Source organism: Pavona decussata, unplaced genomic scaffold, assembly GCF_977016875.1.
Source record: "Pavona decussata unplaced genomic scaffold, jaPavDecu1.1 SCAFFOLD_313, whole genome shotgun sequence".
In the NCBI taxonomy this organism is placed as follows: domain Eukaryota; kingdom Metazoa; phylum Cnidaria; class Anthozoa; order Scleractinia; family Agariciidae; genus Pavona; species Pavona decussata.
This window is the reverse complement of record NW_028145705.1, coordinates 1,051,395-1,122,500: the sequence shown is the minus strand read 5'-3', so window position 1 is coordinate 1,122,500 and position 71,106 is coordinate 1,051,395. Positions and strand designations below refer to the sequence as shown.

At 37.5% G+C, this 71,106-nt stretch overlaps 3 protein-coding genes, 1 long non-coding RNA gene and 1 pseudogene across 4 annotated transcripts; all 5 read right to left on the bottom strand.

Annotated features, from left to right (window-relative positions):
- Window positions 1-3,969: 3,969 nt before the first annotated feature.
- Window positions 3,970-4,674, bottom strand: LOC146454190 (uncharacterized). Its single transcript, XM_085095802.1, has one exon. The coding sequence runs from the start codon at window positions 4,672-4,674 to the stop codon at window positions 3,970-3,972; it is 705 nt and encodes a 234-aa protein (XP_084951928.1).
- Window positions 4,675-13,708: 9,034 nt separating this feature from the next.
- On the bottom strand, window positions 13,709-15,021 carry LOC146454189 (uncharacterized). The gene is made up of 3 exons (XR_014859317.1): window positions 14,852-15,021; window positions 14,733-14,780; window positions 13,709-13,934 (listed from the first exon to the last, which is right to left on the bottom strand). It is a non-coding gene; the product is annotated as an uncharacterized LOC146454189 (long non-coding RNA).
- A 22,016-nt stretch (window positions 15,022-37,037) lies between these two features.
- Window positions 37,038-50,300, bottom strand: LOC146454186 (low affinity immunoglobulin epsilon Fc receptor-like). The gene is made up of 4 exons (XM_085095787.1): window positions 49,792-50,300; window positions 49,673-49,720; window positions 46,809-46,890; window positions 37,038-37,692 (listed from the first exon to the last, which is right to left on the bottom strand). Exons 3-4 carry the CDS (start codon window positions 46,882-46,884, stop codon window positions 37,256-37,258), a joined length of 513 nt encoding a protein of 170 aa, XP_084951913.1. The 5' UTR covers window positions 46,885-46,890; window positions 49,673-49,720; window positions 49,792-50,300; the 3' UTR covers window positions 37,038-37,255.
- Window positions 37,953-40,080, bottom strand: LOC146454188 (uncharacterized; annotated as a pseudogene).
- On the bottom strand, window positions 37,953-42,098 carry LOC146454187 (uncharacterized). The gene has a single exon (XM_085095795.1). It carries the CDS (start codon window positions 40,534-40,536, stop codon window positions 40,117-40,119), a length of 420 nt encoding a protein of 139 aa, XP_084951921.1. The 5' UTR covers window positions 40,537-42,098; the 3' UTR covers window positions 37,953-40,116.
- Window positions 50,301-71,106: the final 20,806 nt, after the last annotated feature.

Below are 71,106 nucleotides of genomic sequence, written 5' to 3'. Positions count from 1 at the left end.
ACTGAAATAGGTTTTTGGGTTCAAAAGGATACCTTACTACCTTGTATAACAGGTAGTATATTTATTCACATGAAGCTAAGTGTAATTTAAAGTTTAATTTTGAAGCGGCAGGGGTATTTTGCAGAATGCTGAATGCCGAATTAATAGAAGTCCTTTTATGGAATGGCTGCCACCCGGGGGGGAGGGGTACTCCCCAAAAAAAATGGATAGGAGTGTGCGGACCGCTTCCCAAAACCCTTACCCTGTTTATGACCAAAATCTGCGATTTTTCCTACCCTATTGATGACCTGACCAAAAATTTGATACCCTATTTATGACCTGATAGTGTCTGTTCAACTTCAGTTCAAAAACCCCTGGAGTCCAGCGCGTGACCGCAGCGCATGACAAGCCGTTGCGGCACGTACACAGTTGCTGTAAACATCATGATGAAGAAGTAGCGTCTTCAAAAAAAAAAAAAACGAATTCAAGACTAGAGTGCAAAAATTGATACCCTATTTATTACCGAAATGGCGGCAAAATGGCTAAAATCGATACCCTATTTATGACCAAAGCGGCTGAAAAACCATACCCTTTGGCGCCGCAATACCTATATAGCCCATATAAGGGAGTACCCCCCTCCTCCGGGGGCTGCCACAACAACAACGTAAAGCTGTATAACCAGTGCTTAAGTAACCCTGAACAGTAAAGAGAAGTGCTTAGACCTAAACAACTTCATTCGTTGCTTTAAGGGGAAGTATCATGGGGTTAAATTGACCTCTTTTGTTAAAAATGGTGAAATAGGACCTTCACTTTGCTACAAAATAATTCTAGAACAATGAGAGGAGAAAAATCAACTCAATTCTTGACAGGAACGACTCATGATTTGTTCTAGCACATTTTCGAAACAAAAATACGAGAACAAAAAAAACATTAGCCTAATAACTTGAAAACTTGAAAAAGTTTTTCAAGTTTTCATCCATTGCGACCTACTCTGTCCCTGGCCAGAGGCACTAATAGACAGTCTTTTTGCACTGGGGCGATAATTTATAACAAACTTAGACAACTATTTTTTTTTTGTTTCTGTTGTCAGACAAACATTTTGGGGTTTTGAAATTACATCAAATTTTCGTGATACTTCCCCTTTAATGCTAAACTGTCATAGGTAGCATAAAATGCAACATTCGGCGTTCAGCAAAATACCCCTGCCGGTTAAGCAACAAAAAATATTATTAAGGTCTTATCACTTTTCTATACTATCTAGGGTTAAGCAATTCACCAATTTAACGCAAAGCGTGTGGCACTCCGTCCACTTCTAGTGCTGCACCTTTTCTTCGCCGGCAATGGTCAAGTTCACACTCGCTATCATCACTCTTACTCTCACTAAACATCTCCTCACTTTCACTGCACCACGTTTCGCCCACAACAACAGTGTCGTCTCCATCACTTTCATGATCATCATCGTCAGATGTGTGTTCGTTATTACCGCTTGTTTTTGAGAACAAGACATTTCACCTTTTTCAAAGCTTTTGTTCACGCATTTAAGAAAAGGATCGCTTATTAAAGGCCAGAACACTTTGTAGAATTCTATAGGAATTCCGTCATTCCCGGGAGTTTTGTTGGTTTTAAAGCTTTCGAGGATATTGTAACATTCCACAGCTGAAATTTTGCGTTCGCAGGTCAACTTTTGTTCTTCAGTTAATTGAGGTATATTCAAATTCTCTAGAAACTTTACAATGTTCTGACGGTTTTCCGTATCACTATTTGAACTTTTGTATAGCTTTCGATAAAAACGTTTTAGTTCTTGAAGAATGTAATAGAGATCTGTCCTTACGACGCCACTGATTACCAGTTTCCTTATATGCTTTTTTACATGATTTCTTTTTGCTAAGTTTAGGAAATATTTGGTACTTTTCTCGCCGTGTTCATGCCAACGTGTTTGGGCACGGATTATTATTCCGTTGACTTTTTTATCATAAAATGATTCGAGCTTACCCTTAGCCGCATTTAGATTGTTGCCATTCGAATCATTGGGGTTTGCTTCGAAAACCTGTTTCGCTTCGGTATATTCTTTTTCAAGTTTTGATCCTCTATCGTTTTTCTCGTTTGCCTTCTTTTTGGAATATTTTATAGCATGAGCTCTTATGTTATATTTTATCCAGTCCCAAATGTTACGGTGGTCGGAAAGTTCTTTTCGGCCTTCCGTGATCCAAATTGGTACCATTTTTGTAAGGTCATCAATGTACTCATCATCCTCCAATATGGAGGTGTTCATCTTCCAGAACCCAGGACCTTTAGCCTCTTTGTCCACGTTCCCAAATTCTAAATAGATAGCAGAATGGTCAGTTCTGATGGCGGGGATTATATTTGTGGCTTTGACCCAGTCATGTAAATTGTTAGAACTGAATCAATCAATAATCAAGGCGAGCTGGGTTTGAATAAAACGTCGTGTTTAAATAATGTCGCGAGCTCGGTTAGATAAACAAACTTAACTGTTTTATCAAAGGAGCAAGGTAAAAAGACTCAGTTTTAGCTGTTAAAGTTTTAAAGGTGAGCTGTTAATTTGCCTTTCTTCAGCTCCGTGGTTGAACACTTTACATTTTCAAATTGTTTCATTTACGAGAAGACTTAGTCCAGCCAGCTTTAATAATGCAAAATAAGAACTCTTCTTCGGCAGACGCCGGACACTCAGGTACAAAGAAATACAAGTTTATAATTTGCTGAAACTGCATAGAATGATACATGTCAGCTCAGGCACGTAGGGCCAGCTGTGGTGCCGCAGTTTGAAACGTGTGGTAGAGAGATTCACCCTGAATTTATCCATAATTTTCTCCCTCGCTAAGATGTTTACACATTTCCTTCGTGGTTTTCGTTGTTTGGCGTTTTTTGAACTCTCTACCGGGTCTGTTCACTGTGCCCCTGACGAGATTGACAGACCTTCTGAGCAGACCGTAGCTTTATTTTGCTTTAGTCACTCTTTGCTGTTTCTTAATTATTTTTTTTTGGTGAGCTCACTGAAATACGTGCATAAGGTTTTAATAATTACTTAACATTAAGTAATAAGGACGAATGCTCGTTGCTTCTCACTCGTTCCGAAAAGATAAGCGTTTTAAGTTTGCATTAAAATATCAGAAAATCGATCCATATAAACACCTATGACTATAAACAAAAGAGCTGTCCAGTCGGTCGTTCAGCTGTTCATCTCGTTTCGCGGGTTCGTTCACTCGGTGTTTCGTTCGTTCGTTCGTTTTTACCGGAGAGCGCTCAGTGGACCGGTTGTTCGTTAACTCAATCATTCGGCCATCCGTTCGCACGTTTGGATGTTCGTTCGTTCGGGCTTCCGTTTGTTCGTTCGTTTGCGTTTCTGGTTTGCTCAGGTGTTCCTCCGCTTGCCCAGTTCTTTTTGTTATCCATGGGCATAAACACGTTATAAAGAATAAAACTAAACCATTTAAAAGCTGTATGAAAACATTACGAAGAAGCCCTCAATTCAAAAACAACCGTATAATCGGCATTTGGTGCTGTTCTTTCGGTCGTGCGGTCATATCTAATATCCATGTGGACAGAGAACTGAAAATTAAAACTCTAATAAGAGATACACACTAATAGCCCTTTTCAAACCAATTATAACCGTGCAATTGGCTTCTTATGCTGATCTTTCGGTTATGGGGCTGGGTTGACTTTCGGTCATGTGGTTTGTTCATTTCAGCTGATATACACGGGGTTTTTTGTCTGATTATTCGGTTAGTCTCTCAATGGCCCTATTGGTTTCGGCCGGCTTATGTTCACTCCTCTTTCCGTCTGTCTGTCCCTTCCCATATAAATCCGTATGGTTCAGTTATCTTTACTAGTGCTACTAGTGACACGGTTTTCTACAAACAAATTAACTTTTTATATGGGCTTAATCCTAAAAAGTTTAAAAGTTATATCAAAACATCAGAAGTTTTCCCTTCGTGTTTTAATATTAAGGCTGCAATGCAATAGAGAGAGACTTCATCTCTCTCCTCTGATCTGACACACAAAGACGGCATCTCGCCAGTTAATTGGATCAACATCATCCTGTTGGCAGTTTTTTAGCCATTTCTGTTGATTATGGGATGGGTGCGTGCATTTTGTGGAAATTAATTTAGTGTAAACCAGTCTGTTTGCACTTTGGCACTTTGTTAATTTGGCCACGAAGCTTTCATAATAACAATTGTTGATATAGTTGTTCTTATATGTATTCCGAAGAGATTTCAGAGTAGACAAAAGGCCATAATATTTTAGAAGGGAAATATTAAGGTTGTATTTGCGCTGCATTTCAGCTAATGACAAAAAATTGTTGGAGGCATCTTTCAAATGTTTCACTTTCGTGACGCCCCTGTCAAACCATTCTCGGTAGAAGACAGGGTAGTTATCGATTCTTACTTGCGAGTTGTGCCATAAAATTTGTTCAAGAAATTGTTTCTCGGACATTGTGTGTTCATCAATATTGACTTCTGCCCAAATTAGCAGAGTCTCTTTTATAAAGCCGTTTTTAATCTTGAGATTCTCTATGGTGTCTTTCTTGTTTAGGTTACTTGTGAGTACTACTGAACCTCCATGCCTCTCCAGCTCAAAATCAACAAAATATTTCCATTTCCCCTGATTTTCTTCATCTAGATATTTGTTAATCCATGTCGCTTTCAGGGACTTGCTAAAAGCCTGTATATCTATCATTTTGAGACCCCCATTTAGGTAATCATTTATAATTATATCTCGCTTAATTTTATCGCCTTTTCCATTCCAGAGGAATGAGTAGAATAGCTTATTTACTTCTTTGATAGCTTTCTTATTTGTATCTAAAGGAGAAAGCACGTATACGAGTTGAGAAGCTACTAGGCTCTTTAAGACTGTAACTTTTCCAATTAGGGTAAGTCTGCGGTATTTCCAGCAGCTTAAAACGTTTCGAACCTTATCCAGTTTTTCGTTGTAATTTAAGGTTGTTGTTGCTTCCGGGTCAATTGAAAACCAAACGCCTAAAGCCTTAACTTTGTAATTAGGCCATTTAAAATTTCTTCTAGAAATTGATATCCCATCGTTCCCGCTATTTACTCCAATCCAAAGGGCTTCTGTTTTTTTTTTATCATTAAGTTTTAAACCAGACACTTCATAAGATTATCCAGCATTTTAAGAGAGGCTCTTAAAGATTCCTTTGTACCATCAAGTATGAGTGTTGTATCGTCTGCATACTGACTTAATTTAATTTCTTTTCCGTTCACGAAGATACCTTTAATACTTTTGTTTTCCCGAATTGCCTTGGCTAGCACTTCAACTGACAAAACAAACAAGTAAGGTGAGAGAGGACAACCTTGCCTTACACCTCTTTGAATTTCAAAGAAATCACTCGCCCAACCGTTGTTCAAAACACAGCTTTCTGGGCGGCAGTAAAAAAGATTAAGCCACTTTAGGATGCTGCTGCCAAAACCAAAGTATTGAAAAGTTTTTCTTATGAAGGACCATTCTATCGTATCAAAAGCTTTTTCAAAATCCAAAAACAAGAGTAGTCCTGGAATATTTTTCTCTTTGGCATAGCAAATGACACTATCGATAAGGCGAATGTTTTCTCCAATAAATCTACCTTTTATAAAACCCATCTGGTCATAATTGATGAGATTAGGAAGCAAAGGTTTCAATCGATTAGCAATTGCCTTTGCCGCAATTTTGTAGTCGCAGTTCAGGAGGGTTAGAGACCTCTAGTTTTTGATAAAGAATGATTCTGCGTCTTTCTTAGGAATGAGTTTGATGATTCCTCTTCTCTGAGTTACTGAGAGTTGTCCAGTTTCATAAGCATAGTTCAGTGCTCTAGTAAGGATGGCAGATATATAATTCCAAAATACTTTGTAAAATTTAGCTGGCAAACCGTCAGTCCCAGGAGTCTTTTCTGTTCCCATACCTTTGAGTGCCTCTAGGCATTCTTTTTCGGTAAGCGCTCCTTCGCACATAGTTAGCTCAGCTTGTTCGTGGATAGCGCTTTCATCTTCACGCTCAGGAAAAAAGGCTGCATTGTTTTGGTCGTATGTCATGCTTTTGGTTGAATAGAGGTTTTTGTAGAATGATACGCATTCTGTTAATATATTTTTTTTTTTATCCGAGGTAATAAACTCACGGTCATTTATTTTAATTTGGCTAATTGTCCCTTGCTTAAAGTGTCGTTTTTCCAGATTTAAAAAAAATATCTGGTGTTTTTCTCACCTTCATTGTACCATCTGGTTTTAGATCTCAAAATTGCGCCTTTAATGCGAAATTCAATAATCTTCTCAAGCTCAAGTCTACTATCGTTCAATTGCTCCTCCAGGTGTGAAGAGAGCGCGCCTCCAGTAGTTCTGTTGTCGAGTTCCTCTTGTAATCTGGTAATTGTTTGTTCCACATATATTTCGCGTTGTTTAGCCTGATTCGTTTTATTCTTAGAGTAGCGGAGCGATTTTTTGCGCACTTTTTGCTTTATCATTTCCCAAAGGAGGGAGGGGTTGACTGATTCATCGTTTTTGTACTCGTTATGCGTTTCCTGAATCGTTGCTTTGATTTGGTTTACATAGTCCAATTCAGTGAAAAAAAAAAAGATGTATTTAATTTCCAAAAACCCGGTCTGCGTGGATTTGAATAAAGTGATAAGCGTAACATAATCATCGAATGGTCTGTTTTATAACCTGCGACGATATCTGTGGAACTCGTAATATTAACCGTGCTTTGACTTACTAAAAAGAAATCAAGTCTACATTGTATTCTTGGACCACCCTGTCTCCAGGTGAAACTACAAGTATCGGGATGTAAAATCCTCTAGACGTCAACCAAATCTAATTTATCAGAAAATGCGTGAAGGATTTTAACACTAGTTTGGTGAGTTTTGGCAAGGCCGCCTCTCTTGTCCTCATCCAGATCAAGGACAAGATTGTAATCTCCTCCTATGATAATGTCATCGCCTTTAAAGTCGGTAAGATGATCAAAGAAGTCAAGGAAGAAGCTGGGTTGTCTTCATTAGGAGCGTATATATTAGCCAAGGTTAAAAATTTTTCATTGGTTTTAATGTCGCAAATAATGAGGCGTCCTTGGGGATCAATGAAAACCTTTTCAATTTGAAAATCAAAGTTGTTATTGAAAAGTATGCATACCTCTGCTTTATTGCTCTTTTAGTTGCTAAAAATAGCTTGATAGCCCCATTCTGCAGACCATACGTGATTAGCGTATTCAGTGCAATGGACTTCTTGTAGCATATGCATTGAAAAATGTTTTATGCGGAGCCAGTTAAACATCTCTCTACGTTTTGTGTTGTCTCTTAATCCCCTGACATTTAGTGACGCTATGGTCAAAGCCATAGGTATTCTCCTGGGAAGCTTTGTAGACAAATACCTGTGTGACCTGGTGAAAAAGCTCCACAATCACTGGACAGCATGATAAGAATTATTATTTTTATTTGTGCTTGACGTTTTCTATTACAACAAACAATTAAGCTACAAAAACATAGAAACAAAACAAGACATTCACAAAAACAAATATACGCAAATAGATAAGAAACCTCTCCAGCAAGGGACATGTAAGGGGAGCTAGCACTTAAGCCTAGAATCGTGAAAAAGGTTAAAGGATAACTACGAGTTCCTTTTCCGATCGCCAAAAAAAATTATCTGTCATTTAAGTGGGTGGCAAAAGCGGTCTCATGAAAAAATACCACGGCCGTGGTTAATTAATGAGCAATATTATGAAGAAAAACAATCTCACCTATTTTGGTATCACGAGAGGCTTACCAACTGGCCAAAATTTACCTTTTATAAAGAGCTTATCAGGTTGTGATCTACTAAATGATGCTGGGATGTTGTTTTTTCTAGCTTCTTTAAATGTGTTCATTTGCTTTCTTCTTCTTGCAACTATTTCGTAGGGTAAATCTTGATACATCTTAAAGGTGCTTCCACGCAGACGAGAGCCCATAGATAATATTTCTTCACAATCCTTATATCGAAGGAACCTCGCAATAATTGGTCTGGGTTTCTGTTCGTCGCTCTTCTTTCCTAGGGGATGACCTCTCTGAATTTCAACGGTATTTGCATCTTTGTAGCCTAGTTCCATTTCGAGGAAGGTGCGAAGAACTGATTCAGTGTCCTCTTTGTCTGTGGCTTGTAGAACATGTTCAAATATTATGTTTTCCCGTCTCGAGTATGCTTCTAAATAGAGATTTTTGTCTTCTATCTCTTTAAGCTTGGCTTGTAGATCATCATTTGCCTCCTGCAAATCGGTTAAAGCATGGCTAGTTTGCTCCTGATGATCATTCAGGCTCGCTGCCGACTTTTGTTGTTGCTTTTCGGCCGCTTTGAATCTTTCTGTCAGGTTCTCAATGTCGCGGTTGGCTGTTGTTTGAGAGCATTCCAACTTCTGTATTCTTCCAGTTACTCTTTGCAGGGACGCTTAGACATCGTTCACTGTTATTTGGATGGCATCTAGCTTTTCCAACTTCCGATTTATCTCTTCCAGTGTTTTGTGAAGGCTTTCAGCCATATTCAAAGCTGTAAAGATTTCGTCGACGGCCTCGTGTTCTTCGACTTCTTCAGGGAAGTTAACGTCTCCGCTCTTTGCTTTTTTTTTTGCATCTGGTGAAGTGCTCGACTCACCTGAAGAGGAGCGCTTGCTTTTTTTTTTTTTTTTTTCTTGGATCTTTTTCAATAAATTTTCCATTAACCACCCACGAAAAAAAGGAAAAAAGTGGTGGACGGCTCAAGCACGCGTCTTACTCCGCCATTGCTCCCCAGTCTCCTCCCATTACATAACTTCCCATTGGAATTTATTTTTTCTGTCGTTATTATTCTTTTTCGAGGCGAACTTGTGTATATTTAACAATTAGATTATGAGCTCGAGATTTCTATCGCGTGATAGTTGATGAGGGCGAAGCCCGAATCAACTATCACGCATAGAAATCGAGAGCGAATAATCTAATTGTTTTAGTATAAATCTACTAGTCGTTCAAAACTAAACAAGTAAATTATCTATTTCCTCATCGCAGACACTTCGAAAACGCGAAGAAGCGGGCGCCATTTTGTTGAAAATCGCTACTCACCATCTATCACAGAATAGATAGCGAGTAGCGTAGCCAATCATAGAACGGCATTCGTAATAGAACACTAGTAGATTTATACTAAATAGTAATTAGTTTAGAAATAAACTAAACAACGATCAATTTTCATAAAGAAGCCAATAAATATTTTAGGTAAGCTATATAATAGGCCATTTTACAGTTATGTGTTTTGTGACCTGGCCTTGGATTGAAAGCGAGGCTGGGGGTGACCTTGTTTTGATACAAACCACACTGTTTTTCATATGTAAATGCAAACTAGTTAACATGAGAACAGCATGATCTACATATGAAAAGTAGTGAGGTTTGTATCAAAACAAGGCCACCCCCAGCCTCACTTCCAATCCAAGGCCAAGCCACTAAACACACAACTATAAAATGGCCTATTGTATTGATGAAAAGGAAATCACACTTCGTTTTTAACGTTCTTTGAAAAGACTTTTAGTCAAGAATACTCACACATCTAAATATTTGCCGTTATATCCTATTCTTTTAAGTATTTGTGTTTGTTCTCTGTAGATTAGAAGTATTTTGTCAACAGTGTAAGAAATTAATATCTTGCAAACCAGCAAAGATTTGTCAACAAAATCACATGGATAAGATATACTCGCCTCTTCTGAGAATAACCAGTCCTTTTATTCCACTGCTAATTTTTTCGTTTGTTTTACAACGTTAAGTGAGCGAAACGTTCCACTTCAAGAGGAAAAATCCAACGTTTCGTCAAGCCGGAGCGGATGAGTTCACTTCAAGATTCGGTTGCTGTTTATGCCACCTCTCCCGCCGGCCACGAGTCGTATTTATACTCTTTCTCCCGCTGTTGGAAAGCAAATTTGGAGTAGATTAGAAAATAAAACTCCAAGGGAAATAATGAACATGGACCAAAAAAGGGAGCTCAAAAGAATCCTGTGCAGTAAGCAGTATTTAGATTATAAAACGCAGTTAAACGGCCTGTCTACACAGCTGCAAAACAACAACTTCTTGCAAGACAGCAAACATTAACAAGCAAAGTTTTGTCAACAAAATCACATGAGTATACTCGCCTCTTCTGAGAATAACCAGTCCTTTTATTCCAGTTCCTGATTTTCCTTTCTCTTTACAACATCAAGTTAGCGAAACGTTTCACTTCAAGAGGAAAAATTCAACGATTCGTCGCGCGGGATCGGAGTAAGATGGTTTCACTTCAAAATTATGTGCAAGTCGATTTGTTTCTCCCGCCGCTAGTCGTCTTGCTTTTTCTCCCGCTGTCGGTTACATAAGTTGATTTTGTATTTTGCTGTGTTTGAAATGTCTTTGTGTATTTCTTAAAAGCAACTTCCCGTTATTTCCCGCTAGACAAACAAGGGTTGCAGCACGATCGCGGCGCAGCTTCACACAATCTGAGTTTTCCTGTGCTACTAATTGCGATTGTTTCGTCCGAAAGTCGACTCGCCCGAAAGCGAACTTGCGTCGATTCGCACTATTAAATACACCGTATTCACAAATTCCATATGGATTTCATAATAGAGACCTTTAGTTTTTCCAATAGACAAAGAGTGCGCGCGCGTGAACCAGCGTCATTTGGGCGGGAAAACGAGATAGCTGTCGTCATTTTACTACGAGTTTTTGTAAGAATCTCGTAGTGGCGAAAACGAGTCCTCGAAACGTAGGTGATCTCGTCTTTTTGGAAACACGAAAGGGCTTAACTATCATCATTCAAACCAACTGCGTCAAGTTCGTCGTTCGTAAACAGTGAAATGAAACTTTCTGTGATAGATCTGTTCTTAGTACTTCGCTAAAAACTCGAGGTCAAATCTCGTAGTCGTAGTCGTTCTCGTACTAGAATCTAAAGGTCTCTAATTAGTTCTAAGTTTTCACTTCGGGGTAAAATTTCCCGCAAACAAAGGTAAATCAATTAAATAATATTTGTTACAAATCGACATGCTAGCTATTTGTCTGGCAATCATAATCAATCATCTTGTAGGTAAATCCCTAACATCTCAGAGAAACTCGGCACCTCAACGTAAGGACCTATTTTAGTTTGTTTGTACAATTTTTACTGATTGTATCTCTGCTCGTTTTATCGTGTAGGTCTTATAGCTATTTTTTCTAATGTACGTTTTCCATTTTATTATTTTAAACATCGCGCTAATCGACGTGCGGTTCGGGCGATTTACCATCGGGCGAATCGACTATCGGGCGAAATAACCGCTGCGTACGTACGGGCGGTAGGGCGGTCGGTCGGACGGGAGTGACGTCATAACCAACCCAAAATTTCTCGCACTGATGGGTCTACCAAAATCTCTTAGCTATGGGGCTCCGCTAGCGCGCGGTGCGCAGTGGAGCTTCGCTATAAGTACCTTAATCGCTTGTTGCTTAAACCTTTATGTTTACCACAATCGAAAGAGATAGTGCTCAAGTCTTGTCCGAATCAAATCTCTAACTTTACGAAATTTCTGTTTCGCTTGTCGAGATGGTTTTTAGGCCACCACCTGGCCTTTATTGGACTCCGAGATAACACAGAAAGTGTTTTAGGCTTGAAGTTTCTCCGAAATTTTAGTCAAAAATTATTCAAACTGCACTGGGCAATTTTCTGTTACCTGCGCCTTTTCATGAAACTAAAGCTTTGAATCATTTTTTTATTGGAAAATGTCGTCAATCACATTGAAGTTCTAACAATATATTCAAGTAAAAAAAAAAAATGCCTTATACACACAAGGAACTACGGGGATAATTCTTAAGTAGCAAACAGAGAGCAGAGACAAGCACATCTTATGATCCTTTTGGTTGAACACTACCAAGACCGGCGTGGAGTTATCACTTGAAAAGAACATCATTTTCTAGAAACATATGTTTTTAACATCACTTTTATTTTTGACTCAGCATTCACCCTTAACTGACAATTTTTTTTTGACTGTGTATTGTGTCACTCAATGGCACGCTCTTACAATTACATGTATCTGAAATTGATCAGTTGATACATAAGAAAAAGCAGCCAGTTTACTTTAAGATAGTCAATTTTAATCTAACTTTAATTTAAAACTTATATGCGAGTCTTGCTAACGAGCGAGCTTGCCACCTCAAAGAGGCTTCTCGCAAAGAGTAAGGAGATTTTTGTCCTCCCAAAATGAATAACCATTGAGGTCGCATGGATCATCATTCCACTCTCCTCCTCTTTTCATGAAGACGCAATTCTCGTTGCCTTTGACGTTATTTGGTTCCCCGCTTTTCCAGTTGTCATATAGAAATGGAGTGCCATCAATCCATTCGAACACACCAGTGATATTGTTTCGCTGGAGTCCAATCCACGCGGCCCTCGTCGGAAGTACAAAGCTATATTCAATCAAGTGCCAAATAAAATTATTTTCCTCCTCGGTTTCGATTACAGCAAGGTCAGATTCCAATTCCTGCTGGCATCTCTCTCGAGATTCATCCCAAATCTTTGTTCTATCACCACCGATATCAATGTAATAGCAAGACCGTCCAAAGTCTTCCCAGCCATTTGGACAGAGACCTGACAAAGAACAATAAGAAATAATAGATAAGAAAATGCGATCGATAAAAACTAAATCATTTCCCTTAAGCCAAAATCGCTATTTCTTTTAGGCATTAGATAGGTCAGAAGGGGTCACTATCATAATGAAAATGTCGAAGGTTATGATGGTTATGTTGCTGATTATTATAATGGTGATGATGATGGTGATGATGATAATGATGATGATGATGATGATGATGATGATGATGATGATGATATTGATGATGATGATGATGATGATGATGATGATGACGTTGATCATGATTCATATCCTCCAACAACGCGTTAAGGAGTACAAAGCTTCTGCTACCAAGAAACAACTCAGAGGTGAGCATAATTTATTAGAACACCAAGGAAGGTATCAAAGAAACAAGGGTCTTTTTCTCTTGAGGCAAGGTAAATGTAATATTTTTCAATTATTAAGCTGAGGTTCGGACCAACTTGTAGCTCGATATTGGTAGTGAATCCATAGATAATATTTTCTTCGTTGAGCTCGATGGAATCATCATTTTTTGTATTCCTCAATTTGCAAATTCTGTCCAAACATTTCCACAAATGGACAAGATACAAATAAGTGGGCTAGTGTTTGTTTTTGTTCACAAGGATAGCATTTGTCTTTCTCTTTAATTTTATATCTAAATAAGGTTGCGTTAGTTGGCAGAATATGGTGCAAGACTTTGTATTGAAGGATGGCAAGTTTAATATCTTTAGTGACATTAAATAGAATATTGAAGCTTATTTGAATTTCTATGTCATCTAAGTTTGCTAGCCTCATTCTTCTTTCAGCAGTCGGAGGTTGAAACTTTTTGGTGATAAAACTCTGGGTCGCTATTTTGCAAGAACGTTTGTTTATTGATATCGTGTTGTCAGTGTCTGGGACCGGAGCCGGGGTTTCACGGGTGTCTTTCAACAATCGAATCTAATCTCGGGGAATCGCGGATTGCACAATGCGAGATATTTCAAAAGGTTGAAAGATTTACAAAAAAAAAAAAAACAAACTTGTTCCTAAACATGTCAGGAGCAAGGAATTTGTTTTTGTTCAAGATATCTTAAATTCTAGTAATCGCAGCGTTGTGCCATTCTCTGTAATATATAGACAGGCCTTCTATTTAAATAAACCTGTTATTCCAGATGATTTCCTCTAATATTTGTTCTTTAGTTTGAGGGGTACGTTGATTCAATGTCTGCTTGGTTAACAGTGTATCTTTATAGAAATCAATTGGTATATTTATGTTAAGATACTTAAGATCATAATTACATTTAAATGAAAAAGGGCCACCTACGTGTACTTCCTGCTGGTGTTGTTGCTGCCTCCATCACCAGTGGAAACGCCAGAAGAAATAACACCGCTTTCTGGATAGTCATGGTTTTCTAACAAAATTAAGAGAACGAGATTGGTCATTATTTTTTAATTAAATTAAGAAAATCATCACAAACTTTGTTCATACCATGTTTGTTAGAAGCGTTACTTCAGCTACTATCTTTATATATTTAATCTCTTTCAATTGCCTGGGTTAAACTAATTTAAGAAATAAAATTACTATAAAATCGCAGCAGTTATATATTGAAGCAAAAAGCAGCGTGATCTCGTTCACTCAGAGATTTGCGACTTGTTTAATTCTTCGTCCAGCGTTTTTTTGCTCAAAAGTACCCTAAACTAAATATTTAACATATGTGTGATGGTATTCACCACGCTGAAAATATTCCATCACATTTATTTCATATACCACACGTTCGACATTCAAATCCTAGCAGTATGCAGGATATTTGTCCCATGAAGATAGTTTAATGGCCTTAGCTCCCACGTGTCTCCTATAGCTCAGTGGTAGAGAATCCGAACTAGCAATCGGAAGGTCTTAGGTTCGACTCCTGATAGGAGCTCCCGGATTTCTTTTTTCCGAGTATACTTGTGTCACTTTCTAGAATAATACATCATTCTTCTATTGCTTAACATCTTCCAAAGGTGCGTTGCAGTAAGGACAAGCCGGGGAAACAACGCCATTTCTAATAAAGAAGTCGTGATTTAGCGTACTATTGTCACATCTAAAGCGAGAGTGGTTAATAGAATCAAAACGATTACCTACATAATATAGGGGATTACAAGATGAAACACCAAAATAAGCAAGAAGATTAAATAAGCAATAAGCAAGAAGATTGGTTTTTACTTACCCAACTGAAAAGTAACGATAAAGCCGTTTATCTGTAAACAGATCAAACCTGCGAAAGATAAAATACGGTCAATCGTCGTTGCCATTGCTTCAGTTCATAAGTTTGACTTCACAACCTACCTGGTACAAAGCTGATTATCCGAGCTTGTCACTGTATACTGTGTGTCTTTCTTCAGTGATGACAAAGGTATAAAGAAACAAGAGTGGAGAAATTGCCTGCATGTAACTTTTCCATTGGCTACTGATTGCCTCATACTATTTTGCAATTGCTTGAAAGGAACAAACTGACATGTAACCCTGCTATTGACATAAGTCCACGATTGGTTATCAACAGAGTAAATATAATACGGTTAGCCATTTCGAAGATTGACAAATGTCTTCAAGGTGCCGCCCAGTATGAGTTCAAGGTAACACTGACACGTAGCATTATTTTAATTATTCTGGAATTAAAAGAAAACAAAAACAAAAGTCTCTTCCATGGCAGTCACAATGATAGAAGGGAACAAGCTTTAATTAACTGGCTGGGAAAATCTGTCAAATGTATCTGCTGCCTTCTCAAATGAATGGTTAGTGATCGACGAAGCAAACATTTGCCGTTGAAAGTTTTGGTAATCAAAGTTTCCAAAGGAATCACTCCCTGCTGGCTAAGAACGTCTCGGGCCCAGTCTATTTGAGAGGCAATCCTCTTCGACGCCACTTCTTTGAATAATTAGATAACAGGTTTTATTTAATAAAATAAAATTAAAATTCATCTGTAGGTCAGCTGAAATTGCGTTTGTAGAAGGACATCAAGTTAAAACTTTACATTGATCTTCATTAAATAAATAATTCATGAAGCCACAGAACTGCTAAGGAGACATTAGAAATGTTTTTCAAATACCTTAGTAATTCATAAATGCTGTTTAAATCAACTGAACATTACTCTTCCAGAAATTTGTGGATTTTCTACAATATCTTGCCTTTGTTCACAATAGATTATAATTTTCTTTCTGGATAAAAGTGTCCATAAAATCCATCTACACCCTTTTCTTGATTTAATGATATTTATCTTGCTTTGCACAAGCAAAACAATAAATCGACGATCTTTTCCAACTCCCTTCGCTGGTACAAACATTTTCAACACAAATTGTGGCATTTTATCACTCAATGCTGTCCCATTCCTCCAAAACGTAGTTTTACTAGAGTAAACTGGCCAAATATAAAAATTGTTTTCGGCGGTACTATCAAGGCCAATATTGATGCTCTTTGTCCTTTGTAAACAAACTACAGTTCTTGTAATTGGAATTAAGACATTTAAATGTATTGTTTGTGCCAAAATAGAGGGTACGGTTGCACTCAGACCAAGAAAAACAATTATAGTACTTGTGTGGAGAGAGAATGTGGACAAGGAACATAAGTCATTCAGCAGCCAGATTCGTGTTTTAAAGAAGATGTAGCTAGTTACCTGACCGAACATTCTGGAGGAAAGTTATCATAAAATCATCATTTCTCATTGCATTGCCGTCTGGGGCAACTGTTAATTTTCCGTGTTCGCAAATATCGAGCGTTTGCATGTTGAAGCCGCTAGAATTATGCACAAAAATAAAATGTAAGTATAAAATTAAAAAGATTATTTAATATATATAATGAACGCCCCTCTTCTTCTTAGATTGTAATGTTTATCAAAGAGGATGATTATAGTAACATATGGGATTGTAAAGCTGTTGTCGGTATTGTACGTTTTTGGACTATTTTAAGTATTGTTTGTGTTTGAAATAAAAATCTATTAAAAAAGATATCTAATTCAGAATAGATACCTGGAAAAAAGAGATTGTTTTGGCTTCTCAACTTTCGTTCATGTAATCACTATATTCAATTTGTTGCTTTAATGAAAGTCATATCAGGCGAACAAAGAACTAAGTCGAACGAAACTGTAACCGGCTAAGGATTTGTTCCTTAAAGTCAACCTCTTAAAACAAAATAACTGAGAACCGATTTCTTTTCATTTAGCATGTGCAATGTTTATGCAAGCTACTTTAGGTTATATTATTCCCAGTTCAGAACTCGCTCAATATGACATTCACGAGCACTAATTATTTACTCTAATTTTCAACCTCTTTCTTGAAATGTTTGAAAAACTGAAGTTCAGGGAAATGCAAACCTCTACCAATCTGTTCATCGGAAAGTTATCAAAAGCTGAGCGTCGTTTAAGGACTTTTTTTTTTACGATCTTCTTTTACGGGATATAAAAGGCTTGATCATGAAACACCTACTAATATGTGTTATTTTAAATGTGCCTCTAAAGTTTTAGAAAATCTTTATCTTTACTCGATTTTATCCTAGCAAGTAAGAGGCCAAATAGTGCTCAGTCGCTCCACCGGACTAGCACTCAGGGTTTCAAAAAAAACGAGGAAAAGGTGCTACTTACTTAATTAAATACTTACTTGAAACATTATTTTTTACTCAAACATGCTAATTTGTGAAACATTTATCAGTCAAATTGTATTTGGCGAACAAGAAGCAAAATAAATTCCAGTCGCTTTGAAGATTTTCATCAGACCAGCGCTTTATGCCACACGCAGAATTATTTAAGAGAACAAGGGGAAAGATATCTACTGCAAAATAGCTAACTAAATAACAAAAAAAAAAAATGCTTTGGCTGCCATGAAGATATTAAACTGTATTTTCAAGAAAAGTGTTTTCTTCAAACGCATATCCTTTGTATAGAGTCCAAGCGCAATAATAAACGACTTTTTATGATCTTATATTAAACTATGCGATTAGATCTAGAATTCGCATAATTCATTTTATCAGTGTGTTTACGAACCGGTTGATTATTAGGTACAATTTGTTATAGCTTGTACTTTTATTATATAACATTTGAATTTAACTTTCAATTTCAAATTTTATCCTTGTTTATAAATTGTTTATGCATGTATAATCAGGCTGTAACATAATATATTATGTTTACCTTATGTTTAAATACAGACTTTTGTTGATTGACGGATTGATTGATTGATTGATTGATTTACTGAAACTTTTAAATATATATTTATCCTTTGTCCAAACATTATTACTTAGTGGCATTATATCTCCAAAGATACACGACTTGATTTATCAAGTTGTCGCTTTTATGTAAGTCATATCAGGCGTTAGCCATCATAAAATATAACGAAAATTCCAAATATGTATTAATTCATTATCATCAAGATCTTAAAAAAAGTAAATGCAACCTTTATGCACGCTATTTTAGGCTATATTATTGCTCCTTCAGAACTCATTCAAGGTGACATTCACGAGTTCGATATTTTTACTCTTACGTTAAAGTTCTTTTTATTAATATTGTTGAAATGTATTCATTACAACGGACATTTATGTGCTAAATACATTACATGAACTTTACCGTGAAAATGTTTTTATAGGGGACTCTATCCGCTGTTGCTATAAATCAAAATTACTAAAATACCCTGACATGCAAACACTTTTTACTCAAACACCCAGCTTTGTAAAAATTGCATTACTTGTATGTGGCGAGCAAGAAGCAAAGTAGATTCAAGTCGATTTGAAAATTTGATCAAACCGGCGCTTTAGAGCGGCTGTCCGTAAAAATGAAACATATCGCAACAAGGGTGGAAAATTCGATTTCTTTCATATATTAATGTTACGTAGGCTAGTATATAGCTAAAATCAGTGTGTAGTTTTCTCGGTAAAATATCGTTTTAATTAGAAGAAAATGCAAATCCATGAAAATTCGTTAAAATCGAAATTTGAGGCGCTAAATTATTATACGGGTTTTGAAAGCCTCTGGTGCAAAAAATGATCGTTGTACCGCCCTTAAAACACTCAAATATTTTTTTTCACAATCTCTAAATATCTGTCCAAATGATTTTGGGAAAAATTGTTTTGTTTTATGTATACCAAATAATTTAATCTCGAAAGCATACAATTCACTGCAGTTTATACTTGTCCGATTAATCTTCTGGTGGCGGAATGTTAGAAGGATGGTCTATAGATTCCTATAAAAATCTCTTTGGACAAATGATTAAAGACCGACGCGAGAGCCTTACAAAGTCCGTAAATAATCTACAAATATTTGGCCATTTGCGATAAACTTTGGAAACGTGTGTTAGATATAAATTTTAGGCTGTGCACATGTCTTTTAAAACCTATATTAGGTTAAAATAAGCACATAGAAAACATTTTGTAATGTTCTAACCTTATAAAATGCTGTAAAAGACAGGTCCAAAGGCTATTATAGCACGATTCCTCTGGTCGCTCGTCGCATACGTTGGAGATCTGTTTCTAGCGTCCGATGTAAACGGCGCAAACTCTCAACATATTCAGTAGTCAGATATTAATATTTGATCAACTTTCGGCACATTTCGTCAATACTGCATCGATCTACACTGACGGCTAAGTCATTTGTGAAGTATTGCTTGGTTTACAGTGTACGAAAATATTACATCTGATCGCTACTAGAATTATAAAAACTGTAGGCACTTACAGTCAATCTTGCATTACAGGCAGCCGCTGTTTCGCCATTCAATGCAATGTCAAAGACATTAGAGGGTTAGAATGGCGAAAAAGCTAGATTGCAGCACATGTACATACTCAACAGGCAACATTAGTTAAGTTCTTTTTCTTTTCCCAAAATCCAGATAATAATTATATTTGTTCGCAAATTCGATTGCGCGCGCGGGCTTGGTTGTTAGGAGCGTTGGCGGTAGGTGGTGGAAGGGGGGGGGGGGGGGTGGGGAGAGGACAGATTTGAAAAAAAAAGTACTGCTTACTGACGAAGATCAGTACAACCTTTAGCTAGTTCATTCCATCTTTTAAAACAATAGATTTGTATGAAACGGAAAATATATTCTATTACAGGCTTCTGCTTGTTCGTCGTACTATGTCGTGGACATTCTGCGGGACTGTGGGACTAAAATGCTTGGAGGCTGCACTCGGTATTGGTACATACTCTAGCTTTGAAAACACTTACAAAACTGAAAAAAAAAAAAAAACCCTGCTTCAACTTTGATAAAACCTAGTCTGAAATTACTACTGGTTGTATGCTAGCACTATTCTTAGATACAACAGCGTTTTGAGTTTTTATTTTTCCTTTATTTTTCATCAATTTGTGACGTCAAGTAAGGAATAGACCGATGCCCCTTAATAGCTCGGTCATAGGACAGATGATGGCTAGATTTCGTAACTTTTGCAGCCCATAAAAAGTCAAGATTTGGTTGAAAAAAGGTGCAAAAAGGCTCAAACAGGTGCAAAGTTTTATTTAAACGAAAACAAAAATGGGGCTAGGTGCACTTTAATTCAAGGGTATTTGAGGTAATTTGACAAAGTGGTCACTGAAATGCAGTTTTTGATCCTTACAGGCTGCCGCTCTTAAAAATGATGTTGTTGAATGTTCAGAACATAGGAAGCAGAACCACATTCCAGAGGCAAATTAGAGGATGAATCAGTGTAAAATTGCTCAAATGTGACAGTTTGTAAGATTACTTTTGCATCTGTAAGATTGCATTTTTTTGTAAAATTATAGGATTTACAGTGCATTCAATTGTGCCTTTTGAATGGATCCATTCCTTTGAAATTAATTTTACCCAAAAAATATTAATGTACTTAAGGACGGTGCCTACTAATACAAAAGTATTATACACGGTTTATGACTATGCAGGAAAAGCAAATTTAAGCAAGGGCTATTAGAATCCAAAAAGAAAATTAGGGGCAACCACGCATTTTCCAGAGTTGTTAATAAGCAATAATAATAATAATAATAATAATAATAATAATAATAATAATAATAATAATAATAATAATAATAATAATAATAATAATGATAATAACAAAAAGTAAAATACAAAGCAGTGTATGGCTCTTTTTTTTTTCCAAATTGAAGCTTTTTTTATCTCTTAAAAATGCATGGTTACCCAAATTTTCTTTTTTGGGTACCAAGAGCACTTGCTAAGTTCTGCCTCCTCCGCTTAGTTTTAAACTTCATAAGAATACCCACCCATACGAAACCTGAGTATCTTGAGATGCACAGAACGTATGTGCAGCGACAAAAGTAGGCACCTTCCTTAAGTTTTGACCTCGGCCATGAGCACCTTCCAGCTGAATCAGTAATGGTTCAAACGAAATAAGGAGAGACCAATATTAAACTGAAATGTAAAATTGGACAGTGATACCAGCAGTTGCAATAAATGAGGAGAGACTGATAGAGTTGAATGGTTTTTAGAAAGTCACAAATCGAAGTTGAAAGACTTGCAACATAACAGCTAGCTCGAAATGCTGTTTGGAATCAAATTATTATAAGCAGCACAAGGCATGCTTGATTGAGGATATAATTTCTTTTAGTTTAATCTTGCAATAACTATTATGTTAATTACATTATTGTGGTTTTAAAATTTCATTGTTTAAGTTTTTATTGATGTTTGTGGGGCAAATTTGGCCGCAGCCACATTGTATAGGAAACCTCCACTCTTCAAATAATTTAATTTCAAATTGTTGGTTAATTTGTTGAATAACATAGAAATAATATATCTATGCTAGACAATTTATAACCAAGTTCTGTTTTGTGACAAAACAAAATTTGATTATCGCCTTTTTCTATTTTAAATTTTCTGGGCACCGCCATATTGGATTCCATGACGTAATACGCTTGCTCAATTATTGTTTCACAAAAAAAACCTTCTGTTCACTGACAATAGTGGCAACCATATGACGTCATGAATTTCAAAATGACCGCGACCAGCCATTTTATAATAGAAAATAGGTGATAATCATATCTAATTTTTAACACACTTGAATGTCACTTCTACTCTTTAAACTAAAATTTGGAATTCAGACTCTATTTCTTACAATTAACAGTCAATTTGTTATCGGAGTGGAGATTGCCTTTAAGTTAACTGGTTTTCAACTGTACAGAGTTAATGACTATTAAGTCTTGAAAGTTATCAATGAAACAACAAATGAAACATATAATAAACTTCAATTGAAACTAAAACTTTCAAGTTAATTTTACAAGTCTTGCTATGTCAATAGGTGTTGTAAATGGTAACTTTTTCAAAGGGAAAGCAAGGAACCCCATCCCTCTAAAAATGGAAGTGGACAATCTTTGTATTCTTGAGATTAATAGTTTAATGCTGGCTCACTTGAAGGACATCTGTAACTGTCTTTGTTAAATAAATTGTAGGCCAAATGTAAGGAATAAGGACAATTCCACCACTCCCCCCGCAAATCAGACCTTAATGAATTTTTACCTTATTTCTTCAGTTGTGCCCATAAGATTCATGTTAGAAAGCTACTGAAAAAGTAATAATTGACCACAGTAGTTGAAACACCACCAAAATATGGTAAGAACAATCTACATGAGATTTCATTTTGATTTTCCATACCAACATCGCAAGGTGGGAGGGGAAGGGAAGCCCTATCTTGTGAACCATTTTCCAACATTTTGTAGAATGTAGCTCCATTTTCCCCTGGATTTTTTTTTACTGTTTGTTGAAAATCAAGGACATGATCCTAAAATGGTTGTAGGTCTGTCATAACCTAGACCCTTTAATTTTAACTCTCATAGATCCCTTTTTCATGCATTCACAAAATTAACCTTACAATATATACAGTCTTACTGTCAAATTCAGTAAACCATGAACACAGGTCATGATGCCACTAAACATTCCCAAAATATTTCAGGTGTTCACATTTCACTAAGTTTGATAGCAAATCAGTCTGTTGAAAAAAAAAAAAAAAATAGAAAAATGTATTACAAATATATTCTCTGAGAGCCTTTCTATTTTCTTGCCCATGATATGGGGCAACGTCTGGTTGGTCTTCATCCAGAAGAAGACCATTGATTGGCTCGTTTCTCAGTGCTGCAATGTTATGCAGCACTGCACATACGCCAATCAATTGGCAGGTCTTTTCGGGTTCCATTCTGACTTCAGAGTGAAGCAAATGAGAACTGCGCTTTCACAAGCCAAAGGCTTGCTCGATGGCCACTCTTGTTCCTATGTGGGCTTTGTTGTATGCTTCCTCTTTTGCAGTGGTTGGGTTGGGATAGGGGTTCATGAGATACGGTTTACATGGATACCCACTATCTCCCAGCAGCAAACCATCTTCTCCTCTATTAGGGCTGACTGCCTAATTTCTGGCCAATGTGAGAGTTACTGAAGACAAAGCTGTCGTGGGTGCTCCAAGGCCATGTTGCATTAATATTTGTAAACATGCTTAAAAAAAATACAACCGTAAGTTGTGCTGTACACGTGTTTTTCCAGGATTTCCAGGGAATTAGCAAACTACCATATGATTTTGTCATTACGCCAAGTGTTTCTAAGCCACGAATATTGGCTTCGCATGTATCGTGAAATTCCCTTAAATTTTCAATGTCACTTGATGGCGCTCGGATCTTGGATAATGATTCCATGTAAGCGTTGGTTAAATTTTGGGTTTTGCCAAAGCGCTCTTTTAATAGCTCAGTTGCTTTTCTATAATTGTCTTCAGTCAATGGAAGCCCGGAGATAGCGCGCGCTGCTTCTCCTTTAAGCATTCCATTAAGATAATTCATTTTTTCAACATCACTTAGTTCAAGGTTTTTATCGATAGCTGCACTAAAGCTATCCCAGAATGTGAGCCATTCAAGTGGATCTCCTCCAAAGGATTTGATGTTTATCTTGGGTAGATTAATGTGCATTCGAGGCGTTGGTGTTTGCTTGAAACTACTGTTATGGAACTGACTCACCGGCGTTTCTTGTTTACTCTTGAGAAATCGTTTGATTCGGAATTGCCAGTCCGATATATTGTCCTGAAACAATAGGGCTGATTCTGTGTCTTTTAGTATTTCTGGCTCTGTCTCCAAAGCCATTACAATTTTAGCATCCATGTGCGCTATTTCCCCAGCTCTTCGTGTGAGTCTGTCCACAAGTGCGTCTAATTCAGCAGGATCTGAATCCTTTGCAGCTAGGAGTTGTTCTGCTTTTTTAAAGTCTTGCGTACAGTGTCCTTTGTAGGCTCCTCGGATCGATATCATTTTGGTTATATCCTCTGTCATCCTGGTCTCGGCACCAATGTTACAACTATTGTAACTACGAAGTATCACGCGATGGTCGGACAGCTGTGTTGTTTTATTTTTATAACTTAGAAGTACATCGCAAGCATAAGTGCATGGGCGTGCTACTTTCGGCTCATTTCAAAGTACCAGGAAAACATATGATATTGTCTCATTCTCGATATCGACAGAAACAGAGAATATCACAATAAAAGCACTAGTAACTCCAATTATTTGCCCACCGCTATCAGTCATGGAAAAACTTAAGATACCTCCTGCATTGAAAGGACTCAAACTTGCAGATCGACTGCAATCACCAGAAAATCTTGACGTTGATATTATCATTGGAAACGACTATTACGGTCAGCTGATTACAGGAAAAATCATCAAAACTGAAAACGAAGCCTTGATTGCTATAGAAAGCGAATTCGGATGGCTCCTGTCCGGACCCGTTCAAAACGAGAGCAACCACGGGAACGACTTAAGAACGGTTTGCTGTAAGGACCGACTAAGCGTATACAAAATAGAAAAAACCGATTTCCCCAAACTCTGCCAGAATAAAGGGCTTAGTGAACTACTTCTAAAAATGTAAGTTTCGTTTTGTTTAGAGCTTTATTTATTTTGGGGGAATTTTTTTTTAATTTACCCATGGAGGCGGGCTAAAATCATGCCGAAGTAGGCACTTTTGTAGAAGCTCCCCTTTATACAAGGAGCCTTTTCTAGAAAAGATTAACCCAACAGAAGGAACAATTTTATTTTCTTAGATGACTGGTGGCGTTAAAGTTAAATAAAACGTAAACATGAATTTTTGACCAATTTTTTTAAGTTGCGCCTTTTTACCGGTGATCATAACAACCTAATTTTGGCTAAATTCAAGGACAAAAAAAGCATTTTGGTACATCGCTTTGCCCTACGAAACTACACTCCGGGAAAACATAATCATTTCAACTAAACATTGATCGAATAAAAAATTGGGGTAAATTAAACAGCGAGTTCTCAGAGCGTTTTCAAAACATGTCACTTCAGCAATTAAGAGCGACCTTTGACCTTTTATAGCGAGGGGAAATATAAACGAGAGCTCATAAACCTTGACTTTCCTTCGCCGAAAGACGCTTATTTTTACTCTGCTGGTACATTTTGAGTAAAGGAAAACTACACATTTGAATTTGAAGTTATGTACTAGCTATGAAAGATAATTTGAACAGCAAAATTAGCAATTCAATTCGACTTTGCGTAGGCGGTTCCGATTTATTTACCACGAAATTGCGATTTTAAAGTCTGTTTACGACACATATACGGCATCCACTACAAGGTAAACCCCATTCTACTGAATGATTAATAAATCCTTCTTACCTTAGAGATCTTTTCTTGACTAAAAAAAAGACATAGCCTGCATTCATTGCAAAACAAGTATTAAGCCGCCTGATCGCTAAACGATTAACCAAATAAAGCCACAGGAATCCCACTGTATAAAATTGTACAATACCGGGACCGCACAGCTCTTTTCATTTATTTAACAGTGATTCGTTTTGCACTGTACTGTCCATTAATAATGAACTACTTTTATATGACAAACGTTGCGACTTGTCAGATCTCCGTGACATTTAGGAAACTGCGATAAAAATGGGAATGATATAGGCTAATTCCACATTGTGGCTGTACCCATTTTTTCTTTCTTGTGATCTTACCACTTGCTGTCAATCCAATGAAGTCTTAAGTGAAAAAAGGTACAGAAATAGAAATAAATTCCTCGCATCACAAACAAGTAATAATTATAATAAAACAATAAACTTCAACCAAAACTATAGATAGGGATACGGCGACTGTCTCGGGTGAGTAGTAATATGAGGTGCTACAACCTTGGGTGGAATCTGTCTGTAGACGCCCCCAAAAAAGCCGTTAGCATGTATAGATGATATTCCCTTCTCTCCTGACACTGACGTCCCATGCCATGCCCATCCAATGGGAGCGGCACAGATCCTCTTATTTGAACGCCATCTGATACCAAATGTGTCCCGATGTCTCGGTCAAATAGTGAGCTCAAGGTGACTTTCGCTTTTCTCAAAAATGCCTTTGAAGGTAAAACAGTCAATTACTACAGGTACTTTACCTTGCTTTTTACCTTGGAAATTTTAACATATAGAAAATAGAATGCATTAATGTTTTATTCACCACCGCCCACATTTGTTCCCCCCCCCCCCCCCCCGCCTCCGCCCCCGACCTGAATGAATTAATAAATTCAATTTCTCTTGTCACATACATTCAGTTCCTTGAAGGCCCGCAAATCTAATAAGTCACGTTCTCTTCTTGTGAAACAAACAAGGCTATCATGCTCATCCGTACATCTTTTGTGGTTTTAGGCAAAAAATCCTTCTTCACGGACTTAAGTATTGATTATATGATCAGGGAAACTTTTCGCTTTGTATATTTATAAAAAAAAGCAACAAGAAAGCTTTTTGCCTTTCCGTTTCCTGTAGCTTAGTTGTTTCGTGACTTTTAAACAAGTTTAAATTAAATTTAATTATTTTAAGCGTTTCGTAAACGCATCGAAAACATCGCAATGTTTACTAACGTTTACGGCCTTTGACCTCTGTTAAGTTCGCTACAGAAGGGTTTTTGTTTAAAAATTACTCCTTAGAAGATGTTCAAGTTTTAAAGATAAACGAAAACTTACTGATCCATGACGATTCTTGATATAAAAAACGCAAATCATATACAAATTTAACGACGTTAGCTGAGTTAGAGGTTAATTGTAACTTTCAACGTTAAAAAAAGAAGGAAAAGAAAAGAAAAAAAACTCTCTTTGTTTTGAGAGTAAATATTTTTAAATTAATTTATGTTGGGCATTCATATACACAGTACACACCACTAAAACATACCTGCCCGTGCCGAAAACAACTTTGCTTCAGTCTTACATAGCGTCTCGAGTGTTGCAATAACGCAGATGCCCTTGCGTGGATTTGGTACACTTTGCAAGGATTAAGCTTTTCACATTGGCTAAATTGTTCACACTTGAACCACATGTTCCCCCTACAATCTACCCATATTCACACACAGCCATATATAAGCACCACTGACTCCGGTGGTCGTAGCCAACCACGAAAAAATCCACTGTACACTCAGCAAGTACAACGTGCAACGAACAAAAGAAGTTAGCTTTCGGGACACGGCGCTCTTATCAATTTACGTGAACTTTAAGTAATTAAGATATTACATCTTAGTGTACGAAAAGAAAAAAAGGCGTTTTGAATTGACGTGTCATAGTAATACCGAAATATGTAAGTACACATCTCAGTACGAAATGTACTCCTGGCCTTCCTGTGGTTTCGTTAACTTGTTCTTTGGCTTGAGGCGTTCCGCGATCTCGGTCAATACACTTTTGCAATGAACACGGACCGTGTTTTTTAGGCAGGAAAAGATCTCTAAGGTAAGAAGGATTTATTAATCATTCAGTAGAATGAGGTTTACCTTGTAGTTGAAGCCGTATTTTTATTGTAAACAGGCTTTAAAATCGCAATTTCGTAGTAAACAAATCAGAACCGCCTACGCAAAGTCGAATTGAATTGCTAATTTTACTTTTCAAATTATCTTTCATAGCTAGTACATAACTTCAAATTCAAATGTGTAGTTTTCTTTTACTCAAAATGTGCCAGTAGAGTAAAAATAAGCATCTTCCGGCGAAGGAAAGTCAAGGTTTATGAGCTCTCGTTTATATTTCCCCTCGATATAAAAGGTCAAAGGTCGCTCTTAATTGCTGAAGTGACATGTTTTGAAAACGCTCTGAGAACTCGCTGTTTAATTTACCCCAATTTTTTATTCGATCAATGTTTAGTTGAAATGATTATGTTTTCCCGGAGTGTAGTTTCGTAGAGCAAAGCGATGTACCAAAATGCTTTTTTTGTCCTTGAATTTAGCAAAAATTAGGTTGTTATAATCACCGGTAAAAAGGCGCAACTTAAAAAATTGGTCAAAAATTCATGTTTACGTTTTATTTAACTTTAACGCCACTAGTCATCTAAGAAAATAAAATTGTTCCTTCTGTTGGGTTAATCTTTTCTAGAAAAGGCTCCTTGTATAAAAGGGAGCTTCTACAAAAGTGCCTACTTCGGCGTGATTTTAGCCCGCCTCCATGGGTAAAATCTTAAAAAAATTCCCCCCAAATAAATAAAGCTCTAAACAAAATGGAACTGATATTCTTAGAGGTAGTTCACCAAGCCCTTTATTCTGGCAAAGTTTGGGGAAATCGGTTTTTTCTATTTTGTATACGCTTAGTCGGTCCTTACAGGAAACCGTTCTTAAACACACTGTGCCAAAGGATCGAAATAACGTCAGTACAAGAGTCAAAACTCGATAACCTATTAACCAAGTTCTGGGAAATCAGCAAGATACCAGAAGAAAGCGACAAAAACGACGATATCATAACAGACTTTCAGAAAACCATCCGATTTAACGAAGCGACCGGTAGATACAACGTAAGACTCCCATGGAAACAAAACAAACAAGATCTACCAACAAACTTCATTTTAAGCAAAAGACGGTTAAACAGTCTACTAAACAGCCTCAACAAGAAAGACCCAGGACTTATTGAGTAATACAACAAACAACTCCTTGAACAAGTCAATCTCGGTTTCATAGAGAAAGTGAGGAACCTCAATCTTCACGAAGGCATTTTACATTACATCCCGCACTTTCCTGTTTTTAAAACGGATAGCGCGACAACTAAGATGAGAATAGTCTATGACGCATCTGCCAGAGTGTCATCAGAAGCATTGAGTTTAAATGACTGTCTGCATACAGGTCCAAATCTAATGCAGGATCTAACTGGTATCCTATTAAAATTCAGGACCCACAGAGTTGCCTTTACGGCAGACATAGAAAAAGCTTTCCTTCAAATCGAACTAAACAACCAAGACAGAGACGCTACTAGATTCTTGTGGCTAAAAGACACGAACAAATCCGTTAACAGTGCGGACAATTTGGAAGCTTACAGATTTTGCCGCGTTCTATTTGGAGCAGCTCCCTCACCCTTTCTACTAAACGCGACAATACGATATCACCTTAACGAAAACGATAACTGGATAATGAAAGACTTAACAGAGAATATGTATATGGACAATGTGGTCACAGGAACTAATTGCGACGATAAAGCCTTAGAATATTATTCTTTGTCGCGAAATTATCTACAAAAAGCAGGCATAAATTTACGACAGTGGACCTCTAACTCAATCGCCTTAAATCGCAGAGCACAAGATGATAATGCACATGCAGCTCAAACAACAAAAATTCTAGGACTCACGTGGAATTCAACGAACGATACGCTATCCCTTTCACTCGAAAACATGATTAAAAAATCGGAAGCTATCACAAAACTTACTAAAAGATCCACGATCAGCTTTGCATCAAAGTTGTTTGATCCCCTGGGATATGTTGAACCCATTACAGTCAAAGCAAAGATCATGATCCAAGATCTATGGAAACAGAACTTAAGCTGGGATGAGGATGTCCCAAGCGATCATGAGAACCAATGGCTAAACTGGATCAGCGATATCAGCAATTTGACGTCGATTGAAATACCCAGACCATACTTCCTCACAGGCATTTCTACACGGCAACTTCATATATTTTGCGACAGCAGCCAACTACCTTACGGAGCAGTGGCTTACCTAAGAGGAGAATCAGGAGCTGAAGTATACACTGCGTTCGTTATGGCTAAAACCAAAGTTGCACCTATTAAAACACAGACCCTTCCACGACTGGAACTGTTAGCAGCACTCTTAGGAGCGCAGTTATCTGAATATCTGACCAAGACACTACAACTTACAAAACCCAAGTGCGAAGTCACATACTGGAGTGATTCCCAAATAGTATTATCGTGGATATCGTCTACTAAACAATTACCACAATTTGTTAGTACACGAGTCCACAAGATAAAAGAAATAACATCCTCGAATACATGGCGATTTTGCCCAACATCGATGAATCCAGCCGACTTGTTGACTCGGGGACTTGATACCAAAATGTTCAACGAGAAGAAACAGCTATGGTTTCAAGGGCATCCATGGCTGAGAAACCCAGAGGACACATGGCCTCCACAACCCGAACCATCATCAATCCACACAGAGTACGAGAACCCACAATTGGCAGTTACAATTATGGCAGATATTAAAGAAAATCCCAACATACTGAACATCATTGAGTTAACAAAATACAGCACCCTAACGCGTGTAGTCAGAATTACTGCCCTTCTTGTCCTTTTTGCAAGAAAGTAGAAAACACCTGAAGCGTATAATGATAACATTCTCACCACAAAAGAAATGCTGGAAGCCAGAAATTTGTTACTCAAAGCAACTCAACAAATAACTTATAAAAAAGAAATATCATACCTAAAGAACGGGGATAAATTCAAAGAACCTGCCATCGTGCGACAACTCAATCTTTATCTTGACGATGAGGACCTACTTCGCTGTCGTGGACGGTTACAGTACACAAATCTACCCCACGATACAAAGTTTCCCATTCTCATGCCAAAAGACAATTATTTGGCTTCACTGATAGTCCAATCTATGCACAAGACGGTTATGCATGGTGGAGTTTGTGAAACATTAACTCAGCTAAGACAAACATATTGGATTCCACAAGGTCGACAGTTGGTTAAAAGAATCATCTCCAAGTGCACAACATGCAGAAAAATCCAAGGACCACCATTTCGATCTGTACCTACACCACTTCTACCCAAACCGAGAGTTCTACAATCACAGGCCTTTCAATTTACTGGCATCGATTACGCAGGTCCTCTTTATGTTCGCGACCAAGGAAATCGAACTTCATCCAAAGTTTACGTTTGTCTGTTCACTTGTGCCGCAATACGAGCCGTACACCTCGAGTTAGTAGAAGATCAGACAACCCAAGCCTTTCTTAGGGCATTCAGAAGATTTATCAGTCGACGTGGAGTTCCCGAATGTATCATTTCTGACAACGCAAAAACCTTTAAAGCTGGAGTTCAAGAACTCCAAACGTTGAAAAATCAAGTCCTCAAGCCAGATGCATCACAACAGTTCCTCGCCAACCATAACATAACGTGGAAGTTCATAACAGAACGAGCCCCGTGGTGGGGAGGATTCTACGAAAGACTTGTTGGACTAGTAAAAAGATGTCTCAAAAAAACTATAGGCAAAGCCTGTCTAAACATTATTGAACTTAACACAATACTCATTGTGGTTGAGGCAGTGTTAAACAGCCGTCCCTTGACATACCCTTACGTGGATATTAACGATACCTCTCCTTTGACCCCATCACATTTCTTATGTGGACACCGTCTTCTGGCATTACCAGACACAAGAGTTAGCGTCCAAGAATCAGATCCAGACTATATTCTGCCTGATGTTTCTACAAAAGAGCTAACAAAGAGAGCAAAATATCATGAGAAAACGATACAGGCTTTCTGGACACGTTGGCAAAACGAGTATCTGACAAGTCTACGTGAATATAACGCTCATCAAAGGAAAGTGTCAAACAACACCACAGTTTCTATAGGAGACGTTGTTCTCATACATGATAATATGCCACGTAATCAGTGGAAAATAGGTGTCGTTACTGATTTACATAAAGGGAAAGATGGATTTGTCAGATCTGTATCTTTAAGAATAAGTTCTGGTAATACACTGTTAAGACCTATAGAGAAACTTTACCCATTGGAGGTATCCAGCGAGAACAATACACAAAGTATTGAAAAGGAAGACAAAGAAGCTATAACCGACAAACAACGCCCCCCAGTACGACTTGCCGCTCAGAAGGCAATTCACAGAATCCGGGAGCAATCAAAGAAATACTTGACCTGAAAGATATTTATTACGAAACTATTTTTAAATATTTCTATTTTGTTAATCATTCCATACTATTTCTTATCTAATCGGCCCGCGAGAGTGTCATAAATTACGTAATTATGACGTCACAATGCTTGCGATGTACTTCTAAGTTATAAAAATAAAACAACACAGCTGTCCGACCATCGCGTGATACTTCGTAGTTACAATAGTTGTAACATTATAAAGCCATGATAACACTTGGTGATAATATAGACAAGAGGTGTCTGTTGTTCATTGGGTTACCCTCTTTCAACAAAAACATTTTTTTTTCTATAAAGGACTCGTTAAATTGTTCACACAACTCTATGTGAGAAAAAAAAAATGCTTTAAGAAGAAACTATTTAACCTTATCCAACTTCTCAAAAGATTGGTTGAACCACCACCACCACCCCCCTGGTTGACAATTTTCCTACTTTGGAAATACATGCAATGTTATCATAAATGAGTCACTTATTTCGCTTTGTGTTACTTACCTTTATGGCTGCAAAATGCTTGTACATTGATTGAATGAAATCCTTTCCGATTTACGGAGTCGTTTTCGTTCGCGGTAGGTGCCTGAATCCTCACATGGATCCCGTCGACGCAACCGATTTAACCATGGAACCCTCCCTTGTCATAAAACTCTCGCTTGACTTCTCGAAGTTCGGTGGGAGACGGCCACAAAATAAACTCATTTTGCTTCTGGGCCAGCGCAAGCGAGACATCTTTTACCGCCCTTGAGACGGAGGCTTTCGGAAGGTCGACGGTGTCACCGATCAGTTGTAGAAAGCTGCCGCTCGCAAAGAAACGCAAGGCTACAGGAATTTGTTGTGTCGGCGACAGCGCATGGTTTCTCTTTGTCTGTCGCTGCAGATTGGTTTTAAGGATTTCCGTGAGAAACTCAATAGAATCTCGGCCAAATCTGTATCTGCTCCGAAGTTCGTCATCCGAAACGTCCTCAAGAAAAATTTTGTGTTGGCGAAACTTTCTTTGGCGTATTTTTGGAGGAATTACCGGGATTAGTAAGTCCGCCATTTTGTTTGCTTTGATCAACTTTATTCCCCGATTAATGAGTTAATCGACCTCGCTAAGTGTGTTAAATTTAACCTTTGTTTATCCCTTGGATAGTACTAATCGGGAGTTCAGGAACAGAAACTAATCTTGGGATAAATTTTATTCCTAGGTTAAGGCCATTTAATCCTCGATTAGCGCTAATCGGCTTTCCAGTAACCGGGGCCAGATGAGGAACTTGAAAAAAATGGCTAATTTCTCTAGTTGAAAACCAATTCAATCCTAGCCATCCGCAGACAGAAATGATTGGTAATAGTTTCTGTGCGTTAGTAGGGTTATTTTGTAACAAAATTGTACTGTTATTGTAACGTTTCCATCGAAACAGATATGTTTTTTCGCTTTTCAAAGTTATACTAAAAACAGGTGATATTGCTTCTTTAAAGCTACAAGAATTGATTTCTCACGGCCACACTGGAACGGGACTACTGAGCAGGACATGGGGTTTCTACACAGTTCTCCCATCACTGCCGGCCTGCTCATGAAATTTGAATTCAAATTCTGTTAATTACCTTTCCTCTCTGCCATATCGCCTTCTAACTGCCTCTGTACCGTGTACCTTCTGGCCTTGTCAGAGTAACCCTTTGTTATCCTGCATATGGAGAACAAGTGAGCATGGGCCAAACCGTCTAAACTTCTCTATCCCCCGAAACCCCAAACAGAAAGTTTACATCCTCCTCTGCATAACGTTGGAAGGTAACCCTGTATTTTCACCATGCCTTCTTCATTTTCTCGTAATAGGACCACAAGGAGTATCTTACTGAATTATTTTTCCAAATTTGCAAAATGATTTTGGAATTCCACTTTTATTTCTAGCTTATGAAAGATGTTGATTGGCGAGAGTTTCACCGAAATTGATCCGCCCGGACATTAATACAGTCTTTGACTGCTAACGTTAAGCTTCGAAAACTCCCAAGGCTTGCGTGGACAAAATGGTGAGTTTTTTTTTTGTCTTATCACTATGTTGTAAGCGAAAGTAAGAATTGTTGTCAAACGGTCATGGTCTTGCGACCGTGGATAGGGATCTGGGAATTGATCATTACGTAAATAGTTCTCTTGCTCTTCAAATCAGCATATTTCATGTATAACGATTCCGGCTGCCATATGTCAAAAACAGCATATCTCTGTGTTCTTCATATTTCCCTTTGAGATTATTGAAACAAACTTAACTCTCCCTAATGGTGTATTAACTTTTATTACACCAAGCTATCGAAATTCCCGTGTCATTTGCAAGGGTTACAGAGATTTCATGTTCATGAGCCGGTCAAATGGGGTATCTGTAAAAGAAGGACCGGATGCGCGCGGTTTTTTTTTTGGTCTCGCTCCTCTGTCTGCTTGCTTGGCTCGTCATACAACTCTTCGCGCGTTGCTTGACGATCCAGCTCGAGAAAGTTGCCATGACATTTAGTTTAGGGTCTATTAACAGAGCCAATTTATGTACAAAAACAAAATTACAAATTTTGGACTGTACAGAGAAGTTAAGTACTCAAACACACCACCCAAAAGTGTTTTTCTTGTCAGAAACGTAGTAGTGATAAGATGTTCCATTGGCACAAGACAAGAGTAAATCAATTGTGTCCGGTTGCGAAACCGAATTTCCGAGGTTTATTACAAATCCTGTTAAGAACATGAGCCCCTCACTAAGTCTCCCTGGTCCTTGATGAAAACAATTTTCTTCCCGCAAACGACGTACTTTAACATGACGCACCACTAAATTTAACTTACTACTCCTCTATCATATCTCCTTTCACGACTTTTTCCAATTCCTTTTTTTTACCCCTTTATTTTATTGTTTTATTATTGCTTTGTTTTGTTCCATCCCTATTTTATCACCAGCCATTCTACATCCGCATGCACCCTGTGCTCGCGGAGTTTACATGCAGATACCTGGTCGGAGATCACTGTCTAGTAGACTAAGTCTAGGAGACTAATTTGAACAACGACTAGTTTTCAACTCATTTGCTTTGTAACTTTCTTAATTTTAACTTGAGATATAGCGTATAAAATAATTGTATTAACTGTTTTTTTGTTGTTGTTGTTTTTTTTTTCTTCAGGGTTTTTTAAATCCAGACTGAAAAGGATCCATCTAAAACCACAAATTCTACTCCTTAAATGTTGTTTTAGCCAAAATCCAAAGGTTACATAACCTTATATAAAAAGTCATATCAACCTAAAAATATCGGGTAATAACAACCTATTTAAAATGGGTTAAAGGCCGGTATGACGTTTCTTTTGGATTCTAGTAGTTCTTGCTTAGATCTGCTTTAGCAGTGTAGCCATGACGCCTGCAATAAACTTCAATAAAAGGACCGAAAGCGCGCCACTTCAAGGGACTTGAATCCGCTCCAATTCAAACAAATAATCTTTTTTGCACTTACTGAAATACTTTAACCAAAATGTCTGTCCTCATTACGTTACTTCAGCTTATCTGAGATAGAAGTGAAAACAGGTTTGCTGACATGAGACGCGTACTGCAGGTGATTCCTTCGATTGACCTAATTAAAACAGAATCCAACAAAAAATGGCAGACGGTTTTCAAAAAAAGACGATCAACCTAAGTAACTAACAAAATGCTTCCAATATAAATGCGAGCCTATAATTATATTTAATAATTTACTGACCTATATCGCGCAGGTGTCAACATTGCTGTTGTCAACTGTGCATTGCAACATATCTACAAGAAAATGAAAGTAACAGTAACTCAATCAATTTTATACGAATATCAGCAAAAAATATAAAAAAAATCATATTTGACAAGGTGTTGATATCTCTAAAGAAAAGTAATAACAATGAATAAGCAAGAATGTACACAGTGTTATACATTTAATACGTCAAGCATAAGAAACGGTTAAATATGCACTAAGTGTCAGAAAACCACAGAATGAAGCAGTTTTTACACCAAATTTTTCATGCGCATGATTACGTAAGATCATGATTTCTAACCCATGATTTCGCGTATTTGGAAATATTTCCCCGTCATTCCGCGTGTGATACGTTCCTCTTAGTTCTGATCCATTTACCAAGTAGAATTCCAAATCACTCATAATTCGCTGGAGACACAGCCATGCGTAACTTGTACCCTCCTTCTCGAGCACATCAAGAATAAAGTTGTTTCTTTGGCTGAGCTGATAATGGGGACGTCTGCTCCAAGATTCTGACACTATTTTCGTGCATCAGCCATTTTTTCTAAGGTTTTTACTAATTATATAATAACATGAAAAACCAGCCTGGTGGACAACGAGAGAGAGAGAGAGAGAGAGAGAGAGAGAGAGAGAGAGAGAGAGAGAGAGAGAGAGAGAGAGAGAGAGAGAGAGAGAGAGAGAGAGAGAGAGAGAGAGAGAGAGAGAGAGAGAGAGAGAGAGAGAGAGAGAGAGAGACAACCGTCAAAGTCATGGAATTTTGTAACGTCATTTTCCAGGCACGAAAATGGGTGGAATTTAATTTCGGGTCATGGAGAGTCATGGAATGAAAGCCACTAATAAAGCATTATTTCCTGGAATAAAAAAAGCAAGAAAATGAATGAAAAACGAAAAGAAAGATACAGATTTTCACTCAGTTCAAATGAACACTGTACATTTTAATACTTTAAAATGATACCACTTTCTCATGAAAACCTTTGAAAAAGGTATGGGAAAGGTCATGGAAAGTCATGGAATTTTAAAATACTGAGAGAGTATGAACCCTATTTGAGGATAATTCTGCTTGAGAATGGTCTCCACCGGTGAAGGGTTCCGTCTTGCTTAGTACCTTTATTGCTTGTTGCTTAAAACTTAAAAATAATTCACTGACATATCATTTATGTTCACCACAATCTAATGAGATTATGCTCAATTCTTGTCCAAGCAGAATTTGAACTATACGAAATTTCTGGTTTGCTTGTCGAGCTGGGTTTTGAATTAAGGCCGCCAAATTCTCTTAATTGTACTCCGAGATATCAGAGCAAGTGTTTTAGGCTCTAAGTTTTTCGAAATTGTAGTCAAAATTACGTAAACTGAACTGACGTTTAATAGGGCAATTTCCTGTTACCACACCTTTTCTTATGGAAAAAATTTCGTCACTCACAAACATTGAAGTTCTGACAACATATTCAAGTTACAAATTGCCTTATACACACAAGGAACTAACGGGATAATTCTTAAGTTGTAAACAGAGAGCGAATACAAGCAAATCTTGTGATCCACTTCGCCAAATTTCATATTATCCGACTGATATTAATGGTGGTGGGGGACTTTAGACAAGAATAGCAGTAAGACGGTTACATATTAGAGCGATTGGAAAATCTTCCTCATCTTCCCTGTTAAACACTACCAATCCGGGGTGGAGTTATTACTTGAAAAGCAAATCATTTTCTAGAAACACATGCTTTCAACACCACTTTTATTTGCGACTCAGCATTCACCCTTAACTTACAATTTTGTTGACTGTGTATTAAATGAATGTTACCAAATGACTCGTTCTTACAATTATCTGGAACCGATCAGTTAATACATAAGACAAAGCAACCAGTTAACTTTAACATAGTCACTTTTAATGTAACTTTAATTTAAAACTAATTTGTGAGTCTTGCTAACGAGCAAGAGTGCCACCTCAGATAGTAGGCCCCTCGCAAAGAGTAAGGAGATCCCTGTTCTCCCAAAACGAATAACCTCTCAGATCGCATGGATCATCATTCCACTCTCCTCCTTTTTTCATGAAGACGCAATTCTCGTTGCCTTTGACGTTATTTGGTTCCCCGCTCGCCCAGTTCGTATAATTACCTAGTGGAGTGAGATCATCCCAATAGAACTTATTATAGGTTGGATTTCGCCAGAGCCCAATCCACGTGCGCACTGTCGAGTCTGTTAAGTGATTTTTAGTCAGGTTCACAATAAACTGATTTTCCTCTGCGGAACTTATTTTAGCAAGTGAGATGTCTGGTCCCAAGAGTTGACAATCTATCCAAGAATCTAAGAACCGCTTGGTTGTGGTATCATCAATGTAATAACAAGACTGTTCATATCTAGACCATCCATCTGGGCAGCTATCTGATAAAGAACAATGAGAAATAATAGATTAGAAAATGTAAATCGATGAAAATTAAATTATTTCCCTTAAGCCAAAATCGCAATCTCTTTTAGGTATTAGATAGGTCAGAAGGAGGCATTATGATAATGATGTTGCTGGTAATTACGATGGTGATATTATATATATTTATGTCCTTCCCTCGGTTATATTACTAAAAACTGGGGTACTGCATTGGCTGAGCTCTGTTTACTGGGTGGGCAATAAAGACACAAATGCCATATGGGTCAAAATGGCTATGGGAAAAGCCCATAGCCGCTTTAATTGTAATAAACAGAATCACAAAACTAGTGTACAAAATAAGTTTATCAAAAATACTTTCACCACATTGGCTACATAAAAATATTCAGCCCAGTAAAGGTGAGGGCACAAAAAGGCCAAATAAAGGAAACGAGGACAAGGCGAGGGGAGGAGGTGGGAAAAACTTTCGACGTCCTTTCACACTGAAGTAGCGAGGCAGAATGGGACATGACTCCGGGTCCCCACGCGATTTACAATGCGCTCTATAGGGGGTACAAAGGAATGCCCCCAACCACTCAACCTGTCCTGAATCGATAATTACTCATTTTTGTCTAAAATTCATATTAATTGAATGAATAACACAACTTCTCGGGTAGGGACATAAAAACTCTATTTGTAAACAAATATTTCATTTATGTCGTTCCCTCGGTTATATTACTAAAAACTGGGGTACTGCATTGGCTGAGCTCTGTTTACTGGGCAATAAAGACACAAATGCCACATGGGTCAAAATGGCTATGGGAAAAGCCCATAGCCGCTTTAATTGTAATAAACAGAATCACAAAACTAGTGTACAAAATAAGTTTATCAAAAATACTTTCACCACATTGGCTACATAAAAATATTCAGCCCAGTAAAGGTGAGGGCACAAAAAGGCCAAAAGCATCATTGAAAAAGCAATGATGCAGCCCCACCCCAGGCAATGCAGTACCCACTGAAAACAAGAACAGTACCAAATTTGGTGACTAAGGAATAAAGATACTTATTGTATGCTGCCCCTGCAAGACATACACAAGTAACTGCTAAAATAAATGAGGGATTGAAACTGCTGCCCATGAAGATAACTTGAAACCTCTATAGAAATATTGCTGGTCAAGAAAAGTTCTATACATTAAAATGTTTAACATGGAAAATTAATAACCTGAGAGTACTAATGCATGCTGCCCCTGCAAGACATACACAAGTAAGCCATAAAAGAAATGAGGGATTACAAACTGCTGCCCCTGCAAGACAATTCAAAAACCCTCTTTATAGAAATACTGCTGGTCAACTCAATAACGTGATTTAGTGCCAATGTATGCTGCCCACGAAAGACATATACAAGTTACCTCTAACTTAAAAAGGGGGTGAAACTGCTGCCCCTGCAAGACAATTTGCAACCTTCTTTTAAGCAACATTGCTGGTCAAGGAAAATATTATACAATGTTGAATGGAATACATTAGTAACGTAAGGGTACTAATGTATGCTGCCCCTGCAAGACATACACTAATACCCCCATCGAACAGATAAGGATAGTAACTGTTAGAAACTCCTGATTCCAAGCCCCTGTTGCTTCTATTGAATCAAATTAAGGCACAAAGAATATACAGCCTATATGTAGCTAGATATTACCTAGTTGGGAAAGTTGGCAATGCGAAATGCTGTTGACTTCCAATGACCAATCCACTAATTTGTGCCTCAGTGAAGCCCTGTTCGGCTGCATGAGAAGTGGCACCAATTCTAAAACTGTGGCCCTTATACCTAGAAGGGTCTAAATTACAATGAACAAGGGCTCTAGAACGGAAATTAACAAACATTTCCCTGGAAACTGCTTGACTCCTAGTAGAAACAAATAGTGGCCCAGGCTGATGTCCTCTTATGCTTAGGTACTCCAACATTACATTAACCGGACAAAAATTCGCTAAACAAGAAATTGTCAAAGAAAAGGTAGGACGATTGTAGCTGTGTTTGTAATTACGAAAAGACAATTTAAGTGCCACAACATGTTATTTTGAATCAACAAGCTGAGTTAGCTGATCAAGCTGCAGAGGCACGTCCGGCTTATTACTCGACACAACAGTCATTTCACCAACCCTAAGGAAGGCATTAAAAGGTAAAGAGCACATGGCCAAAAAAGAGCTGCATTTTCCCTAGAGATGGCCACCACAGCAGCAGCCTGGACTAATCTGTGCAAAATAGGTAAGGTCAGAGGTAGCCGGCTGTCTAGTCGGAAACCCACCTTCCCATAACCTTTCAACATCTGGACTATAAAGTAAAAAGGCCCGACCTGGAACGATAACGGAACAAGCAAAGTTGAGAGATCCGGTGAGGGACTGGACTTCCTGCAAGGTTACCTTCTTCCTTTTAAGAAAATCTGATATAATGCCTATACACTTGTCAACTTTGTCCAGTGGTAAGCAAGCTTCCATAAAACGAGAATCGAGCTCAAGGCCTGAGCTACCAGTGGATGTGATGGACCAGGAGCAGAAGGTGGCTGCGAAGTTGAATGTGAAATTGGAGGCAGTAGAGGAGCAAGGTTGTTGGTGACCTCTTGCATAACAAGGGCCAAGATCTGGTTGACGATGACACTAGAAAGTACAGGCAAAACGTCCTGACCAGGGCCATTGTATCCAGCAAGAAGCTCTGGTTGACTGTGAGCAGGACTACTTCCATCTGACTGATCTCTGGTGGCACCTGCTTCTGAGCGCTGAACAACAGCAGTGGACACGTGTTGGGTTGATTGAAACTTGGACAACTTAAAGGTGGCCAAAGGTGCTGCCTTTTGCTTTGTTTGTTTAGGAGGCATCTGAAAGGAAAGTGAAAAAGAAAGCCAGGAGCCCTCGAAGTACAATGAAGTTGTGCCTGGTGCATACCACAGTACACAAGGATGAAAACCCTCAAATAGAATGGGATTGAAGCCCGAGAAAAAACAAATGAGGAGCAAAGCCCTCACCAAAATAAAAACGTTGATCAAAGCCCAAGTAAAATAAAGGTGGGGTTTGAAGCCCTCAAGGTAATATCGACTTGAATAGAAGCCCAAGATAAAATAAAATTGAGGATAAAACCCCTTAAATAAAGATCAACTTGGATCGAAGCCTAAGAAATAATAAAAATTGAGGATCGAAGTCCTCAAACACACAAATGAGGATCAACGCCCTCACCATAATATAAACTTGCATCAAAGCCCAAGTAAAATAAAAAGTGAGGATCGAAGCCCTCAAAGTAACATTAACTTGGATCGAAGCCCAAGAATAAACAATAATGAGGATCGAAGCCCTCAAACTAAGATCAACTTGGATCGAAGCCCAAGAATTAATAAAAATTGAGGATCGAAGTCCTCAAAGACACAAATGAGGATCGAAGCCCCCACCATAATATAAACTTGATCGAAGCCCAAGTAAAACAAAAAGGGGGGATCGAAGCCCTCAAAGTAATATCAACTTGGATCAGAGCCCAAGAATAAACAAAAATGAGGATCGAAGCCCTCAAAATAAGATCAACTTGGATCGAAGCCCAAGAATAAATAAAAAGTGTGGATCGAAGCCCTCAAAATAAGATCAACTTGGATCGAAGCCCAAGTAAAATTAAAAAGTGAGGATCGAAGCCCTCAAAATAAGATCAACTTGGATCAAAGCCTAAGAATAAATAAAAATTGAGGATCGAAGTCCTCAAACACACAAATGAAGATCAAAGCCCTTACCATAATATAAACTTGGATCGAAGCCCAAGTAAAACAAAAAGTGGGGATCGAAGCCCTCAAAGTAATAGCAACTTGAATTGCAGCCCAAGAATAAACAAAAATGAGGATCGAAGCCCTCAAACTAAGATCAACTTGGATCGAAGCCCAAGAATTAATAAAAATTGAGGATCGAAGTCCTAAAACACACAAATGAGGATCAAGGCCCTCACCATAATAAAACTTGGATCGAAGCCCAAGTAACAATAAAAAGTGAGGATCAAAGCCCTCAAAATAAGATCAACTTGGATCGAAGCCCAAGTAAAAATAAAAAGTGAGGATCTAAGCCCTCAAAATAAGATCAACTTGGATCGAAGCCCAAGAATAAATAAAAATTGAGGATCGAAGCTCTCAAAATAAGATCAACTTGGATCGAAGCCCAAGTAAAAATAAAAAGTGAGGATCGAAGCCCTCAAAATAAGATCAACTTGGATTGAAGCCCAAGTAAAAATAAAAAGTGAGGATCGAAGCCCTCAAAATAAGATCAACTTGGATCGAAGCCCAAGAATTAATAAAAAGTGAGGATCGAAGCCCTCAAAATAAGATCAACTTGGATCGAAGCCCAAGTAAAAATAAAAAGTGAGGATCGAAGCCCTCAAAATAAGATCAACTTGGATCGAAGCCCAAGAATAAATAAAAATTGGGGATTGAAGCCCTCAAAATAAGATCAACTTGGATCAAAGCCCAAGAATTAATAAAAATTGAGGATCGAAGCCCTCAAAATAAGATCAACTTGGATCGAAGCCCAAGAATAAATAAAAATTGAGGATCGAAGCCCTCAAAATAAGATCAACTTGGATCGAAGCCCAAGTAAAAATAAAAAGTGAGGATCAAAGCCCTCAAAATAAGATCAACTTGGATCGAAGCCCAAGTAAAAATAAAAAGTGAGGATCGAAGCCCTCAAAATAAGATCAACTTGTATCGAAGCCTAAGAATAAATAAAAATTGAGGATCGAAGCCCTCAAAATAAGATCAACTTGGATCGAAGCCCAAGTAAAAATAAAAAGTGAGGATCGAAGCCCTCAAAATAAGATCAACTTGGATCGAAGCCCAAGAATAAATAAAAATTGAGGATCGAAGCCCTCAAAATAAGATCAACTTGGATCGAAGCCCAAGTAAAAATAAAAAGTGAGGATCAAAGCCCTCAAAATAAGATCAACTTGGATCGAAGCCCAAGAATAAATAATAATTGAGGATCGAAGCCCTCAAAATAAGATCAACTTGGATCGAAGCCCAAGAATAAATAAAAATTGAGGATCGAAGCCCTCAAAATAAGATCAACTTGGATCGAAGCCCAAGAATAAATAAAAATTGAGGATCGAAGCCCTCAAAATGAGATCAACTTGGATCGAAGCCCAAGTAAAAATAAAAAGTGAGGATCGAAGCCCTCAAAATAAGATCAACTTGGATCGAAGCCCAAGAATAAATAAAAATTGAGGATCGAAGCCCTCAAAATAAGATCAACTTGGATCGAAGCCCTCAAAATAAGATCAACTTGGATCGAAGCCCTCAAAATAAGATCAACTTGGATCGAAGCCCAAGAATAAATAAAAATTAAGGATCGAAGCCCTCAAAATAAGATCAACTTGGATCGAAGCCCAAGTAAAAATAAAAAGTGAGGATCAAAGCCCTCAAAATAAGATCAACTTGGATCGAAGCCCAAGAATAAATAATAATTGAGGATCGAAGCCCTCAAAATAAGATCAACTTGGATCGAAGCCCAAGAATAAATAAAAATTGAGGATCGAAGCCCTCAAAATAAGATCAACTTGGATCGAAGCCCAAGAATAAATAAAAATTGAGGATCGAAGCCCTCAAAATGAGATCAACTTGGATCGAAGCCCAAGTAAAAATAAAAAGTGAGGATCGAAGCCCTCAAAATAAGATCAACTTGGATCGAAGCCCAAGAATAAATAAAAATTGAGGATCGAAGCCCTCAAAATAAGATCAACTTGGATCGAAGCCCTCAAAATAAGATCAACTTGGATCGAAGCCCTCAAAATAAGATCAACTTGGATCGAAGCCCAAGAATAAATAAAAATTGAGGATCGAAGCCCTCAAAATAAGATCAACTTGGATCGAAGCCCAAGTAAAAATAAAAAGTGAGGATCAAAGCCCTCAAAATAAGATCAACTTGGATCGAAGCCCAAGAATAAATAATAATTGAGGATCGAAGCCCTCAAAATAAGATCAACTTGGATCGAAGCCCAAGTAAAAATAAAAAGTGAGGATCGAAGCCCTCAAAATAAGATCAACTTGGATCGAAGCCCAAGAATAAGTAAAAATTGAGGATCGAAGCCCTCAAAATAAGATCAACTTGGATCGAAGCCCAAGTAAAACAAAAAGTGAGGATCAAAGCCCTCAAAGTAAGATCAACTTGGATTGAAACCCAAGAATAAACAAAAATGAGGATCGAAGCCCTCAAACTAAGATCAACTTGGATCGAAGCCCAAGAATTAATAAAAATCGAGGATCGAAGTCCTCAAATACACAAATGAGGATCGAAGCCCTCACCATAATATAAACTTGGATCAAAGCCCAAGAATAAAGTCCTCAAATTTAAATTATCTTACGTCGAGACCCAAGAATTAACAACAGGTGGGGATCAAAGTCCTCAAAATAAAATAACCTTGGATCGAAGCCCAAGAACAATAACAATTGAAGGAGCAAAGCCGTTTCCACAGCATAAACTAGGACCAAATCCTTCAACATTACATAAACTAGTATTGAGGCCCTAGAAAAAATTAAACACTTGTTGAAGCCCAAACACTTAAAAACAAAGAGGGGATCTCAAACAATAAAAGGAGTCAATCTTGGCGCCGCAGAAGCGTGACCCACATAAAATAACTTAAAACAAAGGGATAAACAGGCATTTAAATAAAAACAGGGAAGGTAATGGCTAATTAAAAGGTCAAACAAAAGACAAAGCCTGTAAAATGGCGACACGATAACTACGATACAAACGATACTGTCCTAAACGATGAACGTGAACCCCATCGGCTAACAATAACTTTCCAGCCTTATTATAAAAACCCTAGTGAAACCAACAAAAAACGTAAGGAAGGGGCGCTAAAAGTGAACGAACTAATTCATTGCAGACGGCCACCTTATCGTTGAAAGCACATGGCGAACAACGCGGGATGACATGACAAGCAAATATCGCTTTTACCGAAAAGCGATCGTGCAGTAAACGAACCAAAACTTCGATGGAAGCAGCTATAAGCGAGTGCTCCTCAGTAGAAGGATCATTGGTACCGATTTCTAGAATAACTATATCCGGGAGTAAGCGAGAAACAATAACAAGATCGTAAGACCAAAGCTTAGGGACATTGCAGCCGCCATGCCCAGACAAGCTAACACGTGCACGGCTTGCAAGATTAAAATCAACGAAAGAGTGACCCCAAACCAAAACCCGGGGCAAGTCGGAAGACATTACAGCGGAGAAAAGACAAGGAAAACAAAATATGTTACCTTTCAACGTCCTTTCGCATTAAAGTCGCGAAAAACTTTCGACGTCCTTTCACACTGAAGTAGCGAGGCAGAATGGGACGTGACTCCGGGTCCCCACGCGATTTACAATGCGCTCTATAGGGGGTACAAAGGAATGCCCCCAACCACTCAACCTGTCCTGAATCGATAATTACTCATTTTTGTCTAAAATTCATATTAATTGAATGAATAACACAACTTCTCGGGTAGGGACATAAAAACTCTATTTGTAAACAAATATTTCATATATCCAACGGCGCATTAAGGAGTACAGAAATTCCACCATCAAGAAACAACTCAGAGAATGAGATGAGCATAAATTGAGACCTACGGAAATCTATGACCAATTTTTCTATCTTAAAAAAATGCAAGGAAAACTTAAGTGTCTTATTTTTAAAATGCTTATTATAAGAATTAAGAGACCGAAACTTATTGAAAAACTGAACATATTTGAATTTTCACACCTTGATTTATTTTATTGTCCTCAAGGAGTTAGCTACAGGTTCGCAAACCAGAAGTTGCGTGTGTACATATCACGTTTATCTTGCATATTTATTGATAATGACGACATGGAGTCGACATCGTCGAAACGTGTCATTTTCATCTTAAAATGTTTGCCAAAATCTTCAGTTATTATTGTTATTATTATTATTATTTTATGCAATGACCAGTGTGAAAAGTCGCATTGTGATTGGTGGAGTGGAGTTTGTGATAAGAGTATAGATGCACGATTGACGTCATCGATTGGTGTGACCGGCACACGTGATCAGAGTCTAGAGTCTAATTAACCAAAGTGACTGGTGAACAAAATTGTGCAAACTGTTTTTGTGAGTAGCGGAAAAACACAGGCAAATTTTCGCAGGAAATGAAAACTGTCCGATAAAAAATTGGACAAAGACCGCTGAGAGTGACTTCAACCAAACTTTGTTGTGACGTGAAAAGGAAGGAGATATTTGCCCTAATTTTAGGCGGATAGAAATTTGGCAATGACGAGTAATCCATCACAAGTCACAGTGAAGCGACTGGCATGCTGCAATATTTTGGGGGCAGAGATTCCTATAGGAATAGAGATTAGTTTTGAAAATATTGTTTGTGAAATTCTTGCGGAGTATACTTATTTAAGGCATCACAATTGCGTGTGTGTAGTAGTCTTAAAATGTTTGCTGGTAAGTTTTTGATTTAGTGCAGTCAACGCGATGCTAGCTCACAAAATGTGTTGAAATGTTTTGGTCATTGTATCAAACAAATAGATTCCATTTTGCCTTGGGTTTGTACTCTAACAAGGCACAGATGTGGAGAGGACGTCAAAACGTGGTAAGAACATCAGTCATACTTCTTTGTTCTCACTCCTTTTGGACGTCATCTGTGTGTTATCAACGTACAGACGCATGACAAAATGGAATATATTTGTTAAATCGTTATCATTATCATTATCATCATAGTCAACAATAATTTATTATTATTATTATTATTATCATCATCATCATCATCATCATCATCATCATCATCATCATCATTATTATTATTATTATTTTTATTATTATTAATTTTATTATTATTATTATTATTATCATCATCATCATCATCATCATCATCATCATTATTATTATTATTATTATTATTTTTATTATTATTATTATTATTATTATTATTATTATTATTATTATTATTATTATTATCCTTATCCTTATCCTTATCCTTATCCTTATCCTTATCATTATCATTATCATTATCATTATCATTATCATTATCATTATCATTATCATTATTATTATTATTATTATTATTCCTATTACTATTAGTGTTATTATGGTTGTTGTTGTTGTTGTTGTTGTTGTTGTTGTTGTTCTTACCACAATTTACGAGGACTGCTGCCTTCATCACCAGTTGCAACGCCAGAAGAAATAACACTGGTTTCTGGATAGTCATGGTTTTCTAAGAAAAATAAGAGAGCGAGATTGGTCATTCTTTTTTAATCAAATTAAGAAAACTGATATAATTAACTAAACGCAGCGCTCTCATTGCCAACAGCACTGTTAATTTCGAGCATTATCAGCAATGGAGCAAAGTTGAAAATCAAACCATATCATCTAATCCCATCCCAAGCTCTTGGGCTCAAATACCTCAGAAGCCAACAGCGTTTTTCTTTTCAGGGTGAGGCAAGCTTCCTTTCTAAGGAAATATATATTTCAAAACATGTAGCTGTTTAGGAAAAGCTCATCAGAGTCTTTGCTCAACCTGGTTTTCGTTCTTTTTTTAAAATAAAGTAGTAGAAGTAGCAGCAGCAGCAGCAGCAGTAGTAGTAGTAGTAGTCGTGGTGGTGGTGGTGGTGGTGGTGGTTGTGGTGGTGGTGGTAGTAGTAGTAGTAGTAGTAGTAGTAGTAGTAGTAGTAGTAGTAGTAGTAGTAGTAGTAGTAACAGTAACAATAAATGATAAATGATACAAAAACATGTAGTTATGCAAATTATGGCCGCGATCACGCAATATCCTTTTTTCTCTTCGTAGGAAGAAGTTCGTAGAGACAGTGGTTGGGGTCTTTGATGATCTTTTCCTATAGCGCCTTATCTCTAGCACTCAAAAGGGTTTTCAAAGGTGTAAAGTTACTTAAATAACTATTTTAGAGCAGGCTTACGTAAATTGTCAGTTCGTCTAAGATATTTGCGTTGGAATGTACATCCCTATACCTCAATAGCATATAAAAATAGACATTATTAGGCTACTAATTGCATTCAGCTCATTCAGTGAATAACCATAATATTTTCAGACTCTTATTATGTATAACTTGGAGCGTGCTTTGCCTAACAACATATGGATATGAGTGTCTTGACTGAAGGTGACACCTAATAACTTAAGTTCGGGGTTACAGACCTCTTTGCTAGTTTTACACCGCTGCCATGCGACTAGGCCAAGTATGGGACCTTAAGCCACCTAAGATGCGTAAACACTTTAGCCAGAAAAAAAAAAACACTCAAATTTGTCCCTAGAGAATAGACTTATCCGTTTCAATATAACAGATATAAATCTACTTTTGAGTAGAGTAAAGTAAAAGACCTCATTGTTACACGACATTTTCACACAAACGCCAAGTAAATTGTACAATAATATTCTTTCGCTGGCATAGCTCCATTTCTTTAATTTTAGGCTGAATAAAATCAAGAGTCATTGTCTCTTATCAAGAATTTAATGAAAGTTAAAGTTATGCACAATCAGTTAATTACTGAGCCGAAAACTGACCAGTTACCATCGGACATATATAAATGCTAGAAAGGATGACTTCTGGATATTGACATGCCTAATCGATTCGCGATGGGTGTCTATTTCACAACAGCATTTAACTGAGTATTTGTATGAATTATATATTATCGTAAACATGCGGTAAGGCAGGAATGTGCAATACGTTGTCTGGCCAGGCAAAAGGCCGTTTTGATTTCCGTGAATCACCGTAATTGACTATTGATATAAAATGTAACATTTCAAACACCATCATAATTAATTTTCTTTTAAAACAACAGCCTCGACGAAAAATCCCAATCGCAATTTTTGTTCATACCATGTTTGTTAGAAGCGTTACTTTAGCTAGTGTCTTTATATATTTAACCTCTTTCAATTACCTGGGTTAAATTCTTTTAAGAAATAAAATTACCAAAAAATTGCACAGCAGTAGTTATGTATTAAAACTAAAAAGCAGCGTAATGTCGTCCGCTCAGAGGCTTGTGACTTGTTTAATTCTTCGTCCAGCGTTTTTTGCTTAAAGGTGCCCTAGACTTAACATTTAACATATATTAAATGTATTGTGCTACCGGAATAAAAAGAACGTAATCGGCCATTTCAAAGATTGTTGTTCGAATATTCACTTTAATTAATAGTTTTTCAAAGAGACCACTCTGTCGAAGGTGTGCCGTATTCCTCAATCCCTGCTTTTAATTGATATGATATCCAGGTCGTTGGAGCTTCTCAAAGGAATATTTGTCAAAATGATCTGCTTCCTAGGGGTTTTAGAATATTTGACGAACATATATCCTATCGGTTTTGCAAAAAAAAAAAAAACCTTTAGTCACGAGCACCGAACAAATACAATATTATCCCTTTATTGCAATTATATGAGGTAAAATATCGACTTTTCTTTTATTTAAACAATACTTGGACACGTCATTTGCTCTAAGAGCAACTAAGTGCTCATCAAGAGATCTTACCTCGGATCAACTAACAAACATAAACACACGGTATAGACGCACTAATTTACAGGGTTAACACGAGTACAAGTTGAATAAAGGAATATACAAACTTTAATTAAGAAAAACGAGATGAGCTCGCTCGAATAAACGAAAATTCGACTAAAATTGCAAATCCGGAGAACCAAACAGAAAACATTCAATCGTATTTATGTCCGAAGCCAGATACAATTTATCTCCCAGTAAGTGAGATCAAGACGTAAATAAAGCAACACGATGAACAATATACATTGGACAGTACAAAAATAAAAATAAAATAGTGCATAACATCTTCTACAGGTACGTTGCAGTGAGGGCAAGCCGGAGAAACAACACAATTTCTAATGAAGAGGTCGTGATTTAGGGTACTATTGTTACATCTAAAGCGAGAGTGGCTAACAGAATCAAAACGATTACTTACATTATACAGGGGATTACAAGATGAAACACCAAAATGAGCAGGGAGATTAAAGAGGCAATAAGCAAGAAGATTCGTTTTTACTTACCCAACTGAAAAGTAGTGATAAAACCGTTTATCTGAAAACAGATCAAACCTGCAAAAGATAAAAGAAGGTCAATCCTCCCTTCCATTACTTCAGTTCATAAGTTTGACTTCACAACCTACCTGGTACAAAGTTGATTGTCAAAGCTTTCCACTGTATACTGTGTGTCCTTCTTCAGTGATGACAAAAGTATAAAGAAACAACAGTGGAGAAATTGCCTGCATGTAACTTTTCCATTGGCTACTGATTGCCTCATACTATTTTACATTTGTTTGAAAAGAACAAACTGACATGTAACCCTGCTATTGACAGAAGTCCACGATTGGTTATCGACAGAGTAAATATAATACGGTTAGCCATTTGGAAGATTGACAACCCAGAAACGTCTTCAAGGTGCCGCCCAGTATGTGTTCAAGGTAACTCTGACACGTCGCATTATTTCATTTATTCTGGAATTAAATAAAACAAAAACAAAAGGCTCTTCCATGGCAGTCAGAATGATAGAAGGAAACAAGCTCTAAATAACCGGCTGGAGAAATCTCCCAAATGTAACTGCTGCCATCTCAAATGAATAGTTAGTGATGGACGATAAAAACACACGGTTACATTTGCCGTTGAAAGTTTTGGTACTCAAAGTTTCCATGGAATCACTCCTTGCTAGGTAAGAACGTCTCGGTCTTAGTCCACTTGACAGGGTTTCCTCTTCGATACCACTTCTTTGAATAATAAGATAACAGGTTTTATTTAATAAAATGAAATTGCGTTTAAAGAACGAAATCAAGTTGAAACTTTACATCGATCTTCATCAAATAAATAATTCCTGAAGCCACAAAACAGCTAAGGACACAGTAGAAATGTTTTTTTAAATACCTTAGTAATTAATAAATGCTGTTTAAATCAATTGAATATTACTCTTCCAGAAATTTGTGGGTTTTCTACAATATCTTGCAAAGATTTGCCTGATGACGAAGCACACCCTTGTATGAGTGCCATTGTTCCTAATAGATTATAATTTTCTTTCTGGATAAACTGTCCATTAAATTTATCTACTCCCTTTTCTTAATTTAATGATAGCCATATTGCTTTGCGCAAACAAAACAATAAATCCACGATCTTCCCCAAGTCTCTTCGCTTGTACAAAATTTTCACCAAAGAAATGTGGCAAGTTATTACGCAATGCTGTATCACCCTTGTACCAATACCTTTGTTCCTAAGAAATGATATATTTTTTTCTAGATTAAAATATCCATAAAATCCATTAACACCCTTTTCTTAATTTAATGATATTCATCTTGCTCTGCACAAACAAAACAATAAATCGACAATCTTTTCCAACTCCTTTCGCTTTTACAAACATGTTTACCAAAAAATATGGCAAGTTCTCACTTAATGCTGTCCCATTCCTCTGAAACGTAGTTTTACTAGAGTAAACTGGCCAAATATAAAAATTGTTTTCGGCGGTACTATCAAGGCCAATATTGATGCTCTCTGTCCTCTGTGAACACGCTACAGTTCTTGTAAATGGAATTAATTGACATTTAGATGGATTGTTTGAGCCAAAATAGAGGTCTACGGTTGAAATCAGACCAAGAAAACAAAAATTATAGTACTTGTGTAGAGAGAGAATGTGGACACGGAACGTAAGTCATTCAGCAGCCAAATTCGTGCTTTGAAGAAGATGTAGCTACTTGCCACCTAAACTGCTGGCGGAAAGTTATCATAAAATCATCATTCCTGATTGCATTGCCGTCTGTGGCAACTGTTCAGTTCCATGCTCGCAAATATCGGGCGTTTACATGTTGAAGCCGCTAGAATTGTGCAGAAAAATAAAATGTAAGTATAAAATTGAAAAGATTATTTAATATATGTAATGAACGCCCCTTTTCTACTTAAATTGTAATATTTATCAAAGAGGATGATTATAGTAATATATGGGATTGTATAGTGTTGCCAGTATTGTACGTTTTTGGACTATTTTAAGCATTGTTTGTGTTTGAAATAAAAAATTATTAAAAAAAAAAGATATCTAATTCAAAATAGTTACCATCACAAAAATATTGTTTTAACTTCTCGACTTTCGTTCATGTAATCAATATGCAAGTTGTTGCTTTTATGAAAGTTATATGAGGCGTTAGCCATATCAAAGTCGAACGAAAATGTAACCGGCTAAGGATTTGTTCCTCAAAGTCAACTTCTTAAAACAAAGTAACTGAAGACCGATTTATTTTCATTTTGCATGTGCAATGTCTGTGCAAGCTATCTTAGATTATATTATTCCGCGTTCGCAACTCGCTCAAAATGACATTCACCAGCTTGAATTATTTACTCTAATTTTCAAGTTCTTCCTTGTAATGTTTGAAAAGCTGAACTTCAGGGAAATGCAAACCTTTACCAATCTGTTCATGAGGAAGTTCTCAAAAGCTGAGCGTCGCTTAAGGATCGTAAAAAATTAAATCACGTAACTTGTAGTTACGTAAATGTTGTTTTAGAATTTTTTTACGATCTTCTTCTACGGGATATCAAAGGCTCGATCATGAAACGCCTACTAAACCGTGTTATTTTAAATGTGCCTCTCAAGTTTTAAAAATCTTTATCTTTACTTGATTTTTTCCAGCAAGCAAGAGGCCAAATAGTGCTCAGACACTAGGAGTTCGAGGGTCGAACCTCCACCGGCTCAGCACTCAGGGTTTCAAAACAACCGAGGATAAGGTGCAACTTACTTAATTAAATACGAGAAGAGAAGAGAAAGAGAAGCAAAATAAATTCCAGTCGCTTTGAAGATTTTCATCAGACCGGCGCTTTATGCCACACGTAGAATTATTTAAGAGAACAAGCGGGAAGATATCTACTGCAAAATAGCTAACTAAATAACAAAAAATGTTTTGGATGCCATGAAAATATTAAACTGTATTTTCAAAAATGTGTTTTCTTCAAACGCACATCCTTTGCATAGAGTCCAAACGCAAGAATAAACGACTGTCTATGATCTAACATCAAACTCTGTGACTAGGTCTAGAATTCGCATAATTCATTTTATGTGTGTTACGAACCGTTTAATCGTTAGGTACAATTTGTTATAGCTTGTACTTTTATTACATAACATTTGTATTTAACTTTCAATTTCCAATTTTATCCTTGTTTATGACTTGTTTATGCATGTATAATTAGGCTGTAACATAATATATTATTAGGTAAAAATCGTTCTCTGGTTAATTTTTTTTTTTTTTTTGAAAACATGAGCTTCTATAGCCTTCAGTAACGAACGAAAAAATGTAGCGCGTAAACGGAAATATATACAGAGGGGGTGCTAAAATTTGAGAATAAAAAGAACTGTGATAACAGCTAAAAGGTAAAAATGGAAATGAGGGCTAATTACAATAAAATGGAACATTGCTCAGGCAACGGCTTTGAGTTATTTTTTTAATAATATATTATGTTTATCTTATGCTTAAATACAGACTTTTGATGATTAATTGATTGATTGATTTACTGAAACTTCTCAAATATATTTATCCTTTGTCCAAACATTGTTACTTAGTGGCATTATATCTCCAAAGATAGGCGACTTGATTTATCCAGTTGTCGCTTTTATGTAAGTCATATCAGGCGTTAGCCATATAAATTAAAATGTAACGAAAATTTCAAATATGTATTTCTTCAATATCATCAAGATCTTAAAAAGAGTGAATGCAACCTTTATGCACGCTATTTTAGGCTATATTGTTGCTCTTTCAGAACTCATTCAAGGTGACATTCACGAGTTTGATTTTTTTATTCTTACGTTAATGTTCTTCTTATTATTATTGTAGAAAGGTATTCATTAAAACTGACATTTATGTGCTCGAATACATAACATGAACTTTACCGTGGAAATGTTTTTAGAGGGGACTCTATCTGCTGTTGTTATAAATTACTAAAATACCCTGATATGCAAGCACTTTTTACTCAAACACGCAGCTTTGTGAAAAATGTGTCAGTGGTATGTGGCGAGCAAGAAGCAAAGTGGACTCCAGTCGCTTTTAAAATTTGATCAAACCGGCGCTTTATCGCGGCAAGGGTTTTGGGAATTCTATTCCTTTCATAAATTAATGTTACGTAGGCTAGGATATAGCCAAAATCACTGTGTAGTTTTCTCGGTAAAATATCCTTTTATTTGAAAGAAAAATGCAAATCCACCAAAATTCGTTAAAATCGCAATAAATGCGCTAAATTATTATACGGGTTTGAGAGCCTCTGGTGCAAAAGCATATCGTTGTACCGCCCTTAAAACACCCAAATATATTTTTTTTACGATCTGTAAATATCTGTCTGAATTATTTTGGGAAAAATTGCGTTGTTCTATGTATACCAAATAATTTAATTTCGAAGGCATACAATTCACTCCAATCTATACTTGTACGGTTAACCTTCTGGTGGCTAAATGTGAGAAGGATGGTCAATAGATTACTATAAAAATCTCTTTGGACAAATGATTAAGAGCGACGCGAGAGCCTTACAAAGTCCGTGAAAAATCTGCAAATATTTGATCATCCGCAGTAAACTTTGAAGATGCGTGTCAGGCATAAATTTTAGGCCGTGCACATGTCTTTTAAAACCCATATTAGGTTAGAAAAAAGCACATAGAAAACATTTTGTAATGTTCTAACCTTATAATAATTATGCTGTAAAAGACAGGTCCAAACGCCATTGTAGCACGATTCTCTGGTCGCTCGTCGCATACGTTTGAGCTCTGTTTCTAGCGTCCGATGGAAACCGCGCAAAGTCTCAACATATTCAGTAGTCGAATACAAATATTTGATCAACTTTCGGCGTATTTCGTCAATATTGCATGTACTGTTTGGTTTACAGTGTACATCTGATCGCTGCTAGAGTGACACAAAATGTCGGCACTTACTGTCCTTCTTGCATTGCAGGCAGCCGTTTTTCGTCACGTAATGCAATGTCAGACATTCGAGGGTTAAAAGGGTGAAAATGCTTGATTATTGAACATGCATGTACATACCTAAGGCAAAAACAACAACAACAGTTAAGAAAGTGATACCTTTAGTTACGTTCGCTTTCCTTTGCTAAAATCCAGATAATATATTTATTCGCGAATTCGATTACTCGCGCGGGGTGGATTGTTATGAGCTCTGGGGAAGGGAGGGGGGGAGGGGGGGAGGTTAGATTTTACAAAACAGTATCACTGCTTACTGCTAAAAATCACTACATCCTTTAGGTAGTTTTTTTTTTTCTATCTTTTAATTCAATTTATTAAATTCTCAGCCTCTGATATTGCATTTCTAGCGTTCTGATTGGTTCACTAAATCTCGGATATCAGCTCATATACCGCACTTTGACCTTATATGGAAAACGAATGCTCCAGGTGTCCCTAAGCTAATTTTTTTTTCGGAGAGAAGCGAAAGTTTTTTCAAAAAAAATGTAAAAAAGAAAGAAATACCAAACAATGCCCTCTCAATATAACAACAATAAAAGCCACAAAGTTCGGTATGACGCTATTTAAAAAAATTGCAACATTTTAAGATTTTTAGATCACATAACAACAACATTAACAATCGGTTACCTTTAAAAATTTCAGGATGGCTTGCAAATCCTGGCGGTAAGAGGTTAAAGCCAATCGAAGAAATTTCTTAGGAAGAGCTTTATGCCTGCCCTTATGTTTTTACGCATTTACGAGGACTTCAGGAAAAAGTTCATCTATGAAATCCGTGCGAGCGGCGGCCATAATGTTCGTTTCCGTTGCTCGGCACAACTCTGCAAAACAATTGCACAAATGTGCACAGCACTTACAGTTCTCAAATAAGCTTGAAGTTTAAAAACTTGCACTGAACGCTTGTCTCAGTGAGGTTGTACCTCGTACTCTTGAACTTGCCTGAAGTGTTTTAAATCGTCCGCGAGGAATTCAGTTCAGCAAGAAAAAAGCCGTCCTTGCACTGATCTCTTCCTTCGCTCGGCACCACACAGCAGAACATTTGCTCAAATGTGCACAACTATTACGCTTCTCGATGAGCTAAAACCTCAAAAGCACTTGAATGCTAGTCTCAGAAGGGTTATAATTCATATATTTAAACGTTTTTTTTAATTTTAGATGTCCGACTGTGTCGGATTTTCTTCGCTTTCGATTTTTCGGAGGTTGCCTCAACATCCGGTCGTTTTAACTTAAAGGAAATTTTTTCTTGAAAATATGTAAAAATTCAGTAAACTTCAACAGCAATATCCAAACGCGGAGAATTTAATAAAACAAATATTCCATTCGCGCTTGTTGGATATGAGATTTAAGTTAAAGCCAACTCGGCGCTTCGCGCCTCGTTGGCTATTTCATATCCAACGCGCGCTCATGGAATAATTGTTAAAGGTTCTTGAAAAAAAATTTTTTCATTGCAGGCATCTGTTTGTTCGTCATACTATGTCATGGGCATTTTACAGGAGTGGGCAAGGGCTAAAATGCTTGAGAGCTGCACTCGGTACTGGTACATACTCTAGTTTTGAAAACATTTAAAAAACTGAAAAGTTAAACCTATTAATTTAAGGAATTTTGTCTTTCTTTCTTACCCCAGTATGAATTTACTACTGGTTGTAGGCTAAAGCACTATTCTTAGATACAACAGCCTTTTGAGCCTTTATTTTCGTTACTTAAGTTTTCTTACCTATGCTAGTCTGTTCACCAAAACTTGAAAACAAATATATGCCTCAACTTAACAGCTTGCGCAAGTTATAACAGCTCGTCAGTGTAGGTTAATCGACTGGACATAACTTATCGCTTCAGGTAAGTGCGCTGTCCTTGCCGGGTGGTAGGCCCTAGTAACAGTATTTGGTGCTCTGTAATAAAGACGTTACTAAAGGGAGGAACAGAATCAGCTCCTATTGACTAATGAATACTGTTTGAAATGCGAAAGAGTGCTATGTTTCCAATCTGATGGCCGACACCTAGGGACTAGTGACACTAGTTAATGTTAGAACGTATGGACCGGGGAAGGAGTGGGGTTAGGAAGCTCGTGACAGACTGGAAGCAATGGTTTCGGACCTGAAGCGTTAAGTGTTTACCATGCAAGGACGAGAGACAAATTCTAAGGATGGGCAATGATGGCTACTATCATTAGCATTTATTTACTTATTTATTTATTTATTTGTTTATTTATTGTCATAAAAGGAGAAACATCTTAGGTTATAATAATGCAAATTATGGACATTTTAGTACATGCAGGTATAATAGTAGACGTGAAACTAGTTATAATTGGTTGGTTCAAGACAACTAGAAATTGCATTTAGCGAGATTCTGTTTTCCAATTTTTAGAGACTTAAGAGCGCCTTTCTTTCATGACCGAGTGCGTGGTGGCACAGGGTTTAAAAATTGACTACCCTCATATTTGATGGGTTAACAAACGTGGTGTATTTCTTATGTTCAGCTCTGCTTTTATTTTCCAGCGAATTCTCAAAAACTGTAACGGGCACCGACCGTTATAAAATGGCGGAAATTAGTGCGCCGAGTAACAACACAAGAACTTCGCTCGTGAAAAGCGCAAAAAGAAGCACGGTTTTTTCAAACTGGTATGTTTCTGTAAGAGACACTGGCAAATGATTCAAGTCTAAAACCAGGATTGTTTACTTAAATGGCAACGCACGGCACGAGTTTGAAAATCACCAACATTTCATTGTTTGAAAATCTCATTTTGGAGCAGTTTTTCAATAAACATTTTTCCCATGCGGTATAACTCAGAAGTGCTTGAGATTAAGGTTGCGATTAGTGGCAACGCTCTTCTTTTCAAAGATATAAAAATTAGTCTGGGGCTCTTAACTTCTGCACGAAAAAAGCATGCTCTATGTCGAGAAAATAACAAACTCAACTTGTCAACAAACACAAATAATCGAATTATATTCCTGTTATCGAAGCCAATATTCCAAGCAAATCTTAGTGCTTAGCACCCTATTTGATTAGAAAGTCAACATCACAAGTTTACCTTGCAAAAACAGTGGCTGTAGATTGGTTTTCATTCCTACTTTCTCTTCAAAATTACCATCTTCTCTCCGCCAGCGAGAAACATCGGCGCTATTCTTGACAGTTTCAAACACGCCATAGCTGCTATCTTTCTCTAACGTACAACTGAGCTTGTTTCATCGTAAAAAAAAAAAAAAAAAAAACATGACCATTAAGCGAGATTTTTTACCACTGAACGACACTGTCGTTTTTACTTCTTCAATTCATGCATATCATTTGTATGTCACACAATGACATATCACACGTCTTACAAGGAAGGCTCGGTACGTTACCAATATTCCTTCAGGTCTTACACGAGTTTTGCGGATAAGGAAATAATTTTGGTTTGTTAAAAAAGACACTATTTATGATATCAAATTCTTAGAACAAATGGACAGAGAGGCCAAAAAGAACGAGAGAGGATTAAGGAAGAAAGATCCACCGACCGTCGGACAAGCAGCCCGAATGATAGGAAGAAAAAAGAAACACGGAAAACGAATAAGCAAACAAGGGAAGAAATGAAGGAAAGAGACAAATGTAAAATTTAGAAGAAGGAAAGTAGTAATAAAATAATGGGAAGGGAAAAGCGGGAGCACTCATCACAAAAGAAAACCAAATTTTATAAGGTGAACTAATTCTAGTGATAATGACCATCGAGTCATTCAAAAGTTTTTAAACAAACAGATGATCGCGCAGTCACATTGTCCTTCCGGATAGCAGATATGAAATGTATGTCAATTGCTCTTTTCAGAGGTTAGCTGGGGGACAGTGCTCCCATGATGAAAGAAGTCGAGCAAAAGAAAAAAAATGCCCTTATGCTCCCGTTGTTTTCATGTGGAAAAAGCTTCTCGGCACACACACAGTCTGTCGGCGTAAGTGATGTTGAGTCGGAGATCGACTTAATTTTTGCACGGTCATCAATTCTCACTGTACCTTGTGACATTTCGGGCATGACCATCTGTCCAGCTCATCCCTCCTCTTTGGGAATTGGGTAGCGGAGAGGTTTCCGACGATGCCGCCTTCCAGAAACCTTATCGAGCCATGCCAAAGAGAAATCGCGCAAGGCGCTTTCGAAGACTATCTAAGACGTACGGACATATTTGTACCTGTTAGCTCTGGTAAGGCAACGTAGGCAACGTTTTGCTAATTCATGATAGGGGAATCATCATTATTATTATTATTATTATTATTATTATTATTATTATTATTATCGATACTATTTATAGCCGTAGCAACTAATTTGTGAAGAACTCCGTGATTTGTGCATACACTGACTTCGCTCAGCTGACTACTCTTAAAGCCCCAAAGGGGTTCTGCTGAGGAAGACTGTTACGTTCTCTCAAATAAACTGAACTCTGACTGTTACACAATTTTGTGGTCTCATTCTCCTCAGAAGTCCTTCAGAGTAATCTCTGGCACTGAGAGCGGTCATATCCAAGGCTCATTACAGTGGTTATTTTACATCTCCAAATTGGAGACGGGACCGCCATAAAGATTTCAACGTGGTCATCCGAACCATATGAGGGTCTAACCTTCTTCTCTGAAAATTTCTGACCCTGAGTATGGGTGCGGCCGTGGTTCGAAATCGGCGGCGCTTAATATTATTTTCATTATAATTATTTAGAAACCTTTTGTTATTTTATTTTCAGGAGCACTGTTATCCTAATAAGTATTGTTGCTTTGGGTAGGAATATGCGTGACCGTAAATTGCTATTAAACCGGATACATCGGCCATATGGAACTGTGTAGCTCAAGCCTAGCTGATGTTACACAGGGCACTGGGAATGCTGTCCTTCAGAAGGACATTTGTTTGTTTTTTAAAATGTCACTGACATATCAGTTCATCGCAAACAGCATTACATGAAAAAGATTCAGTTCCTTCGTCTAGGCTGCATCTGCCAGCAGTAAGATTTGTTTCGCGGGCTCTTATCTGCTATTTGCTTTAAGTATGTTCTTCATTGGCCTTACAAGCTGAGTGCTAAAATCATTGGTGGCATCTATACCACTTTTAGCCTCACCTTCAGGCGACAATTACATTGCAGGATAAAGTAGAATAATAGGCAGTGGCCAAGAAGAGAAAGTTTTGAGTAGCAACCAAAACAACTCGGAAGGGGTTTCTTTTTCTATCTTCTTTTCTTTTTTTCCAAACACCACTTACACTACCCGTGTTACACTACCCGCCTCGAATAGCTTTCGCTAAACGCGGGTAGTGTACATCTGAATAATGTAAAATATGATTTTGATAAATGATTGATTTATTTGAGTGTAGCTTACACAACGCGCGGACTTTCTTATCGTAAAGAAATTACTGAAGTAATTGCCACAGCCTTTTAATGCGGTTCTCTTTTGTTGTTTTAGTCTCGTCGATAAAGTCAGGCAACCTTAATCTCAAGTGCTTCTGAGTTATACCGCATGGGAAAAATGTTTCTTGAAAAACTGCTCCAAAATGAGAGTTTTAAACGAACACTCAAAACAACACGATAGGAACAAAGTCACACGTTTTTCTCCATTTTACCGATCGACTGCTTTATTTAAGAGGATAAAGGAGCTGTAAAGTTTGATTTGCTCTGCTTTTTCCTGCGACATCGAAATGGTATGCAAATTTGTTGCATATGTTTCGTAGGCTAATTGACCGGCAGTAAATATATTATTTTAGAGTAGAATAGGAAAGAAATCTGGGATCGGAAAACATTGAATGGCTGTCTTCAGTCAGTCTGATTAGTTTTAGGGACCAATATGTGATGTTTAGAAACATTCACGAGCTCCAGATATCAAGTGTTTGTTAATCGGTTCTGATCTCATAATTCGTGACGTGAATTGCGAGCCGCAAGTATCGCACGCATATTCGATCTTCCTTGAGTGGGAAAGAGTTTGAATCAGAGCTTGGAACTTGGAACAAATAAAGTTCTTTTCTTCGTCTTTCGAAATATGAGATTTAATTTAGAGAAAATCACATACCAGAAACACTTTTATTTTAATGAAAATAGGCATTAGTTTCAAGGCCATTTTGAGTAGCGTACACAAATCTGCATGCTTTAGAAAGCAGCCAGCGAGTTTGGAATGTTTGTTGTATTAATTTTCTTGTGACATGGTTGGTCTAGGTTTGTGTAAAGTTTCAAGTTCATTGAGTTATTTTACATCGTGAGCGGGGCCTCGTCCTTTGACCTAAATTTTCGCAGTTTTCATCGGCCCGTGACCGCTCCTAGGCCGCATTTCAAACTCTTGCAATTTTCTCAAAAAAAAAAAAAATACCTTGGAACTTAAAAATATGATTTTCGAAAATAATTAATCCAAGAATATCTTCAGACGAAATATCAGAAATTCGACCAAGTGGTCGCTGAAATGCAGTTCTCGATTCTTACAGGCAGCCGCTCTTAAGTAAACAATCCTGGTTTTAGACTTGAATCATTTGCCAGTGTCTCTTACAGAAATATACCAGTTTGAAAACACCGTGCCTCTTTTGCGCTTTTCACAAGCGAAGTTCTTGTGTTTACTCGGCGCACTAATTTCCGCCATTTTATGACTGTCGGTGCCCATTACAGTCTTTGAGAATTTTCTTGAAAATACAACCAGCTTTGAACAAAAAAATATATATATCACGTTTGTTGGCTTATCATAGGGTTTCTCTGAGCGAAATATGAAGATTCTGAATTTTTTAAGCATGTGCCACATTTTACTGATTTCACGCAGTCTTCAGGGACATTCTCTCTTAATTAGTAGTCAGCATTCTTTTAGGAATATACGTCGTTAAGTCAGTTAATCTAGTTGTCTTTTATTTTATTCTAGCAATTTTGCTTTAAGTTGAAATGTTGATAAATAAACTATTAAGCGATCACTTGCAAAACTACCCAAAAGTAGTTAATTTAAAAAAAGTCCTCAAAATTAAAATGTCATGGCATGTGAGTTGTCTATGTTACAGACACTGTCACATAGATTTTGCTGTATGTTGGCCAAAACTGCTGAAATATTTGAAAATGAACCCCTTCTTTAACGTGAAATCACGGTTAGAGAACCAGGAGGGAAATATGAAATGAGTTCTCTGAGGAAGTAAAGACCTATATATATTTTTAGCCATTTCTCCAAAATACGCACGAAGAACTTGAAAAAAATGGCTATTTTTTTTTTCAAGTTTCAAAACTCCAAGCCATCAGCAGACAGAAACGATTGATAATAGTTTTTTGTGCATTAGTAGGGTTATTTTTTTCAACCTCGTTCCCAGGGCCTTTTGGAACGAGGTTGTCATTTTTTTACAAAATTGTACCGTTATTGTAGTGTTTTTCGTCGAAATAAATGTTTTTTCGCTATTCCAAGTGACATTAAAAAGAGGTGACTCTTCTCCTTTAAAACTACATGACTTGATTTGTCACGGCCATCCTGGTACAGGACTACTTAACGATACATGGGCTTTCTACACAGTTCCTCCACTGCTGCCGACATGTTCTATGAAATTCGAATTCAAATTCTGTTAAGAGAGGATCCACCACAAAACCAGGCAATATTAAAATATGAGTCTGCATCGACCCCTCAGATTTTGTTTATATTTCGCATGAGGCTACATATTGAGGTAAAGAAACAACAGATAGAACAACATGGAAAAGTTCTTTAACGTGTGGATGATATCGAGGTCAACGTTTTTATGGTTCGAATTGGGTAAAAAATGGCCACATTTAGACTCATCTTTCAACTTAAGTATTTCTCAAGCATTGCATCTTTTCGGCTCTTAACACAAATGCAAGTAATATTACCTAATGCCATGTCAGTAATAGAAGCAAAATTTTAAATAATGTTCTGGGGAACTAGAAAACATACTTTGAAAATATTACTCCTCTGGTAATTTGTGACGATAAGGAGTTTAGGTAAAAATTACGATTCTATATCACCGATATGGCGTTATATTAAACGTTTAGTTGGCCATAAGTTTCATAGCGAAGTGAACGTATTCTTGTTGCAGCTTCCACTGGGGTGGCCTTTCGACCGGTTTCTTCACCAATCATAAATTGCTCCACGAGAACGCTCTTCACTTATTCAGAAAACCTGTTGCTCCGTCTTGTTTTTGCTAGAGCCCATCCGATGACTACTTCGTTTTTCCATGTATTCAGAAGATGAGCTTTCTGTGAAAAGGTAGGAAGGCATCTGGGACTTGCTTGCAGATATGCAATGGTGGGCCCATTTGCGTCTAATTTGGTCGTATTACGACTCTTCATGAAGTTTGAATTGATGGCGCCCAAAGTCAAGGTGTCGTTGAAGGTTGTGGTTGGTCCTGAAAGTTTTGATACATCCTTCTTCAGGACAGTTAAACAAGTCATCGTCCTCTTCATCTGCGGGTCAAGGATCAGGCATGCGTTTCCCAAAACTCCCGAAAACTTTTTGGGCCTGAAAAGCTCCCCGTAAAGCTCCCGAAAACGCTTTCTGGTGTTTCTCAAAGCGCACGAACTTTTCGGGCCCGAGAAAGTAACGTCATTTTTCCCCGATAATTTTCGGGTGCTAGAAAGCTCCCGAAATGCGTTTTCGGGAATGCTTTTTTTCAGTTAAATGGTTGTATTGCGTTACTATTAGCAAGGGAAAAGTTATTCAAAACGAGAGTTTGAGTTAATTGATAGATACTAGGATAGACTCAAGCTAAAAATGTCTAAAAACAAAGAGAAAATTTCTGATTTTGTTGACTCCAGTAAATTTACGAAGGTAACTCTTGCAAATCTGTTATTTTCAGTTGAACTTTTAAAGAATGACGACCGATAAGGCAAAAGAAGAGAAATTCGTACTTAAAAACCTTGATTTTGGAGAGATTATGGACCAAATCAAGACAACTTGATAGTTTCCTCATCGGTTCGCATATTGCCGAGTTTAATATGTGTGGTTAAATTTTATATTTTAAGTGTATAACGGAAAATTAATTCTGTGTCTTTTAACGTAAATCGGTTGAGAAGGAGCTCAACTTCAAAACCGAGAAATGTAGTCAAATGTTTTCAAACTGAAATTGGCCTATTTACCCGCCGAGATTGCGATTAGTAGCGATTGATTTCAGTTCGTTCTTTAAGAATTATTAAAGCTGAACTTAAGCTTATTTTATTAAAATAGAAAGCTTTCACTTAGGATACAAGTCTTCACACAGTGGACAACGTTGGCTTAACTTTTTTGTTGACATAGAACATCTCGATCGCTTTTAATTAATTACAAACTACAACCGAAGGCCTCTGATTCAAACAGTTATTGCCACTCTCCGTTTGTGTATGGTAAGTAAGCGCTAGCTTTGATTCTCTTTTCGTTTTTGATGTTTTTGACAGGCTACTGAAATTTATCATCGGTGACTTAAATCTAGACTTACGCATCTCTTAATTCGTCATTTCATCCCCAGGTAATGTGGAAAAAGTATTCGCCAAACAGGTTGTACAGCAACTTCGTAAAGGAAATAAAAAACAACAACTAAAAAAACGTGAAAGATGCCCACCTTGTCTGATTCTGGAAAACTTTCATCGGACAATGCTAAGCTGCAAATATGATAAGTCATTTTCTTGCAGTACTACTAATTTCTTAATTGCCTCCACTACGAAAGTTGAGTTCATAGTATAGTAATGCGGTGTCCGGGGATCAAATCCAAAACATCCCACTTGTTTTAGTTTTTGGGGATTTGCGAGCAAAGTTTTCAGTTCATTCAAACGAGTAGCCAATAGTATCAAGGGAACTCTGACAAGTCTTGACAGTTTGACAGATATATGGAAACATTGACAAAACAACATAGGTGATCAGTTTAAAAGGTCAAGATTAAAATAGAAACCAAACAGTCTTCACGATGTGAACGAGTTAGCTCAGTAGTGTCTGTCTTAAAATCTGTTTTTAAGAACAGCATTTACATGTAAATTTATTTTACAAGTACAGTTACAGTTTTCAGCTAGAAAAATCAAAAGTTGTAATAATAAAGCCGTGTTCTAAAATAATATTTCCAGCTCTAATCGCACTATCGTAGCCGGTAACACGAAAAGATTCCCGAAAATATCGGGAGACATTTTGGGACACTTTCGGGTGTTCTGAGAAACACTTTTCGGGGCCCGAGAAAAACACCCGAAAAGTGCCCCGAATTGTTTTCGGGCCCGTAAAGTTCTGACAAACGCACGCCTGGGGCCGTTTCTCGAAAGTCCCGGTAACTTACCGAGCCCGATAACTATATTTTGAAATATTTTATCGCCGATTACACAGCCTTGATTACAGACATGGGACTTGGCCAATGTTTTCTTAGAATTATAAGGTTTTAAAATTTAGTATTCAAAGTTAACAAAAATTGACTTCTGTTAAAAACCACCAGGCACCATGCACCAGGCACTTATCGGGCCTGATAAGTTACCGAGCCTTTCGAGAAACGGGTCCCAGGTCCGCTAGCTACACGCGTGTCATCAGATGGCTGCTTGGACGTTTTCTTTAGCATCCCAATAGTCTCATCTGGCTCACAAGTCGGAAGTATCACGTTCACCCCTGTCTCTCCCTGTGGCCGACGCATCTCCATGAGTTCCTGCTGTACGTAACAGCAGTACCTGCAACTTGGAGCACGTAAAGGCCTGACACCTAAAATAGCCATACAAAATAGTCTAGGTTGTTACAATAATAATAATAATAATAATAATAATAATAATAATAATAATAATAATAATAATAATAATAATAATAATATTAATAATAATAATAATAATAATAATAAGAAGAAGAAGAAGAAGAAGAAGAAGAAGAAGAAGAAGAAGAAGAAGAAGAAGAACAACAACAACAACAACAACAACAACAACAACAACAACAATGAAAACCCAAAGTAACATGTTTTTCCTAACATTGGCCGGTCTCACACAAGATATTATACCTGCTGTAGATTTCCTGCGACATACGTCTTGTCACTCCTCTTGTTGGCTTCTGCTTGCTGTCGTGCATTGGATATTTGCACACTTTGCTCGGTCGCCATCCAAGCACCCGAATTCAACTCTGTGGCTGGGGCAAATAGTAAAAGAATCTCCCTCTTCCACAAATAATACAACTCTTAGTAGGCAAACATCGACTCCCTCCAACGAGGTTTATTTACCGACCGTTTAGATGACCAGAGATGTCTTTTGTACAGGTCTTTAATGGTGCAAGGGCTTTCCGATCTTTAAAACGGCCAGATAAACCGCATTCTTTCCTGGAATAGGATCTAAACGAGTACTCAAAGGAAGCCATTATGACTCACTGGGATTGAAATTTGAGAAATGCAATGAACTTACACCTGCAGATGTCAAAAGTCACTCTGTCACGCAATCGTCTATCCCAGGTGTTCTTCGTGCAAAACAACAAATAAGATATTTCGCTGGTTTCCATCGGGGAAAGAAAAGTGAAGCTTCATTGAGGTTTCCTTTCGGTGGAAGATTGTGCGAGCTTAACTGAACAAAGTTGACACGCGACCAGACCGATGATTCTGAACCAAGCATGTTTTTCAAGTGGTTAATTATTCTATGATGTGAGGCCGTCAACACATTCGATAACATCTGTTCGGCAATATTGCTATAGCGTTCGAAGTACACAGACGTAAAGCTTACGCACCAAGAGAGATATACCGACCAATCTCCAGGGCAATGATGCCTTGACTGAGTGACGCTCGCGTCAAAGAATACATGCATGCCACCCTATGGGTTACGGCGATTAAGGCCAGTCAGAACGATGATTACCGCTGATATGGATGACCCTATCTTGTCTTTGTTCAAATTTTCTATGCTAGTTTCCCAGCTGCTAAACAATTTGTGGTCGTTAAATGTTTTTCAAAGCAGCATTCTGTTTTACTAGTTTTAGTCATTTAAACTTTAAGTGATCATGTTTTTCATGTTGACATCATTTGCATATTAATAAGAGATAAACAACATTTATTCATTACAAATACTGTTACTCCAAGTAAACTTTACAGACTTTTTATTTTTGCTATAGAAACACTTTTTCTTAAGCAATCTATAAATCGTTTTAAATTTAATCGGAGAGATGCCGCATCTCTACAGACAAGGACTCTTGAGGTCCTACTTTATTCATATGAACTGAATAAGGCTGAATAAGGTGAAGTTAAATCAAGCACATAGCCAACCGAAATAGACAGCAATAGCTTACTCAACATTTTTCTTTTATTTAAGGTCAGAGGTATCGCTCATTGAAATGTCATTTTATCTCTTGGCATATTACGGTTGTACCAGGTGATCAAAAACAGTGTATATTCTTGGTCAAATTTGAGCACTTCTCACCTTCTGACATTTTGATTGACATTTCTGCACAACAATAGAAAATTGAGCAAAAGTGTTGCATATGGTTAATGTACTAGTGAAAGGGAGTAATTGTGCCAAATATCAGGGAAATTGGCGAGGTGCACTGAGACTCGCCAACCTGGTCCTCATATGGACTCTCTCTTAATTACCTTTCCTCTCTGCCATATCGTCTTCTAACTGCCTCTGTATCGTCTACCCTCTGGCCTTGTCAGAGTAACTCTTTGTTATCCTCCATATGGAAAACATGTGAGCATGGGTCAAACCGTCCAAACTTCTCCACCCCCTCTGAAAAACCCCAAACAGAACTTAACATCTTCCTCCTTTTAACAACAACAAAAAACAAGAAAAGCCCCTCAAGATCAAAGGTATAGTCTATAGTTACGCATTTCATCAAAATTCTGCATGAATCCCCTAATCGGGTACAACGTCTGACCATTTCAGAACTCCGGTATTGGTGTAAAGACATGAGGTACTGGAAGGAACCGTCACTGCATCTCAGTATTATTGAATTGTTGGTCTTCTTTTAAGAACCAACATTGTTTTGAAAGGGTGAATGTGTTTACATCACGAATAACCACCACCTTTGATCATCCGGGGAAAAGATCGATTTCTAGTCTGCATAGTTTACTTTTTTGTCAGATATTTGTGTGAGATATTTGTTTGTAATAGCATGATGTTACGCTGATGGTGTGGTTTTATACATTGTTTCCTGGACATGATCCTTTACTGTTAAGAAAATCGAAACCTTATTAAACCATCGAAGACAACTCTTCGTGTTTTAATATTCAAGCTGCAATGCTAGAAAAACACTTCTTTTTTTCTACTTATCTAACAGATAAATTCTTCGTGTTTTAATAATCAGGATGCAATGCTATAGAGGAGGAATACCTTTTTTTCTACCTATAAAACAGAAAAAGGTTATATATAGATCTAAAAAAAAACGTTCACTATGCTAAGCTCACTTAAATTAAAATATTAGTTTCTTTTTCCTGAAAATTTTAATAGTTCTTAAACATTTTTTTTAATATAATTTAGATCCCATTTATTATTAATAATTATTTCAAGAATAATCAGAAGCCCACAATTCGGAAAAACAGCCGTAAAATTGGCATTTGGTACTGTTTCTTCGGTCGTGCGATTGTGCGGACATTCGATTCTGTCTGTTCACTTTGCCTTGTGCCCTCGGGGCATCCTAAGTTAGTCATTCAGTGTCCTGTGTGGTTCCGGCCTTTAGTCATTCATCTTTCCGTTTGTCTGTCTCGTCCGTGCTTTCGTATGGATTCAGCCTTCTCCGCCAGTTCTACTGGTAGCACGGTATATAGCCAAACTTCTATCATGGGCTCTCTCCTTTAACCCTAAATATAAAAGTCATATTAAAAAAATAAAAAAAAAATAAAAAAACAGAAAAACATTCTTCATGTTTTAATATTAAGCTGCAATGCTACAGAGTTGGAATTATTCCTTCTCTTGATCTGACAAAAAAAGAGTCTATATTTACGCATTTCATCAAAATTCTGCATGAGTCCCCTAATCGGCTATAACGTCTGCCCATTCCAGAATTCCGGTATTGGCGTGAAGATATGAAGTACTCTGAGGAACTGTCACTGCATCTAATTATTAGTGAATTGTTGGTCTTCGTTTAAGAACCAACATTGTTTTGAAAGGGTGAATGTATTTTTACACCACGAACAACTACCAACTTTGATCATTCGCGAAAAAGATCAACTTTTAGTCAGTCTGCATAGTTCTTATATTGAGGCTCACAGAGCATTTCTTTTGTCAATGGCGGTGCCGCTTTTTATACTACGGATGGAATCTGCGTATCTTAGGATGGTCTGAGAACGGTCGAATTTCTTTAGGAGGTTACCTTGTAAATCAAAAATATTGCTTTTGCAACTTATGGCTATACCGGAAAAGAAGATCTTGGCAAGGGTTGTTAAAATCCAGAAAGATCATTTGGGGTACTAAACAATTTTCAGTGGTAGTTAAACTTCAAACTGGGAAAAATGTCATATATTGGTGTGAATTATTAACGTTTTAGAACTATTGCTGCTAATTATTGAGATTTGAACGGTGCGTCCTTGCACCTAACCTTCCTTTTGCATTCCAATAGTTCTGGCTTTTCCAGTATAGTCATGAAACCCGCAATAAGCTTCTGTAACAACAACAGAAACCACGCCACTTCTTGGGACTTAAATCCGCTCCAATTCAAACAAATAATCTTTTTTGTCCTTACTGAAATACCTGAACCAAAATCTTTGTGCTCGTTACGTGGCTTCAGCTTATCTGAATAAGAAGTGAAAGGGACTCTATAATACGCGGATGCGGATGTCGGATGTCGGATGTCGGATGTCGGATGGCGGATGGCGGATAGGGCTTTAAAAAAAAAGAGAAAATAGTATGTTGATACTGTTAAATTTATTGGCTAATTGTCACCTTCTAAGAAATGCTACCCTTGGCTATTTTTTTTTTAATTTAAATTAATTTATATCTTATTGTCAGTCAAACAGCGAAAATGTTATAAATTTTCAACCAAATCAGTCTGAGTTTGCAATGGAGCTCCGTACTTTTAGTACGACACACTATCCGGCAAAACAACACGTTCACATTCATGAACATTTACGGGATAATCTGATAACGGGAAAAGTACTGTATGAGCTCTTGTCAGGCATTGTTGATTGGAAATAGTGGTTATTGTTCGAACAGACAGATCGATACAAGTTATAAAAAAAAAATACATTTTAAGATGTCCAAAAGTTTCTTTGCGTAGGATTTGCGAACGTGTCATTTTTCCCTTTAAATTTGAACACAAGCGAAGTTTTCCTTGCAATAGGGGGACTTTTATATGATCGGGATTTGCGTCTTTTCGGTTTTGATATTCATTGCGGATTTTGGTTTTTCTCTTTCTTGAATATTCAGATTTTTTTACCTGACAGAAAAACAGGTTTTTTTGGTCAGTTTATGGTTTTCCCCCAGTTGCCTCGGCGGCAGCCTTCAGTCCCTGGTTGTCAGGGATTGTTCAAGATTAAGCAGTAAGCGACCAGCTCTGCTTCAAGGCCCCGTTTTTATGAAGAAAAGTTGTCCCGGGAAAGAGGGTCGCCCTCCCAGCCGTTGACCCCTTTGACCGAGCTAACAGCGCTCACGCATGCTCTGATTGTCTCGCCTTGACGGAGTTCACATGGCTGGACGAGCCAAAGTGTTTATATGGAGAAAAGTAGGCCTGGCTTGGAATGTAACCCTACCATCGAAAAAGGTAGACCCGGCTTAGGTGGGTCACCTTCCAGCCCAGCCAATTTTTTGTCTCTCATGTAAACGGTTCGCCAAGTTTTGTAAGGTAATTGTAGAATTATTTTCATATTCAAAGTATTTAAAATTATGTAATTTTGTCGAAACCGAAGTAGACTTTCTTTTCCACTTTCCATATAAGGTAGTAACCCCACGCAAATTTGCGTGTATCCGCGCGGGTTTACGACGCAAAAGGCGGCGCAAATTTTTCTAAAAATAGAATTTTTGGTACACCACATAGAGACAAATGGACCCCACGATCCCTGATTATGGCTCCTGAGTAGTAATAGGTCATTGGAATTAACCTCGTTAGTGTCTTCCCCTGTCTTCCTGCATACTAATAAGTGTCTTCCTGCATACTAATTTGGAGTAAGTTTACTAATGAGCGTCACTCTGGCACAAAGGAAACAATAAACTTGTCTAGGCTTGCCCGCTCTATACCCACCCAGGTCGGATCTTAAGATTTGTATTGTCAGTTTGAATAAAAGCGCGCTCTCTTGATAGCGTCACTCTTGCAATCCATTTGCTGGGAAAATTTATATCAGGTTATTCGTGACGATTATCGCTATCATTACCGTTAAAAAAAAAAAAAAAAAACACACACACACACATGTACACACAAAGTGGCGCTGAAAACTCTATATTTCAAGTTTGTTTGAAAATTACAAAACCGTTTTCTCCTATCTATCTCGAGAAAATGAAAAAGTATCAAAGGCTCAGCGTTTCCGCACCGTTAGTCAGTCAATTATGTGAGTTCGCAACCCCAAAGTTGCATACAAATTAGTTTAGCTAACTATTCAACCAACTCTTCAATATAAGACAGGCTTAAAGCTCTGGTATAAGAGTGAACTGGCCATCTCAGATGGCTTTCTGGCGAAGAACGGATGGGTTCACTCGATCGGTTTCTAATTCGCAAGGAC

Excerpts from the sequence above, each read along its gene's own strand:
- LOC146454190 (XM_085095802.1), bottom strand. The coding sequence starts at position 4,674 with ATGATAGATATACAGGCTTTTAGCAAGTCCCTGAAAGCGACATGGATT.
- LOC146454187 (XM_085095795.1), bottom strand. The coding sequence starts at position 40,536 with ATGCCTCCTAAACAAACAAAGCAAAAGGCAGCACCTTTGGCCACCTTT.
- LOC146454186 (XM_085095787.1), bottom strand. The coding sequence starts at position 46,884 with ATGACTATCCAGAAACCAGTGTTATTTCTTCTGGCGTTGCAACTGGTG. Across the intron at positions 37,693-46,808 it reads AGCAGTCCTCGTAAATTGTG|ATAGCTGCCCAGATGGATGG; the intron begins GTAAGAACAACA and ends GTTCTTTATCAG.